Below are 72,089 nucleotides of genomic sequence, written 5' to 3' on the forward strand. Positions count from 1 at the left end.
TCTTAGCCGAGGGGCGCCCAGAGAGAAGATGACTAAGTATTCGCTTCACAGTTCATAATTAAAATTCTAAATCTTCAGCCTGGGCCTGGGCCCGAGGAGTGTCGTACATCAGTCAGAGACAGAGCTATCATCCTGCTATAGAGAGGTACCCTGGGGACTCTCAAAATGCATTAACCCATTCTGACCTGAGATCAGAATAAAAAAATGTCTTCTATACATCCTGACAGTTTTCTGAAAAAGCTATGTTTATATGTCAGTGGTTCTTCAATTTACAAGCTCATCAATCTACAAGCTCATAGCGCGCCATCGAGTGGCGCGCTATGAGCTTGTAGATCTGCTATTTTTCAATAGCTAAAGCATAACATAATGCTATAACACCAAAAGGGGGTCCCGCCCAAAATGGATTAAACTTGTACCTATTCCTCTGTCATATAAAGTGCATTCCTATACACATTGCGTGCAGGCTATATGTACGACATGTTGTCACCAAAGGGAGCAGACGTTTGACAGGCGCAAATTTATAAAGTGAACATTTTAAACTCCAAACTTCTGGGAGTAATACCTGGAACAACATATTTTGAGATGGGATATGATTCTTTTCAGAAAACTGTTAGGATTTAGAAGACAATCAGCCTCACAGATTTAATGGGTCAACATGTAGAGGAGAGAAACGGTCACAGAAAAAAAAACATAGCTATAGGATTTCATTTGACACATGAGAGTTGCTCCAGGGCTATTGACACTGGCACTTAACCCCTTATATGAACGGGATCCGTCAAGGTCCTTTACTTGTCCCCATCCTCCCCCCCCCTCCCCCCTCTACACCAAATTGCTTTGAAAACCCGCCGTTCTACATCTACTTGGAGGTCAGCTATTTTCATTGAATGTTTGCCAAAAAAATGTTTCGCAGAATCTTCTTCTTTCGTGTATACTGTAACGTCAGAGGTCCAACTCGGTGTTCTGGAGCCAACGGGTTCGACTCCCGAGCTCGACAGCCTTTGCCGCGTGCGTGCCACTCCCCATCTCTCTCTCCGCCTTTCCTGTCTGGCTTATTGTTCCCTATCAATAAAGGCATAAAAAGCCCCCAAAAAACATATCTTTAAAAACAAAAGAGGCTGCAGGCTTCCGAGGGTGGTCCGTTATAAGGGGCAGGTTTTGATGATATGGTCGGCGGTCTGCTCAGGGTGACCGCACTGGCATGCTCCACTGTCCACCAATCCCTACAGTGTTACTGCGGCACCATTGATAGCTCCTACATTGTTACTGCAGCACCATGGATAGCTCCTACAGTGTTACACACTTCAGCACCATGGATAGCTCCTACACTGTTACACACTTCAGCACCATGGATAGCTCCTACACAGTGTTACACACTTCAGCACCATGGATAGCTCCTACACAGTGTTACACACTTCAGCACCATGGATAGCTCCTACAGTGTTACACACTTCAGCACCATGGATAGCTCCTACAGTGTTACACACTTCAGAACCATGGATAGCTCCTACAGTGTTACACACTTCAGCACCATGGATAGCTCCTACACAGTGTTACACACTTCAGCACCATGGATAGCTCCCACACTGTTACTTCAGCACCATGGATAGCTCCTACAGTGTTACACACTTCAGCACCATGGATAGCTCCTACAGTGTTACACACTTCAGCACCATGGATAGCTCCTACACTGTTGCTTCAGTACCATGGATAGCTCCTACAGTGTTATACACTTCAGCACCATGGATAGCTCCTACAGTGTTACACACTTCAGCACCATGGATAGCTCCTACAGTGTTACACACTTCAGCACCATGGATAGCTCCTACAGTGTTACACACTTCAGCACCATGGATAGCTCCTACAGTGTTACACACTTCAGCACCATGGATAGCTCCTACAGTGGTACACACTTCAGCACCATGGATAGCTCCTACAGTGTTACACACTTCAGCACCATGGATAGCTTCTACAGTGTTACACACTTCAGCACCATGGATAGCTCCTACAGTGTTACACACTTCAGCACCATGGATAGCTCCTACCGTGTTACACACTTCAGCACCATGGATAGCTCCTACGGTGTTACACACTTCAGCACCATGGATAGCTCCTACACTGTTGCTTCATAACTGTGCCCATATCTTCATTCAAATCCGTTGTCATTCCCCATAATGGCGATGCTATGGTTAGTTAAAGCTGCAGTGTAGCGGAACAGAACATTGTAAAGCCGATTGAATGTTAAATAAAAAAAGAAATCAACCATTCTGTTTTACCTCTGCGGGTTCCTAATGAGCTAGGTTTTTACATGACATATATTGAATAGAATCGCTCCAGATCGTTGAACCTTAAAACTTCAGTCATAATGGAATACAATAATGTGTCAACCTGATTGATGGCGGTGTGACTACGTTTACTTTTAACCCATTCTGACCTGAGATCAGATTCTAAAAATTGTCTTCTGAATCCTGACAGTTTTCTGGAAAAAGCTATGTTTCCATGTCAGTGGTTCTTCGACTTTTCAAAAATAGCAGACCTACAAGCTATGAGCTTGTAGATCTGCTATTTTTCAATAGCTAAAAGCATAGCATAATGCTATGACACCAAAAAGGGGTTCCCGCACAAAATGGGTTAAACTTACAGGCCATTATTCTTCTTTTTCTTCACAGAACACATTTTGCAGTCACAATAAAAAACCAGCTTCGGCTCAGAAATAATGGATTCCGTCTGCTCTGTGCTTTCAAACAAAGCCATCCATCCATTCCTATACTTGAAAAGCTGGTTCAAACTGCAGGCAGAGTTTCATTCAGGAAACTACAACATTCACCCCCGGAAAGTTCAGCCTCTCCTCTCCGGTACTCTACATGTGACGTACAGCACGGTGGGTGATGTTCACAGTGCAACACATTAATCCATTCTGGACGGGAACCCCCTTTTGGTTGTTTTAAGCATTATGTTATGCTTTAGCTATTGAAAAATAGCAGATCTACAAGCTCATAGCGCGCCACCGAGTGGCGCACTACGAGCTTGTAGGTCTGCTATTTTGGAAAAATCGTTAAAAATGTGGCGCAATATATATTTCAGAGCGAACATTTTTAACTGAAATATTTGCTTCTGGGGGGGGGGGGGGTCCCTGGAACTACATATTTTGAGATGGGGGGGGGGGGTTCGTGGCCCAATAGAGATCATTCTGGGGGTCCTTGACATGAAAAAGGTTGAGCACCACTGACACATAGAAACATGGGTTTTTCAGAAAAATGTTAGGATTTAGAAACCTTTTTTTTTTTTTTAAATCGACCTCAGTCCAAAATGCGTTAAAGGACTCCACGGCATTCCATTTGCATTTAGAGTGCAGCCGTAGAGATGCTTTTCTTTTGGAGGGGTGCACAGAGAGTGCACGGAGAAAAGAGACAAAGTCATTTGAACTCGTAAACCGTTTCAACAAGAGCTCTCAGACAAGCATCCCCGCCGCCTGTCAGTCCAGGAGGGTTTTAATGGCTTTTAACAATTAGAATTTTATTTTTTATTTTTTTATTTATTTTGTATTTTTGAATGTAGGATAAGGATAATGGGATTTCCGTGACCCATAGAAATTGGTCCGTGACCCACAAATGGTGTAGAAAAAAAGGGTGTAGATGTGCTCAGTGCTATGTTCAGCATCTCAGTCACAACCCCTGCCAAGATCATTCTGCTTCGGAAGCAGGAAATAAAACCATGGTCGTCAAAGTAAACAAGCTGTTATTTTGGAATGAGTCGACAGCCACTGTGCTGTCAAAGCATGTGATAAAAACACACAAACAAACCCCCCCCCCTATAAGCCTTTATCCACAGAGAAATAATTGTCATTGTTCAAACTCAAATGCTGTCCGTGGTGCTGAAGAGCTCACACAGCAGTAGAGCTGTATTAGAGACGCTGTCCGTGGTGCTGAAGAGGTCACACAGCAGTAGAGCTGTATTAGAGACGCTGTCCGTGGTGCTGAAGAGGTCACACAGCAGTAGAGCTGTATTAGAGACGCTGTCCGTGGTGCTGAAGAGGTCACGCAGCAGTAGAGCTGTATTAGAGACGCTGTCCGTGGTGCTGAAGAGGTCACATATCAGTAGAGCTGTCCGTGGTGCTGAAGAGGTCACACAGCAGTAGAGCTGTATTAGAGACAAATCAACGCTCTATCCTATATTTAAATGTACTAATGGGAGGCCTGGCGGACACATTTTGTCCTCTGAGTGACGGACTCGTGAGAAAAGGAGCGAAAATAGCTGATCTACAAGAAAGATCACAACATGTTGTGTCTACGTTTTGTTCCATTATTGTCTCCACCAGGCCGAAGGCATGGGGGGGAGAGTATGTTTTGCACTCCGTCCGTGTGTGTTTGTGTGTCCGTGTCCGTCCGTCTGTGTACAGCTAATCTCCGGCACTGTTAATCCGGTCGATGCCAAATTTTGCACACACACTCCCTAGATGCCACCGATGAACCTCTGCCCTAAATCTTCCAGAACAGCCTGTTATAGCGCCACCAGGAGGCCGACTTTTGATAAACACATTTTTGGATATTACTCCTCCAGATTCTGTCCAAAAATCCCGCAATTCGTTACACAGTATCTCTATAGTCATGTGTTCAAGACAGATCCGTCCGATATTTCATATTCCTTCCTGATTGGCTAACATTGGCTTTCAAAGTTTGCAGGATTGGCCCGTTTTTTAAACAAAAAGCCTCAAATCATGAACGCAGCGTGCAATTTACGTGACATCTTTCACAGACTTTCCTACTAGGCTGAGGAATATACCCAGTACCACTGTATACATTCGAAATATATAATTTAGAAACATTCTAAATCCTAAAAGTGTTTCCTGAAAAACATAACTGATTCATATTTAGGCCTACTGTATGTATAATCTAAAATTACACAAATGCTTTCCCTCTAGTTTTAATGTGTTAAAGTTTGTTTCTGAAGTACCGGTACGTTCAGTTCTGTCCTTGCCTAGAATAACGTTTTTTACAACCCCTGCTTGTACATGTTGTACAGTTACATATTTTAACATGAGTTAAAATATGTAACTCTTCCTGTAACAGCCTGTACTTTCCTCAGGCTATATGAACCCTCTCTGAAATTTAAATCATACAATATTTAAAAGATTCTTTTTGTGGCCTCATGATTTGTATTTCCCCGGCCTCCTCTCCATTTCTCTCTCACATTCACCTCCGCAATCCACTGCAGTCTATAGATATGCAGCCATTGATCTTGTTCCCTCAAAATATACTGCCACCAAAACGTGGAACGCCCTATGCCCTACGCCCTACGGCCTATGCCCTACGCCCTACGGCCTATGCCCTACGCCCTACGGCCTACGCCCTACGGCCTACGCCCTACAGTATACCACCAGCATCAAAAGATGCAACCGTTTCTGTGTGGAGTTTGCATGTTCTCCCCGTGTCCCCTAGGGTAGGTACCCTCACAAAACATGCAGTAATCCTGGTCTCTAAACTGCCTCCCCCTGGCCAGCCGGGGCGCCTGATGGAGGGGAAAGGAACTGGTTGGAATAACGTGTTCCTTTTACGCGCTATACGTCCAACCAGGGAAACTCCCCCCTGTCAGGTGTAAAGGAGCAACTTGGACACTCAAGCATGAAGGAAGCATGAGTTAAGTCCGTTGCTCTCCCCAGGTTGGCGGAGGGTGTGTAGAGCCCAGGATCACAGTAGATGATTGACACAGGGGTGAAAAATGGGTTACAAAATCGTGGGATAAAAAATATATTGAAATGCAACCGTGCAACATCGTATTGCTCCTGCTGTTATGAGTTATGTTTTGTTTTGTTTTGTTATAATAATAACAACAACATCTTCAAAGTATAATAATTGTAGTTGATTAAAAGTACAACATGTTGCCTCTGAGATGTAGTGGCGTATACGTAAAAGTATTGAAAATTGGATAATACTCCAGTATAATAAATAAAAAATACAATACCTCAAGATTGTACTCAGGTGCTGTACTTGAGTACATGTAATTTGTTACTTTCAAAGCACTGCTAGTGTGGCAATGGTGGTCTTTTAGCTTGACAGTATACATGTTCAGTTGAACCTCCATCCTTATCACATAGGAGGCCTTAGTAATATGTTTCACCAGTTTCAACACCCTCAGGACGGGAACCCCCCCTTTGTTGTTTTAAGCATTATGTTATTCTCTGCGACATACTAGCGTCATGTCCAGGGGGTGTACTTGTACATCAAGCTGCCTCACGCTACAGAAACAGGAGATAGGCTCCTGCCCCCTATGGGCCTCATGGCTACAGAAACAGGAGATAGGCTCCTGCCCCTATGGGCCTCATGGCTACAGAAACAGGAGATAGGCTCCTGCCCTATGGGCCTCATGGCTACAGAAACAGGAGATAGGCTCCTGCCCCTATGGGCCTCATGGATACAGAAACAGGAGATAGGCTCCTGCCCCTATGGGCCTCATAGCTACAGAAACAGGAGATAGGCTCCTGCCATATGGGCCTCATGGCTACAGAAACAGGAGATAGGCTCCTGCCCCTATGGGCCTCATGGCTACAGAAACAGGAGATAGGCTCCTGCCCCTATGGGCCTCATAGCTACAGAAACAGGAGATAGGCTCCTGCCATATGGGCCTCATGGCTACAGAAACAGGAGATAGGCTCCTGCCCCTATGGGCCTCATGGCTACAGAAACAGGAGATAGGCTCCTGCCCCTATGGGCCTCATGGCTACAGAAACAGGAGATAGGCTCCTGCCCTATGGGCCTCATGGCTACAGAAACAGGAGATAGGCTCCTGCCCCCTATGGGCCTCATGGCTACAGAAACAGGAGATAGGCTCCTGCCCCTATGGGCCTCATGGCTACAGAAACAGGAGATAGGCTCCTGCCCCCTATGGGCCTCATGGCTACAGAAACAGGAGATAGGCTCCTGCCCCTTGTGGCCTCATGGCTACAGAAACAGGAGATAGGCTCCTGCCCCTAAGGGCCTCATGGCTACAGAAACAGGAGATAGGCTCCTGCCCCTATATGGGCCTCATGGCTACAGAAACAGGAGATAGGCTCCTGCCCCTTGTGGCCTCATGGCTACAGAAACAGGAGATAGGCTCCTGCCCCCTATGGGCCTCATGGCTACAGAAACAGGAGATAGGCTCCTGCCCCTTGTGGCCTCATGGCTACAGAAACAGGAGATAGGCTCCTGCCCCTATGGGCCTCATGGCTACAGAAACAGGAGATAGGCTCCTGCCCCTATGGGCCTCATGGCTACAGAAACAGGAGATAGGCTCCTGCCCCCTATGGGCCTCACCATGGCTACAGAAACAGAAGATAGGCTCCTGCCCCTATGGGCCTCATGGCTACAGAAACAGGAGATAGGCTCCTGCCCTATGGGCCTCATGGCTACAGAAACAGGAGATAGGCTCCTGCCCTATGGGCCTCATGGCTCGGCAAGGCTACTTACTTTGTAAATGGGTTAAAATATAGAGTACTTCTTCCAACGCTATGAGCCGTGGACCGCGACACATCACCAGACGCATGCCCCATGTGCGTCCGGCAAAACAGGGGCATCCTGCTGCTTCCTACGAGCCCTCCACTGAATCTTGGCTTGCTGTAGTGTACAGGTGGCTGTGTGTGTAGGAGCCCTCCACTGACTCTTGGCTTGCTGTAGTGTACAGGTGGCTGTGTGTGCAGACACAAGACACCTGTGAGCCGCAGGTGGCTGCATGTGTGTCTCTGTCTATTTCCGTCTGCCTTGTGTCACCTTGTGTGTGGACAAAGCAAAGCTCTCGTGCCAACAATGGAATTACTGTAATACGTAGTTCTCTGTTGGAATGGTATAAAGATGGCGCAAATAAATGGAGACAGAAACTTTTGACAAACTATACATATCAATGTGGGATACAAATTTATTCCCAGTGAGACATACCATTACAGAAATACATGGAACACTCGCATGTTATTTGGAGATATAGCGGTAAACATCACGCTGACTAACTTGACTTGCTTAAATACAGGTTTCTCAATGAAAAATCATCTGGGCCCGAGAGTCTGTCCTCAGTGAGAAAGAGTCTTAACTTACTGACCAACCAGAGAGCTGGGCTGCCAGTCATTATATAGGGTGCGTTCGGAAATGCGCCCTGAACGCACTGGTGCGCTCTCTTGTCGTTCGTTTGTTCAGTGCACTCGGTGCGTTGTCGTTCGAAAACCCAGTGCGCTTCTGCGCACCGGGTGTGCAGAGTGCCCGCACTGATAGCGACCCTATACCCTGAAGCTGGGGTCGTCCGGTGTGAATGCGTCACAGCTGTGTGGTCGTTCGTAAATAAGGCACACTGAACGCACTCTGTGACGCGTCACCGCCCACCACACTGACCAAACAAACCGACCACATAACCCGGTGCGCATTTCCGAACGCACCCCCAGAAAATAGCTGATCCACAATTCACAGCTTTAAGTTAATCCAGGATAAACCTTACATAATGTACACAGAACTATAGGCCTACTATGAAGATAATATGCTAATAAGGATGAAATGACAGATGGAAATAATTCCTGTAACCCAAATTAAATAAATATTCAGCTATATTCAAGTATATTCAGCTATATGTGTGTAGATTTTCGTCTAACACAAACATTAAATTCCCATTGACAATGAATGGACAATTTTACGTCATAGTGTCTGAGCAAATTGGCTTAGTGTCTTTAAGGGCCTTTCAAACGTGAAGCGATAGAACGCGCCTATAGTTAATTTTCAGTGAGACCTGCGTTTTTGCGCGGAGCTCTGGGGAGCAGTCACGGTGCGACAACGCAAGCGTATTCACGTGAGCGCAGTCTTCCGTGAATTTGTCGCGCGCTTGCTTGTTTCGTGCACACGCCCCGCCGCGACTCACCACACCTGGATACTATTTAGCTTTTTTTTATTTTACGCTTGCGTTGTTGCGCCCCCTCTTGAGCAGACCTGGAGGAGACCTGTCGTTGATTGATCCCAGGCAACAACGCCTGCGTTCCTCGCTTCCCGCTTGACAGGCCCTTTACACAAACAATAAATTCCCATTGACCTTGAATGGAGAATTTTGTCAGCAAATTGCCGTGTCTATTTTACGTCATGTATGATGTTCGATGATAAGAGCGCCCCTCACTTCACACGGGTGAGATTTGTATGTGTCGATGAATTGTCAGAGTCTCTCAATTAACTATACAATGCAATGTTCATTCAAATGTTCTCGTCTGGCTATATATCCTCTTCATTAGAAAACAAAATATGCATCTCGTCTTTTAAAACTTCATACTGGGAAAAGTTGGAAAATCTTTTAATTAGCTGGAAGTGGGTGAAAACACACTTTGTGTAACGAGACTCCCACATCCTTCTTAAAATGCGGTTTCCTTTTGTACATTAATTATAGAACCAGGCGCTATAGCTTTGTATTGTTATCAACACTGATTTGCTGCAGCTGAGGTCCTACGGGGGTTGCAGTTTGCACACAACCCACACACAATTATGTACAACAGTATACAAGATGCAACTCTAAAGATAGTGCTGACATTGTTCTTAATATCGATGTTTTATTTGCAAAATACAATTTTGACCATCTCGCCTATAGATCGTTCTCGCTTTGTTGTTGCTTTGGGTTCTGAGCCTATAAACCGCATAAGTAATATCACCGGATTAATTCACTGTTTCAAAAAAATGAATTATTCAAAAGGAACAGCAGGTTAACCCATTTCTGGCGGGAACCCCTTTTTGGTGTTTTAAGTTATTTTTTTTAAGTTGTGAAAATGTGGTGCAGAATAATATATCTCAGAGCGAACATTTTTAACTAAAATATTTGCTTCTAGGGGGGTCTCTGGAACAACATATTTTGAGACGGGGGTCCGTGGCCCAATAGAGATACTTCTGGGGGTCCTTGACATGGAAAAGGTTGAGCACAAACATGGGTTTTTCAGAGAACTATTAGGATTTAGAAGCCTTTTATTTTATTTTAAATCAGTCCAAAATGGGTTAAAATAAGACAGTAGGTGCATTCTAAACCCCTGGAGAAGTTGAGCTCGTATGTTCCGACACCTACACAGAGTCAGGCTATAAACCTGAAGCCAAACAGCTGGTGAAAAGTGGACTTTTAACAAAACAAAGAGCCTGCATCGTCGTGTTGTTATATTTAGAACAGGAGTGGGCAACTTTGACGATGGAGAGGGCCACTATATTATTTCACTATAATCACTCCGTAGCAAAAAAATAGCCGATCTACAAGCTCAAAACACGTCGCAGTGCGAAGTGTTTTTAGCTAAGTATATTTGAGCTATTTTTGCTATATTTGAATTGAAATATCCTGAATATGTTTTTTGCTATTTTTTAATTGGGAAAACCTGAAAAGTATTTTTTTTTTTGCCTTATATCGGTTGTCTATGGCAGGATCCCACGGGTTGAGAACCCCTGGTCTATGGTGGTGTATATACACAAATGACCATATTTTCTCATTCTGTGAATAGAATAGAAAAAGTGAATAGAAAAAACACAAATAAACATGACATGACATCACAGGTCCTCTCATATTTCCGAAATGAGTTTTCTTTGACGGGTGGCTGGCATCTCCCTTAGAGAGATAGGGTGAGAAGTTCAGTCACAAAGGAGAGACTCGGAGTAGAACCGCTGCTCCTTCGCCTGGAAAGGAGCCAACTGAGGTGGTTCGGGCATCTGGTTAGGATGCCTCTCGGGCGCCTCCCTATAGGGAGGTCCTCGACGCACGTCCCACTGGGAGGAGACCCCCGGGGGGCAGACCAAGGATCACGTCCCACTGGGAGGAGACCCCCGGGGCAGACCAAGGGTCACGTCCCACTGGGAGGAGACCCCGGGGCAGACCAAGGATCATGTCCCACTGGGAAGAGACCCCCGGGGCAGACCGAGGCGCAGTTGGAGGAAACGCATCGACTCACTGGCCTTGGAACGTCTCTGGATCCCCCCAGGAGGAAGTCACTAATGTTGTTCTGGAGAACTCTGGTGGAGCTGTTGCCCCCGCGACCCGACTACGGATAAGCGGTTGAAGATGGATCCCCTAATCTACAACTACAACTTTCTCCTACACCTCATCCTCTCTCTCTCTCTCTCTCTCTCTCTCTCTTTCTCTCTCATTATACTGTTTTTCAGCAGTGTCAGTCAGCACTGTGCGGATTACCGAATGTTTATGTGGGAACAAAATAATTGGCCTTCAAATGATACTGTCACATGAATGTGTCCTCGTCCCCTCAACGTGCCAGCTCACATTGTAATCGTGGTGTCTTAAAAAAACATCAGGGAACAAAGGACTGTATGCTATATGTATTTTCTACCACAAAAATGCATCATAATTTCCAATGGACTATACAGTAGGTAAATATTTGGACTCCCTAATAGTCCATACTGAGTACAGAGACTTGTATCCTATAGACCCAGACTAACAACCGGAGCCAAAGTTGAGACAGCACAGCAAGCAGCTTGATGTTGTGTGGGTTTTTTTTTAGACCCAATTATTTGTTCACAAACATTGAGACTGCATGGTCGCTGTTTCAATTCCCAACAGATCTCCAAACCTGTTGTTTTTTTGGGGGAGCGCTGGTTTCAGTTCATTCAACCTCATCTTGTGTGTTTTTCGCCAGTGAGGTGCACGCACCCTGACCCTATAGGAGACATTTTATACTTCATTGCTCAACAGTGTTGCATGCAGAGAACAGCTGATACACAATTATAAGCTCACATCGCGACACCATCGCGGGACGAAGCATAAATTAGACTTGATGGGCTGCAGGTGCGCGTGCAAGCCGTGCACAAACACTATAGGCTCTGCTGCCGTGATCATGAGCGCACCTCCCGTTCTTATGACAGCGAATGTATACGTAGGTATGTGGTTTTGAAGACAACTTTGAATTGCTATATCATTGTTCACACACAACAACAGAAACCAATAGATTATATATTTCATGAGTGAGAGATATACTAATCATTCTCCCTCCACACTGGGAGAAAAACAGCATCTGAAAGTTTGACGGGGCATTGTTTTACACGCCTGCACGGCATGCTGGTGCTTATCAATATGGGACGTCGTCTGATAAGGAGTCTATTGTGTGACAGAGAAGCCTCTGTCAGACTAATATATGCTGTTCTACAATACATGTTCATTGTATTGTTTCTGTATGGTATGTGTAACAGGTTGATTCTCAGTCCCACAGAAGGTGCACATTCTGCTGTGACATGTGAATTAATATACTTGTGTTTATCCATGCAGATGCTGTAGTTGGGAAGCTGCCTTGATGGCCTGAAGAGAGCTCTGATTGCTTGTGTTGTTAAATGTATTGTGATTCGCTGACTGCTTAGCCAGGGGTGGAGTCAGGAGTCTATATAGAGGGGAAAATGGCTCAGTAGAGTTGGTGCTGCCATGGGGAGAGGTTGACACCAGTACCTCTCAGTTCTCAGTTAAGTTGTTTGAGTTGTTTTGAGTTATTTTCTTTATTATTTCACTATGTTTTCCAGGCCTGGAACTTAATTCAAAACTTATCTTCACCTGCAAGTCTGCCTCATGTCCAATGTGTCATTCTAAAGGTTTTATTACTGACAAAACAGCCGATCCACAATCCCACTTGGTAACATATTGCATACAGATAGAGTTCAAAGACTCCCCCGGGGCCAGCAAAGTGGCCCACGGGTTTGGCTGACCACTCCTGACAACTCCTTCACATTTTTGGTAAGCAATTTAAGCAGTTACAGTTATTTACAGTTTTACAGCTATATTTTCACAATGTGTATTTGTGGAACCCGAGAAAAAACTAAATTGAATGGCTGCATGTGCTAAGTAGGACTTGTCAGGCTTGTCAAATATGATTATTTGGGCAGGGTTGCTAATGGATATTTCTTCAGGCAGTCGGCCAGCGAACATTCATCATTTGAATTACAAATATTATTCACAACAAGAAACCAAAGCAGGCAGCACTGCAGAGAGAAGAGCTCCACCTATGACAAATAGAAGATCAAGCAACAATCACCATATGAACCTAATCACAAAAAAACAATACATTATTCATTTAACGATCTCCATAAAGGCTACCAACAACTTCATTACACAAACAAATGTATTTTTGTTTTTTGAGCAGCACTGTGATCATCAGAGGGGGCCCGGGGCGGGTTCCAAAAAGCGGCACCGGCCTTCTGCCACGGTTTTGGGACTTGCTGCATGTGTCTCGACGAAACCCTGGGTTTAATCCCTCCGATACGCGATCAACTCAGCTCCCTTTGCAGCCTGACTGTAATCGCAGTGCAGATGGTCTTGGTCTCCCATGCAGTCAGTGATATGTATCCACACTTTTCCTGGGCTGTGTGTGCTCCAGTTCCGGTTGATTTCATTGGATATCATTGGTCATCTGACCAGTTTCATTGGCTTTCATTGGATCAAATCGACAGGAACTGGAGCACACACAGCCCAGGAAAAGTGTGGATATATCCTACTCAACTACACAATGCGTCACAAAGCGGCGTGTTGTGAGCTTGTAGATCTGCTATTTCCAAAGGATCTTTATACATTTGACAACTTGTGAAATAATGAAAGCTTCTGCATAATGAGTACTTCATGTATATATAATATTTTGAGGCCAATACTGTTGTACTTTTACTCAAGTAAACTTTGAATACTGGACTTCTACTTGTAACAAGACTATTTCTACAATAGTATTACAATAGTATTGATATATATATTTTTACTTGACTCATTTTGGGCAGGAACCCGTTTGGGTGTTAGCACTATGTTATGCTTTAGCTATTGAAAATTAGCAGATCTACAAGCTCGTAGCGCGCCACTATTTTTGAAAAATCGAAGAACGACTGACATATAGAAACATAGCTTTTTCAGACAAACTGTCAGGATGTAGAAGACATTTTTAGAGTACTTCCATCCCTGCCGCTGCTGCCAGTTCGTTTTGAGTGTGGGAGCTGAGAAGAAGGACAGATCATTATGGGATGGATGAGGAGGACAGATCATTATGGGATGGATGAGGAGGACAGATCATTATGGGATGGATGAACTGAAGAGGGGGGACAGATCATTATGGGATGGATGAGGAGGACAGATCATTATGGGATGGATGAGGAGGACAGATCATTATGGGATGGATGAGGAGGACAGATCATTATGGGATGGATGAGGAGGACAGATCATTATGGGATGGATGAGGAGGACAGATCATTATGGGATGGATGAGGAGGACAGATCATTATGGGATGGATGCCAGTGATGGATTTCTCTTGGGTCTCCGTGGTGATAGATAGAGTTGTGAGAGGTCAACAGGTTTTGTTAACCCCCACCACCAGGGGTCAGTCAGTGAGTGCAGTTCATCTGAGAGAGAATAATGGAGAGATAAAAAACTGGACTCAGGGGTGGGAAGGTTCCCACTTTGATCATTTTTATGTCAAAGGTCAAGGATTATTTATTGTTTTTTGGACTTTTCTACAAAACCTACAAATGCAAAAGACAGCAGTGGTCACACCGTAAACTGTATATGAATGTCTCCTTCGTTGTTACGTTTGCCTCCCAAAGAGCCACATATATTGACCCCAAATATGCACATAAAAACTGAGTGTTACATAGCTGTATTATGTATAGTTTATATGTATATAGTGTCATTATATAGATATGTTCTATAGTTAATTCTTAGCTTACGCATGTTTCATGATAAATGCTTTTCATGTGATGTATTTCCATGCTTTTTTGTTCTTGCTTAATGTATAAGTCGCTCTGGATTAAGAGCGTCTGCTAAATGCCTAAATTGTTGTGGATTGTAAATTGTAGAGCTGCTATACTGTGTTCATCACTGAAAAAAGAAAAAAACAGTTTACCCTGAAGGCCGGTTGGTTAAAAAAGAACAAAGGGAATCTAGCAACGTGCGCCTCCCTGCCTGAGATGGCTGCTCCGCTGCATCACAGGAACAGGGCTGATAGTTGCAGAAGAAGGTGAAGCGTCTTCTCCTTCTTCATCAGTTATTCATTCATTAACACTTTGACTACTATTCACGAGTTGCCCCGAGTTAATTAATTGCAGAACACTTTCCCTGCGATTCGCAAAGTTGCCCCGACTTGTGTTTTCATTGTTTAATCCACGTTTTTTATCAGTTTTAAGTCATAGGCCTACCTACCTACCTATCCACCGGACGGAATGGGATATGAGACGCGTTTTGATGACGCCATCGCAAAAAAGGTCCGTCGCGCCGGCGGCGTGCAAAGGGTTCTGGGAAATTGAGTCCCATATGTTTATACAATGACAAAATCTGCCGGAGGAGGAAGTATAGCCGTGCGCTGCCCGGGGCTGATCGACGCTATATATGGAATACTTTTCTACACCACAACAAGCGAGATCACACCGTTTTAAACATCTATAGGCAGTCTAGCCTGAAAGACGGCCGTGAATGTATTCCTTTTTTTTAAAGTGATGAACTTTTTTTTAAGTTCATCACTGTCGTGGTAATGAAAGCCGCAAAAGAACAGCCTCTCATGTCATGTCACTTAAACCCATTCTGACCTGAGATCAGATTCTAAAAAGGTCTTCTATGTACATTTCGACAGATTTCTGAATTTCTGAAGTCGTTCTTCGATTTTTCCAAAAATAGCAGACCTATACAAGCTCGTAGCGCGCCACTCGGTTGGCGTGCTACGAGCTTGTAGATCTGCTATTTTTGAAATAGCTAAAGCATAACACCAAAAGGAGTTTCCGCCCAAAATGGGTTAAATTCATCCTGGTATATATTTGATGTGATTTCATTAGACTCACTGCCGGCACACAGCTATAGCTCTCCATTCGTCATGTTGAATTCATTCATCTTTGACATTTTAGTCAATGTCAAAGATGTCAGACGTCGGCTTTAGAAGCCGACCTCAGTGTGTCACTGTCCTGTTCACAGGAGTTACATCACAAGTCCACCCGGCGCCATCCAAAGCACGACGGGTAGAGTGGGAGACTCGGGTCCAATAACAAGTAGGACGTGCAAACGCGGGAAGCGAACGCAGCTCGTACATATTTGGTTTTTTTTTTAGATTTTTTTTTAAGTTAAGTTTTTTTTAAGTTAAGTTTTTTTTAAGTTACGTTTTTTTTTTAAGTTAAGTTTTTTTAAGTTAAGGTGTGTGTGTGTGTGTGTGTGTGTGTGTGTGTGTTTCGTGTGTGATACAGCTGCGCCCTCTGGTGGCGGGCAGGTGGTGTAACAGCGGGACAGACAGACAGACACACAGACACACAGACAGACAGACAGACATGATCTGCTATAGGTCTCATAGTTAGTGCTCACTGCATTCGCAATCATCACTTGTGCGCATCACTATACAAAGATTGCAGGAGCGGAGTTACAAAATGTATTGTTTTGGGTGAATTAAATAACATTCGCGGCACACGTTATATACATGGCCTATTTTACACTTCCGGTCTTCCGTATTTTAAGTGAATGGCTTTAAATAAAAACTGAGACGCTTCTCCGTTCACGTACATTTTTAGAGTGTGCGAGAACGGAGCCTGCTATACGCGCCAGATGGCGGGCGAATGAATTAACACATACTGTAGACCGCGTGGTTAGAAGAAATGGCGATGGAATGAGGCAGAGTCACAATGACAATGATGAAAAGCAACAGGAAGGTCTGCCTTCATCTTAGCCTGACACTGAATTTTCATTTCGTTTCACTTCATTGTTCAGAAACAATTTGGGCGGGAAGGGAACCCCTTTAGGTGTTAGCATTATGTTATGCTTTATGCTATTGAAAAATAGCAGATGTTGGGCGCGCTATGAGCTTGTAGGTCTGCTATTTTTGAAAAGTCTGACATAGAAACATAGCTTTTTCACAAAACTGTCAGGATGTAGAAGACATTTTTAGAATCTGATCTCGGGTCAGAATGGTTTAATGGGCGTGGCTAGCGATTCTGGGCTGCAGCCAGGCTACCTTCATCTCACACTGACACAATCAATATTAGAGAGAGAGAGAGATAGAGAGAGAGAGAGAGAGAGAGAGAGAGAGAGAGAGAGAGAGAGAGAGAGAGAGAGAGAGACAGACAGACAGACAGACAGACAGACAGACAGACAGACAGACAGACAGACAGACAGACAGACAGACAGACAGACAGACAGACAGACAGACAGACAGACAGACAGACAGACAGACAGACAGACAGACAGACAGACAGACAGACAGAGAGAAAGGTGTGGTTGGGGAAAGAATGATTGAGTTAATGCTGCAGCAGTTAAGTCCATTTATTTTTCATGAAAGAGAACAGATAGAATATCTTCACTGTGTTTTACACCAAACAACACATGCAAAAGTCACCATCACACTGAAGAGGTTGCACAGGTTAAAACCACATTTAACCATCACACTGAAGAGGTTGCACAGGTTAAAACCACATTTAACCATCACACTGAAGAGGTTGCACAGGTTAAAACCACATTTAACCATCACACTGAAGAGGTTGCACAGGTTAAAACCACATTTAACCATCACACTGAAGAGGTCGCACAGGTTAAAACCACATTTAACCATCACACTGAAGAGGTCGCACAGGTTAAAACCACATTTAACCATCACACTGAAGAGGTCGCACAGGTTAAAACCACATTTAACCATCACACTGAAGAGGTTATACAGGTTAAAACCACATTTAACCATCACACTGAAGAGGTTGCACAGGTTAAAACCACATTTAACCATCACACTGAAGAGGTTGCACAGGTTAAAACCACATTTAACCATGATATTGACGAGTTTGCACAGGTTAAAACCACATTAAACCATCATATTGACGAGGTTGCACAGGTACAGACAGACAGACAGACAGACAGACAGACAGACAGACAGACAGACAGACAGTTTAAAACTCACTATGATCACAGAGCATTTTATTATGAGCATCAAAACATGCCTTAATGCCTTAATTAAGTCTCCAAAGAACAGTTTTTCCAAAGAAAGTCTCTCTTGTATATAGACAATACTTTATGCATGAAGTAGGTTATACTTTACCTAAAGTAGGGCAAATGTTATTGAGAATATTGTTTTGATGCTCATAACCTTAACTCCTTAAGGAAGTATTAAGTTATTTTTCATTTAGGCATGCCAGGAAATAACATTCCGTAAGGGGCTGTTGCGATATAATTAAACCGACATGTCTGCGTCACACTGATACGATAACAATAGAGTTTGTTTGTGCTCTCAATAGATAGCAGATTATGGATCCATGAAAAGGGCTGCTATTCAATGTCTTTGGCTGCTGCATTGTAAACCACCTGGCTCTGCTTACAATGCGCCTTTTGTGTCTAAAGTGGATTACAATGATCTTTTGTCAAACTCCCCTAAGTGAAATGGATTTGTTTTAGATCCACTGATTCAGCTACCACCACCAGTACCGTTATTCTGAATATTTATACGTAATCTATTTTCTGTGCTTGCCACCTCGGAGTTCTATGTTTGGCAATGAAGCAATAGGACAGTCACTGTAATGGATTATTAATAAATAATGATTCTAAAGTGGACGTCACACTGTATCACATTAATGCTGTCAGGCTTTAGGAGCAGGCGTTTAGCAGGCACTAGGCCAGCCCGTATTTACTTTATTGATTTTAACCAATTTAGCTAATTTCTTGTTTGCAGAACCACATATTATTTATATTATTTTTTGTCAAAAGTCTGGATTTAAAAAAAATCTACAGTATATGTTTTGCTTAAAATATGTACCTAGTAAACCATCTCTAAACTCGGGATTTGATCATTGGACGACCTGCTCTACCTCCTGAGCCACAGCCACCCCAACTAAATTAACTGTAGATTAAAGGTGGCTTTACACTAGCCGATTATTTTCAATCTGAAATCTGATAGCACCACACACTACAGGATCATCTGATAGCACCACACACTACAGGATAATCTGATAGCACCACACACTACAGGATAATCTGATAGCACCACACACTACAGGATAATCGGAGCGGAGCAGAGCAAATATCAATATTGGCCGATGCCAAACACTACAACATGCCATATATGTAGAGGACTGAAAGAAATGCTTCAAGAGATAAATAACAGAATAGCTGCAGTTTAACTCATCTATACCAGCAGAGTAGTAACGTTCACCTCCCTCTTGTTAATTAAATGATGCATTCTAATTGTTCTCTGATGGATGACATGTTGTCTGGTGATTGGAAGAACCATCCAATTACCCACACATCCTCTAGTTTCAAGAACATTTAACCACAGCTGTGATAAGTATGCGATAAGTGTATAATATGCATAATATGAGATCTATACCATTTGCAATCAGCTCACACCGAATACATACATTAATAAATGCACCATTATTTACTCTATTCTGTTATGGTGCATTGATATCAGTCAGAGAGAGTCCTAATATGGTCAGGAAATGAACCCATTGTCACAGTACAGTAGTAGAAGACCCTGGTGAGGACTAGCAGATGGATCGGATCGGATCACATCGGCTCTCATCTCCATATACGGTAGTTCACCTCCAGTCCAGATATAGTAATATGCTGTGTCTGTTCTTAGATCTGGCTGAATCCGTTCAATTCTCTTCTTAACCAAGACTAACATTGAAAATGGTCACACCATCACTAACGTTGTGTGCATTTTACCCGATATACTGTATGTATATATGAATATTGAGTACCGGTACTCACTTAAATAAAATGATGCTATGGGTTAATCTGTGAGATGGAACTGTTTGGAAAAAACATGACGGATCACTTTCCTCAATGTCACAAGCATGAAACACAGGAGTCACATGTCAGGAAGTTTGTGATAAACACCTGAACAGAACCAGGAGTTTGTGATAAACACCTGAACAGAACCAGAAGTTTGTCATAAACACCTGAACAGAACCAGAAGTGTGTGATAAACGCCTGAACAGAACCAGAAGTGTGTGTCGGACATCTTAAAACGAATCCCCCCTAAACTACCTTTTTTCTATCAATCACTCACCACATGAAGCCTTGATTTTTTTTTGTCCTGAGCCAATTATCCAATATTCAACTAATTAAAGTTAATAGCAGACCAATATTAATATTAAACTCTCTACCTTAGAGTTTCTATACGTTTCTAATTCCGTTAATGGTTTGTTGACAATGGTTAATTTATTCAAGCAACGTTTGCAACACATGCATTTTTACAAAATATATACTGTGTTTAGAGAGCGAGAGGAGAGGTTGTTTCTCCTCGATCTACTTAAGTAAATGAAATCATGACAGCAGTAATGTGACTGATGGTTCTTGCTGCACCAAAGGCCTTTTTGTGTGTGCGCGTGTGCGCGTGCGTGCGTAATCAATCAACAGTTCAATAAGTCTTAATGAGTAAAGGCTGTCAGTTAGGCTACATTGTCCACATTGTCCTTCGCAAATTTCCCTCTAATCTTCATTGCACTTATAATAGAGGGTATGTGTTGCGTCGGCGTGTGACATCATCATACCCGGAAGTGATGCGGGAACGCCTATACTGATTCGCAAAAAACTATAGTTTCTGGCTTCCTGTGAGGTTATGTTTATAGGGTTGCATTTTATTGGGTAGGACTATAGAGCGCCGCAGTCCCTCCCCCTTTCAGAAAAACGAGTGGCCCAGGAAATGAAAACCCAATGCATTCTCCCATCGGCACTTTCTTATTTAATTCATTTAAAGACGGTTACGCCGCGGACAAAGCCAACTCGGATCGTGACGAATCGTGACAATGAACACAATGTTTTGCGGGCCGATCAAATCATTAGAAAGAAGAAAAGAAAGTCAGGAGACAACACTATTTGTTTTGTTTTTCGTCTTGTAAATTATCATCATACATCATCTCATTCCGGCCAATCACAATTTGCGTCCTCACCTTCGTCTTCGATGTTTCTGTTTACACAATGTTTGTGTTTACAAACAAAATGTGGGTTACACACACACCCAAAAGCTGTACATACTGTAGGAGAGGCCCCTCAAAAATCATGAATAGGTGAAATAGCCGATCTACAAGTCCATCCATCAGTAAAAAATACGCAGTGGTAAACACCGCCAGTTAGCAGCAGAGACAAACAGATTGGCCCTTCTGTCCCTGTGGAGTTCATCACCACCTCACTCTGATGTTTAACACCACGCACGCACGCACGCATGCACGCACACACACACACACACACACACACGCACACATACACAGGATGATAAATGCTGGATATGACATTGAAGAAACATTGACATCCAGATTTTGGCATTCCTGATTTTGGCATTTCCAGGGCAGTGTTTATACAAGTCTAGTTGAAAAATATGGGAACACTTTCTATGAAGCCCAAAAAAGATATTACAAAAACAAAACAAAAAATATATATATATATATATATAATAAAAGCCTAATAATACTTGTGACTTTTAATTAACAAAATATAATGGATGTGAAACTGAAAACAAGTCATTTTCCAGTCCAGGTCATTCAATAATAATAACACACAGCTTATGTTTATCACTTCTGACAATAAGGTGTTTCAATTTAATTAATCTACATTCACCTCATTATTCATTCTCTCATCGGGGAGGGGGTTGGCAAATTAAATATAGTTGCGGTCGGGCAGCTATAGAAACCTCTTATCTCCAGGCAGTGCAACCTGCTAACAGACAGAACAGAGCCTCATAAGCTTGTTGCTACTGCATTAAGATATTGTATAGAGAATTGCTGACACCTACCATGCACTCTGAAACCCACTGGTTTGCACTCAGCGATGAACAGTAAGCTGAAAAGATATACAGTATATCCAATATCTGTCCTTAAAATAGAAACGCTTACTTCTCACTATGTCTGGATGATATGCTTACAGTATAGGCGTACAGTAGCTGACCGTTCGGCTGCCCGTTCCGCATTCAGATCGGCTGTTTTCGCCGCTTGCGAGGACGCACACATGGACGGCTGCTCCTTGCTTCACCCCATTCGACCGTTATCTCTGTATTTTGATAGGCGAAATCATCCGTTATAATCAGCACCTTTCAATAGGGCCAATATGGCCTAACGTTGCCTAACGTTATTAAATCAGTCATTTCTTTGTAAACTAGTCTCCTCCAGGCCTGTATTCCTTCTTCCGTTCTTTGTTTATTTGGTTGTTTGTTCCTTTCTTCCTTCCTTCCTTCCTATGAAGTGGTTACATTTAAATGGTGCAGACAGATAAAACATGAGGCTATTTAGTTGGTGTCCATTATGAAAGTGTCTGTCCTCCGGTCCCTCCCTCCGTCTGTCTCCCCGTGTCATTATAGACGGTGAGACATGCTGTGGACATGTTAGTATAGTGTTCTGCACGGTGAGACATGCTGTGGACATGTTAGTAGTGTTCTGCACGGTGAGACATGCTGTGGACATGTTAGTATAGTGTTCTGCACGGTGAGACATGCTGTGGACATGTTAGTATAGTGTTCTGCACGGTGAGACATGCTGTGGACATGTTAGTAGTGTTCTGCATGGTGAGACATGCTGTGGACATGTTAGTTGTGTTCTGCACGGTGAGACATGCTGTGGACATGTTAGTATAGTGTTCTGCACGGTGAGACATGCTGTGGACATGTTAGTAGTGTTCTGCACGGTGAGACATGCTGTGGACATGTTAGTAGTGTTCTGCACGGTGAGACATGCTGTGGACATGTTAGTAGTGTTCTGCACGGTGAGACATGCTGTGGACATGTTAGTATAGTGTTCTGCACGGTGAGACATGCTGTGGACATGTTAGTAGTGTTCTGCACGGTGAGACATGCTGTGGACATGTTAGTAGTGTTCTGCACGGTGAGACATGCTGTGGCCATGTTAGTAGTGTTCTGCACGGTGAGACATGCTGTGTCCTCACTGACACTAAAAGAAACAAAGCCATCTCTAAGTTCCTGTTTCCCCCCCTGAGGGACCATGTGATGTCATCAATGAGTGACAGGGAGTTCACGGTGATGAGTTGATAAGGTACCACTGAGCCTGCCGCAGGTGTCAACCCACCGACCAGCGAGAGAGAGAGAGAGGGAGAGAGAGAGAGAGAGAGAGAGAGAGAGGGAGGGAGAGGGAGAGGGAGAGGGAGAGGGAGAGGGAGAGGGAGAGGGAGAGGGAGAGGGAGAGAGGGAGGGAGAGGGAGAGGGAGAGGGAGAGGGAGAGGGAGAGAGAGAGAGAGAGAGAGAGAGAGAGAGAGAGAGAGAGAGAGAGAGAGAGAGAGAGAGAGAGAGAGAGAGAGGGAGAGAGAGAGTTGGAGGGAGAGGGAGAGGGAGAGGGAGAGGGAGAGGGAGAGGGAGAGGGAGAGGGAGAGGGAGAGGGAGAGGGAGAGAGAGAGAGAGGGAGGGGGAGAGGGAGAGGGAGAGGGAGAGGGAGAGGGAGAGGGAGAGGGAGAGGGAGAGAGGGAGGGAGAGGGAGAGGGAGAGGGAGAGGGAGAGGGAGAGAGAGAGAGAGAGAGAGAGAGAGAGAGAGAGGGAGAGAGAGAGTTGGAGGAGAGGGAGAGGGAGAGGGAGAGGGAGAGGAGAGAGAGAGAGAGAGAGAGAGAGAGAGAGAGAGAGAGAGAGAGAGAGATTGGCATCCATCTGTCAAAGGCTGACAGGTGATGGGAGGGCTCAGGACTAATGGGCTTTTACCTCCAAATGTACTCGGCAACTGAAGGACAAGTAGGTGTTTATGTCTGTCTGTGTGTGTGCGTGTGTGTGTGTGTGTGTGTGTGTGTGTGTGTGTGTGTGTGTGTGTGTGCGTGCCTGTGTGCGTGCCTGCGTGTGTGCGTGCGTCCTCGGACCTTGTTGCAAACTTTCTGTCAACTTTGTTGAGCGTATAACCTCTTTGCAGTCTCCTGGCGGATGTCCGTCTTTAGCTCCACACGTCGTCTATTCAGTGATGGAGTATGTTCAGGGAGGCTGTACTATTCTCTGCCAACTGTCTTCCTTCGTGAGGCTGATGGCTGATACCGACATTAAGCCTCTCCGACCTACAGTACTTGCGTTCAGGGTGTATGGTCAAAATTGGATATTTAGGATATTTGTTAGTAGGCCTATATATACTGTATGGGAGGAGGCTAATGATCATTTGTTATTTAGCAGTATTACAACATGATATGATATGATATAGTATAGCCTACTTTATTGTCAGTTCACACTGAAATGTGTCTTGCGACACAGCAGCCAAGTATATGCAGAACACATAATTATACACACATTTTACGTAACATAAAGAACAAGACAATTTACATACTGTACATAAAGACATGAAGACAAGAGCAATATCCACCGCTTAAATTACCCTGTGGCTATACAACGCCTGATTCACTATAGTTGGAATGAACACACCATTGTGGAAGGTTTAAAGATTTTATCGAGTGAACGAATGAATGAAATGAGGAGGAGGAGAGTGGGGGTCGCGGCGGGGCGTGGGTTTCCCGGGGGGCGGGGTCGCCGACCCTGGAGTCTTTGGGGAGGGGGTCGTGTGGCGGTCAGCCCGCGGTATACACGTGGAGGCGTGATCCCCCCCCCTGTGGGAACTGTGAGGAAGGGAGGAGGTGAGGAGAGAGGGAGGAGGAGGAGGTGGAGCAGTGGAGATGCTGCTGGTCCTGGGATGGTGCAGGCGGGATACGAAAAGCATAGAGGATGCTGGGTTGTACACAATATAAGTAGGCTCAGGTATAGATTGGCGTGGAGGGCGGAGGATGGCGTGAAGGTGTATGGTCAAGGTGTGTTCCTCCGCCTCCTGAACATCTGTCGTTCCAACTCCATTTCGTTGTAGTATAGCCACAGGGTATAAGTTACCTTAACATGATCCTCCATTACAATACAAACCACTTCAAAGCCTGTCTCTATACATTACAGAACAGCTAGTGGTTCCCAAACATTTCCATGTCAAAGACACCCCCAAATTGGCACTAATTAGCCCGCGGACCCCCATTTGAAGAGATATGCCACTGATGCCTGCAGGGACCCCCATATAAGAGAAGGTTTTTACGGCGCTATAGCAGTGATTCTCAACCCGTCTAATTTCAAGGACCCCCAAGTTTGACATGCATATTAGTTTATACAGGCCACCCATTTAATGGCATTTCTATCCCTGGGACTCCAATTTATATTTGTAAAATCAATGTTAATTTAACTCTGAGAGTGCACAAATGGACCAAATGGACCCTACCGTTCATTTTGTTCCATTTGTACACTCTCAGACTGAAAAACAGCGTGAGCTGCAGGGATTACGCACGCACGCACGCACGCACGCACGCACGCACGCACGCACGCACGCACGCACGCACACACACACACACACACACACAGCTGTCTCTGCATTCCTTTCTAAATCCCACTATTTGCACTTGTCTTACTGGGTTAAAACTCATCTGAACTTGAAATGAAAATGATTGTATACTGTAATAAGACATTGTTTAATTTGTCCCTCGATATAGATGTTTTAATGTCTTCATTATAGAACAGGGGTCTTCAATAGGGGGCACTAGGGGGTCCTCAGAGTGTGCGTGTGTGTGTGTGTGTGTGTGTGTGTGTGTGTGTGTGTGTGTGTGTGTGTGTGTGTGTGTGTGTGTGTGTGTGTGTGTGTGTGTGTGTGTGTGTGTGTGTGTGTGTGTGTGTGTGTGTGTGTGCGCGTGCATGCGTGGACACTTCATTATATAGTGCCCTCTGGCAGAATGCTGCCGGACCGTTTCTAACCCAGAATGATCCCATTAGGACCTGATGCTGATGTATATATATGTACAAGCTCGCAGCACGGCACTATAGTGACACGCCGTGCAGCTTATAGATCTGCTATTGCAGCTTGTAGATCTGCTATTTTTGAATGGCCAACGCGGGAAGAAAAACTAAAACTAAAAACAACTAAAACTAAACAACAACCCATTTTGGACGGGAACCCCTTTTGGTGTTTCAAGCATCATGTTATACTTTAGCTATTGAAAAATAGCAGATCTGCAAGATCATAGCGCGGCACCGAGTGCCGCGCTATGAACTTGTACGTCTGCTATTTTTGAAAAATCGTGAAAATGTGCCTCAAATCTTTTAAGTTAAATTGTTAACTCAAATATTTGCTACTGGGAGGGTCCCTGGAACAACATATTTTCAGATGGGGGTCGGGGCCAATTACATATAATTTTTGGGGTCCTTGACATGAAATATTGAGAACCACTGATGTAGAAACAGAAAAAAAAATATTTTTTAAAAATATTTTTTTCTTTATTTTTTCGACGTCAGGCCTAAATGGCACATATTATGCTTTAATCTCTAAAGCCCACATCTTTTCACTCATAGTCAATTTAATGTCTTCGCAAAGTAAAGTTGACAATGCCAAAGGTTCTATGAGTTTGGAGTGGAGTGAAAAGATGTGGGCTTAATTAGACTCATAGAACCTTTGGCATTGTCAACTTTACTTTGCGAAGACATTAAATTGACTATATAAATGCATTATATTATAGCAGAACAAGACAAGACTTAGCTATATATCTCAAGTTCTGTAAGATGGACATTATCCGACCATTTCAATTTCATAACCCAATTATGCAGTAACATAAAGGATAATATACAGCTCTCAGGAAAATTAATATCTGTAAATCTCAAACCGTCATAGAATTTAATTTAATTAGAATAATGGAGGGCCGAATGTGTCAAGTAAGTGTATTTTTTTTTCTTTCTTTCTTTTAACCCATGCAGACCTAGGAGTAAAAACAATTCAAACAGTCAAATGCAACTATTTCTAACATTTTTCATTTCTGACCATAATATCGTCGAGTGTGTCACACACACTTGCTTGCACACTTGTATATAATAATAATAATAATAATAATAATAATAATAATAATAATAATAATAATAATAATAATAATAATAATAATAATAATAATAAAACTTTATTTGTATAGCACCTTTCATGACATGAAATGCAGCTCAAAGTGCTTTACAGAAAAATGGAGAATAAAAGAAAAGCAAGGCAACAACATTAAGAACAAGCAGTAATGCAATACAGTGAGGACATGAATAACAAAAAATAAATAAAAATAAAAAATAAATACAAATAACAAAAAATAATAAAAATACTTGGTGCAGAATCTGTGGTAAGGGCTTCAGACATTTTGATGGCAGGAGTGTACTGCCATCCATGTTCTATTGGTTCTGTAGGCTTGCGTTGTTCCTTGGCTATTGCAAGCAGGAGGCGAGCTCTATGCACCAGACACATTGGTGATCTGATCACAAGAAGGACGAGCAGCAATTCTAGCACCGGTGTCTATGGTACTGGTGTTGTTTTCTATCCTGAGGTCATCAAACATCACAGCAGTTGTACTTGACCTGGCCCTCGCCCCGAGACACGTATAACCAAGTACTTCTCTTGACCTGGCCCGGCCCGCCCACTGCGCCCAGACACGTATACATACCAAGTACTTCTCTGCCAACGCCTGTCTTGTTCTGACAAGGTCTCTGCCTCTATAAAGTCTGTTAGATATTGTAATGCAGGGTCAGAAGCCATATACAGCTGCATGTCTGGTCCCCACCTTGCTCTCATGCAAGTCGTCTCTATACTGAGAATAACATGGGCCTTGATCACTGTCTTGGCTATAGTGGTGCTCCAAGATGAGAAACTATGCTTGATGCAGTGAAAGTATGTGCCACTTCTCACCAGTGCCGTATACCAGTGATATACTCAACCTCAGGCCCGCGGGCCACATCAGGCCCGCGGGACCATTATGACTGGCCCACCAATGAAAATCTAAAAAAAAAGAAGAAAAAAAAATCTGGAAAATGAAATAAAAATAAATAAATCTGAATGAAGTTATCTTTAATTACATTATTATAAGTAATACTATTAGAGTTGTACTATTACTCGAACGAAAATAAAAGCTTGGGGGGGGGGGGGGGGGGGGGGGGATGCAATGCAGTATATGAATGCATATACTGTGTATCCCTATTCCCTGACATAATTTTATAGCTAAACGGACAGAATTCTATTTTATTTGAATGATGAAACCCAGCTGCCATTAATAGTTGGAAATGGAAATGGAAATTGCGGAAATTGCGGAAATTGTAATTGCGGAAATTGCGGAAATGGTGGAAATGGAAATTGCGGAAATTGCGGAAATGCGGAAATGCGGAAATGGAGAAAAATACTCAGCCATAACAATTTATTTTCTGTTAACCAACTTGCTGGCTGGCAGGCAGGCAGACAGCTACTCATAGACAGGCAGACAGACAGACAGCTACTCATGGAGAATTGGACAGGCAGGCAGTCAGACAGCTACTCATAGACAGGCAGACAGACAGCTACTCATGGAGAATTGGACAGGCAGGCAGACAGCTACTCATGGACAATTGGACAGGCAGGAAGGCATGCAGACAGCTACTCATAGACAGACAGACAGCTACTCATAGACAATTGGGCAGGCAGGCAGACAGCTACTCATAGACAGACAGACAGCTACTCATGGACAATTGGACAGGCAGGAAGGCAGACAGCTACTCATAGACAGGCAGACAGACAGGTACTCATGGACAATTAGGCAGGCAGGCAGACAGCTACTCATAGACAGGCAGACAGACAGCTACTCATGGACAATTAGGCAGGCAGGCAGACAGCTACTCAGACAGGCAGACAGACAGCTACTCATGGACAATTGGACAGGCAGGCAGGCAGACAGACAGCTACTCATAGACAGGCAGGCAGACAGCTACTCATAGACGGGCAGACAGTAAGACAGCTACTCATTGACAGACAGACAAATAACTACTCATGGACAGACAGACAGGCAGGCAGGCAGGCAGGCAGGCAGGCAGGCAGGCAGGCAAAGAGCTACTCATGTTATGTTATTATAACAGCTACTCATGTTATGTGCAATAATTTGTGCAGTTATGGAAACAGCTCTTTGTGTTTATGCAAGAAAATGTAACACATTTATTTATTTACATATTGTGTGCATGCACATTGTACTTTGATACATTTTGCGAAAATAAAGCAATTGAAAGAGAGAAGTTGTCAAGTATCATTAATGTCGTAATTTTATCTACTGGCCCCTTGCCATTTTTGTAATGTGGCCCACAGGTAAATCTATTTGAGTATCCCTGCCGTATACTGTTGCCAGATTAATGGTAAATGGTGACTTTATATATAGTGCCTTTATCCAAGGCAATGATTGTCAGATCTCTTTCGGGGTGCAGTACTTAGTTTAGACAGTTTTTGGTTTAGACCAGTCATTAGTCCTACAACTACAACCTATCTCAAACCCTCACCCTATAAACCTAACCTCCCACGGGGCAGCACACCCAAACCTATAACCTTAACCCATGTCTAACCAATGACTAGTCTAAACTAAGTATGCACCCCTCTCTTTCATCACCAGTGCTTGGAAGTATGGGGTGTAGTATAGTAATGCAAAGGGGCTTGTATCATTGAAGACTATAATACGACAACTCTCTTGCTTCACTGTCTCACACAAACAGCCCACTCCACATGCACCATAGCCTCCTCAATCCAGCTCAAGAGGTCTGTGATATCTTCGCTGCCAGACGTCTTTGCTGGGGATCGGTGCAGGGAGCATCTCGTCATCAGAGACAGCAGGGCCGCACCGACGCACTCATCCCTCGGCAACTTGACAGGTTCTGTTCTGGGTGTCTGAGGAGAACAAGCCGGAAACTCTGTTAGTTTGGGATACGGTGTGCAATCGAGCCTGTCGTGTCGCAATGCTACCAACACTATGTCAGCTCTGTTGTCTCTGCTGATGAGGATAAGGAGCCCCATCTCCTGTTTCTGGTGTGTGAGGCAGCTTGATATGCAAGTAAGTATACTGTACACCCCCTGGACAGTAGTATGACGCAGGGACTTTTACCCCCAATCCGACCCTTGATGCCGAGTGCCAACTGAAGCGAGTATACAGTAGGCACTGCGTCCTATTTTAGTCTTTGGTATATGACCCGGCCGGGGATCGAACCCGACCTTTCCAATCTGCCAACCCCAGTCTCCCACTCTAACCTCAAAGCCACAAGCAAATCTCTTAATGTTAACGAATCAATTAACAATCTCTACATTTGTGTACTTTATGTGGATTTATCAATCTTTTCTCAGACACAATGATAAGTTTTAACCCCATAATTAATTTCTTAAGAAAACACAAATGACTTCCTATATTCCTATACACACAAACACTCTGCAAGGGAATTATAAGGGCAAATATCACAGTATAATATTCATGCCTCTTATATGAACCATCCCTCCAGTCAGGCCTATATACTGAATCCCTAGAACTATAGCTGGTTTATCTCTTCCAAAAATACAGAGAGCCATAATTTATGGCTGGCTAAACAGGGCTTGGGGTTATGAGGGGCAATCAGTGCAGTGGGCGACAGCGGCAGGTTGAAGGAGCGCTTGATTTCTCAAGCCTCGCTGCTGGCTGGCTGAACTGCCGTTCATCACCATGGGACTTGGTAACAATTAGAACCAACGCTGCGTGTCCTGCCTCTTAAAATGCTGATGCAGGGAAGCTTTGCAGCTTGTCTCATTTAGAGAGAGAGATTAATAACCCTCTCTTTCATTTCTAGAAAGGCAAGAGAGAAAGGAGAGAGAGAGTAGGCTAGTGTTTGTGTGCGTGCGTGTGTGTGTGCAGTGGCGTGCACAGATAAGACACCAAATTATGTATTTTTGTACAGTACACTGTATACAGTATGTGGACCATTGTGACATTGATCAATTCTTGATAAAAAAGCTTCTAATATATTATTTAGGCCCCAAAATCTATAAATATCACACTATTAAGGCAACCGTCCGGTTCCACGCACTGCACAAGGTGCCCTTTTTTCACTTGAGCACCTGCCCCTCTAAATGTCTGTGCACGCCACTGTGTGTATGCGTGTGTGTGCGTGCATGTGTGCGCGTGCATGTGTGTGCTGTGCATGCATGCATGCATGGTTTGAATGTAAGAAACTTGAAGACAACAGCAGTCGTCCCCGTGGACGTATTATCAGATGGTATTCAATAGATATAGGAACAGGATCCAATTTTGAGCAGTCTGGTCACAACCGTTTGTTGGGAGCTTGTATAATTCAATCGCATCTATATATATGTGGAGTGCAGGGATACATGCACACACGCACACGCACGCACACGATTTAGGCATTTGGCAGATGCTCATATCCATGTGGGACTTGCAAAATAACCGTTAGCGAAAGCAAACATGAACACAAAACGGCGACGTATAAAGTGCTCCTTTATTCCGACTCCCCGTCTCGTTAAAACTAAACCCCCTCAGGCTCTCCCTAACCTCACACAAACCTGCATGACAAACGCTTGTCAGGGACGTCGTACAACGGAATAACGATCGAGGAGGAGGTCGTAATTATACGAGCGGAGCCCTGCAGGTAAATAAATAGTCACGTATAGTGCAAAGAAAACAATGCAGTGCCTCAAAGAAACTATGGTTGAACGTCATGTCTCACATTCGTGGTTTAAGCTAAAAACAAATCAAAATAAACTAAAAACTCAAAGGAAAACATGCACAATACTGTAAACAATTAAAACAACACCTTGGGACTGTTCCATTGCTGTTTTAATATACTGTAAACAACACCTATGAACTGTTCCATTGTTGTTTTTCTCTCTCAGCTTTTCTTCTAGCTTTCTTTTAGCATTTCATTATGCAGACTGAAACAGAGTCCGAACCAAATTAGTTTGGTTCATTTATGGTCTCTCTCTCTCTCTCTCTCTCTCTCTCTCTCTCTCTCTCTCTCTCTCTCTCTCTCTCTCTCTCTCTCTCTCTCTCTTCTCTTTCTCTGTTAGTCTGGGATCATATTGTGAATCTGTAACCCCCGAATCCCTCACGAGCCAATTACAGTTTCTTCATAGTTGAGAGACCCCCTTCTCTCTCTCTCTCTCTCTCTCTCTCTCTCTCTCTCTCTCTCTCTCCCTCTCCTCTCTCTCTCTCTCTCTCTCTCTCTCTCTCTCTCTCTCTCTCTCTCTCTCTCTCTCTCTCTCTCTCTCTCTCTCTGTGTGTTACTTTTAAGTAACACTTTGGCTTCTCCATGCATGCATTGCAAAGAATTTAAATGTATTCTGTGAGTGCCGGCGTTATTTAAAAACAAATCACCACAACCAGAGTGATTAGCATGGTTGCGAATGCAGTGAGCACTTACTATACGAGTAAGACGCGCGAACGCGGGAAGCGAACGCAGATCGTAAATTGCAATAACAATTAGAATAAATTGTGTCCATATATGGGCACAAAAGGGGCCAGGTCCACAACAAACAAATCACTGGCCCCTTTTGTGCCCATATATGGAGCTGAGTGGACCTGGCCCCTTTTGTGCCCATATATGGAACTGAGTGATTGCTGATGCAACACACTCCATATTTGGATAGCGGGACAGACACACGGACACACGGACAGACAGACAGACAGACAGACAGACAGACAGACAGACAGACATGATCTGCTAGGTCTCATAGTAAGTGCTCACTGCGTTCGCAATCACTGCGTTCGCAATGAGACCTAGCAGATCATGTCTGTGTGTCTGTCTGTCCCGCTATCCAAATGCCTTGAGCTATTTTGGGGGAAAAATAACAATTGCACTCACCACCACACCTGTTACAGCCTGCATGCTTGATCAACCATGTGTCACCAGACTACAAACACACTAGGTGGCACAGGAAAACCATGTGTCACCCGACGACAGACAAACTAGGTGGCACAGGAAAAACCACCCGACTGCAGACAAAGCAAAGCAAAGCAAAGTTACCATGTTTACCCAGGGTAACTGGACTAAGCTCAATAACTTGTTTACAGCCAGGCCCTGATCATCGGTAATTTTGACGTGCCGTTCCGGGGATACGAACTAGCGACCTTCCGATATCAAGACCGCTCCGCAAACCGTTCGGCCACCGCTGCCCCGACAAACTATAGGTGACACAGGAAAACCAGATTCAAACTAGGTGGCACAGGAAAACCAGATTCAAACTAGGTGGCACAGGAAAACCAGATTCAAACTAGGTGGCACAGGAAAAGCAGATTCAAACTAGGTGACACAGGAAAAGCAGATTCAAACTAGGTGTCACAGGAAAACCAGATTCAAACTAGGTGGCACAGGAAAACCAGATTCAAACTAGGTGGCACAGGAAAACCAGATTCAAACTAGGTGGCACAGGAAAACCAGATTCAAACTAGGTGGCACAGGAAAACCACCCGACTACAAACAAACTAGGTGGCCCAGGAAAACCAGATTCAATAACATTTGTCAAAGAGCAACTGTGCTTTTAGACAGTCTATTTAATATGGTTGAGAGTCCAACCACATTTAGACAATGCGTGTGCGTGCATGCGTGTGTGTGCGTGTGCGTGTGTGTGTGTGTGTGTGTGTGTGTGTGTGTGTGTGTGTGTGTGTGTGTGTGTGTGTGTGCGCACGCGTGTGCGTGCGTGCGTGTGTCCTACTTTCCTCCAACAAGGCAGTCAAATAATTCCATTAGTGCTTTGGGGACTGGCTGATTCATTGTAAAAACTCTGTAACAAGATTCTGTCTTAGAGGAAAACACACATTATTGATGACCATTTCCTCTCTTCTTTCTCTAAATCGCTTTTTTGACCGTGGTCCTTGACTAGAAAAGCAAGAAAGCCACTAATTCAGAAGTCAAAGTGTAATTATTTCAGTTGATTAACTCTTGGGAACTCTCCGGGGAGAGAGGCTCATGGCACCATGACAAGCACCATGACAAGGGAAGGTAAGTTGTCAAGAGTCAGAGGTAAGTTGCACGCTCTGCTTGCGCACAAGAAGGCCATTCTACATTTTGATTCATATTACAAATCATACATTAAAAGGGTCAGGTGCTCTACTACAGAAAACATTCTGCATAATTTCGAAGCCAACACTTCGAGTACATTTTTCATTTGTATACGTCTACATTGCAGTATTGAAACTTTTACTTCAGTCAAAGAAATGTGATTGCTTTTTCCCACGACTGAATCTAATTAAACCTAATTAAAGACAATGACAGCTGCTTTTACCCAGTTCATAATGAACAAACCACAAGAGACGTACATTAAGGCCCATATTATGCAGCTGCAGTGCAGGTGTGCATCAGCTCCTCCAAGGAAAACACTTAACTGTATTTTCTATTTCTTCTACAGCAGTGGTTTTTCAACCCTTTTCATATCAAGGTCCATTATTGATTCAGCATGAGCCGCACGGTCGGACCACCATTTGATGACATTTAGCCTCGCAGGCCCAAAACTAAAGAATAATTTTGTTGCCATTGGAATCTTGGATATAAGCTTGTTTGTGTCCACAATCCCATGCTGTATTGATGTTGGTATTCCATTATAGGAGAGGTAACAGGCTAACGTTGATCAAAACAATAATTCTTCTACATTCTCTAAATTTGTGTAGACTTCTTGTAAATTAAGTAATGCAGATGTTTAAGTTAACACAGGGTGTTACTACCACGGGTGGTCCTATAGCTGGGCCAAGGCCCACCTACAGTATGTCTGAACTGGGCCCAGACAAAAACTAAACAAAAACGTTTTTATTTTATTTTAATACCATATGATGACAGTATTAGCATCATTACATAACATAGTGTGGACAATCACTGCATTCAATTTAGCAAAATATGGAAGTGGGTTTGTTATTATTATTATTATTATTACTATTAACAGTCTTTGTATTGAGTTTGTGCTCGAAATGTACTGTAATTCTGCTAACTGTTAATAAATATTTCAATCAATCAATCAATCCGTAGCCACTGGCACTGCCTAGTTTGTCCAGCTGTACCTGCATAGATTGATTGGCCATGCCTGTCCATCTGTACCTGCATAGATTGATTGGTCATGCCTGTCCATCTGTACCTGCATAGATTGATTGGTCATGCCTGCCTGAGGCCTAGTGTCACCATGTGCTTGTTTCTATAATGTGGCAGATTTGTTTTTCTTCACACCCAGAAACCTGCGTCGTTGTTTATGATTAAATATAAATCAGAAGCCTCTCTGAGAGTATCCTAAATGTTAGCCTCAACAATGTCAAACAATGTCTATTGCAAGGTTTGTGTAAAGAAAGGAATTAAGTCAGCAGTCCCAGCCTGGAGGAGCTATAGCCTACTGTATAGGCCTACAACAGTTGTATCCTGAGGACTGAATTCAGCCTTCACAACACTGTGAAGTTCAACTCCACAACAGCGTCCGCGCCCTTGATTATGGATTACTACGTGGTTGAAGACATCAAAGGTTATACATTTTAATTTTTTGCTGATTGGATTTTCATGTTGTCTGCTGCTATGCTATATGGGGTGCTATCTTGCTAATTTGTCATTTGAAAGTGAGTTGAAAGAAACTAGCTGTTGTTGTAGCTACACTCTGCAGTCTTCAATACTAGGCTACTTATAGTTCAATACTAGTAGTAGGCTGCCTGGGAGAGTGTGCATGTTGTTGTTTTATGGTTGTTGCTCATGGCCATCAACACAAACATTGTGTTGACAGTAAACATTGAATGCCATTGACTTTGAATGTTTGCATGTAAACACACATGTGTGATTTTTGAGTGGTGCAACCACTCTTATAGGCAGCTATATGTGTGTGGCTGTGTCACACACATAGACACATAGAGACACAGACACAAACAGGGAAGGGAGGAGGGACAGTACAGCACAGCACAGCACAGTACAGTACAGTACAGTACAGTACAGTACAGTACAGTACAGTACAGTACAGTACAGTACAGTACAGTACAGCATAGCACCACTCCCTTCAGACTGGTCTGATTTTATTAGTTTACATTCGGGAATGTGATGGGATGAAGTGTCTTGTAGCAGCCTGACATTACACCGGTCAATCGCTAAGACACCTGACTTAATATTTTTTTTTATATTTTGCGAGCACGTAAAATTGATTATTTTTTCGCTCTCAATAGTTAAAGATCTAGTAAAGGGTCCATTTGTTTACCAACTCTCCATCTCGTGAGGGACCACCTGGAACGCCCCCAAGGACTGGTGGTCCCCAGACCTCTGGTTGAAGACCACTGCTCTACAGCAGTGTCTTCAACATTGTTCAGGCCAATTAAGGACCCCCCTTAGCTGAGAGAGAGAGAGATGAAACAGGGAACCACCCCCCCTTAGCTGAGAGAGAGATGAAACGGTACATTTTGTATAAAATTGCGTTGCAGATGAAACCTTTTCATAGATTTTAAGTTTTAACCCAAAAATAATATGTCTGAAAAATAGACTTTAAAAAAAAAAAGTGTTGTATACCCTGCCCTTTTTTCTTCTTTCTAATTATTTGTTCGGCCCTATATTTATTTGTCATGATTTGTCAACTTGGCTGTTGGCTTTGTCCGAGGCTTAACACATCTAGTACAGGAAGTGCATCAAAATAGACGCTCCGGGGTGCCAGAGTAGTCGCCAGAGTAGTGATCGCTTTTACTCTGAAAGCCATGAACCGGAAACACTTTCTTAAAAAAATTGACTTGACAAAGTGAGCTCATAATCCCCGATCATCTTACTATATTTATATAAACTCCAAAAAGCGTTCATATTTTGCGGGAGAGACGGATGAGGAGCAGAAATGCAGCGCCAGCATATCGATCCATTCATCACCACGGAGAGCGCCCTGGATGAGGAGATACGAGTCATTCTTTCCGCCGCGCTAACATGGGAGTCAATGACAAGCTAATATTTGCACAGAGCGTTAGCATACGGCAAGCGAAAAGCGAAATGCCAAAAAAAAAAGAAGGAATAATTCTGAATATTATTATCTCGCCCCGCGTCGTTTGGACGTCGCTAGGACGTCCACAGACGTCTAAGGTACCACTCGGTTCTGATCCTTATGACGTTTCCAGACGTGTTTTGTACAGAATGTGTTAAAGGTCTTTAAATAAATACGTTCCGAAAGGTCTATGGAAAAATGAACGGGAAATCCTCTTCCGGTGCCCTCGCAGCTGGGGGTATACCAGTATATACCATCCATCCATCTTCAACCGCTTATCCGTAGCCGGGTCGCGGGGGCAACATCTCCAGACTTCCCTCTGCAGAGCAACATTAGTGACTTCCTCCTGGGGGATTCCGAGACGTTCCAAGGCCAGTGAGTCGATGTATTTCCTCCAACTGCACCTTGGTCTGCCCCGGGGTCTCCTCCCAGTGGGACGTGGTCCTTGGTCTGCCCCGGGGGTCTCCTCCCAGTGGGACGTGATCCTTGGTCTGCCCCGGGGGTCTCCTCCCAGTGGGACGTGATCCTTGGTCTGCCCCGGGGGTCTCCTCCCAGTGGGACGTGATCCTTGGTCTGCCCCGGGGGTCTCCTCCCAGTGGGACGTGATCCTTGGTCTGCCCCGGGGGTCTCCTCCCAGTGGGACGTGATCCTTGGTCTGCCCCGGGGGTCTCCTCCCAGTGGGACGTGGTCCTTGGTCTGCCCCCTGGGGGTCTCCTCCCAGTGGGACGTGATCCTTGGTCTGCCCCGGGGGTCTCCTCCCAGTGGGACGTGATCCTTGGTCTGCCCTGGGGGTCTCCTCCCAGTGGGACGTGATCCTTGGTCTGCCCCGGGGTCTCCTCCCAGTGGGACGTGGTCCTTGGTCTGCCCGGGGTCTCCTCCCAGTGGGACGTGGTCCTTGGTCTGCCCGGGGTCTCCTCCCAGTGGGACGTGGTCCTTGGTCTGCCCCCCCCTGGGGGTCTCCTCCCAGTGGGACGTGGTCCTTGGTCTGCCCCGGGGTCTCCTCCCAGTGGGACGTGGTCCTTGGTCTGCCCCGGGGGTCTCCTCCAAGTGGGACGTGACCCTCGGTCTGCCCCCCCCGGGGGTCTCCTCCCAGTGGGACGTGGTCCTTGGTCTGCCCCGGGGGTCTCCTCCCAGTGGGACGTGGTCCTTGGTCTGCCCCGGGGTCTCCTCCCAGTGGGACGTGGTCCTTGGTCTGCCCCGGGGGTCTCCTCCCAGTGGGACGTGGTCCTTGGTCTGCCCCCCCCTGGGGGTCTCCTCCCAGTGGGACGTGGTCCTTGGTCTGCCCCGGGGTCTCCTCCCAGTGGGACGTGGTCCTTGGTCTGCCCCGGGGGTCTCCTCCAAGTGGGACGTGACCCTCGGTCTGCCCCCCCCGGGGGTCTCCTCCCAGTGGGACGTGGTCCTTGGTCTGCCCCGGGGGTCTCCTCCCAGTGGGACGTGGTCCTTGGTCTGCCCCGGGGTCTCCTCCCAGTGGGACGTGGTCCTTGGTCTGCCCCGGGGGTCTCCTCCCAGTGGGACGTGGTCCTTGGTCTGCCCCGGGGGTCTCCTCCCAGTGGGACGTGACCCTTGGTCTGCCCCGGGGGTCTCCTCCCAGTGGGTCGTGGTCCTCGGTCTGCCCCCCCGGGGGTCTCCTCCCAGTGGGACGTGACCCTCGGTCTGCCCCCCGGGGTCTCCTCCCAGTGGGACGTGGTCCTTGGTCTGCCCCCTGGGGGTCTCCTCCCAGTGGGACGTGACCCTCGGTCTGCCCCCTGGGGGTCTCCTCCCAGTGGGACGTGACCCTCGGTCTGCCCCCCCCGGGGGTCTCCTCCCAGTGGGACGTGACCCTCGGTCTGCCCCCCGGGGTCTCCTCCCAGTGGGACGTGACCCTCGGTCTGCCCCCTGGGGGTCTCCTCCCAGTGGGACGTGGTCCTTGGTCTGCCCCCTGGGGGTCTCCTCCCAGTGAGACGTGGTCCTTGGTCTGCCCTGGGGGTCTCCTCCCAGTGGGACGTGACCCTCGGTCTGCCCCCTGGGGGTCTCCTCCCAGTGGGACGTGATCCTTGGTCTGCCCCCCTGGGGGTCTCCTCCCAGTGGGACGTGGTCCTCGGTCTGCCCCCCGGGGGTCTCCTCCCAGTGGGACGTGGTCCTCGGTCTTCCCCCTGGGGGTCTCCTCCCAGTGGGACGTGGTCCTCGGTCTGCCCCCCGGGGGTCTCCTCCCAGTGAGACGTGGTCCTTGGTCTGCCCCGGGGGTCTCCTCCCAGTGGGACGTGACCCTCGGTCTGCCCCCTGGGGGTCTCCTCCCAGTGGGACGTGCGTCGAGGACCTCCCTATACTACGGAGACTCTATATACCCACATAGTAATGCACAAGAGTGTTAACCACTCGAATCCAACAAGCACGCTGCGTGCCATTGTTGGATTCACGTTAAAGAGGGAGTGCCATTATTTTTTTCCACCCCAAAACATGATCATCAGGTCTTATTGTTATATAAGGAGGAAGATTTTTTTTTTTTTTTAAGTGTACAGTATTTATTAAAATGTCATTTTTATGTGGGCACCCCCCCACCAGTTCATTAAGTACAGTATGCCTGGTTTGCCTGGTGGGTGGTGATCCACCTGACCTTAAGCCGCACCCACAGCTGTAGTTGTATGATAAAGGGGGAGGGGCTGATAATGTGATGTCACTATTATTACAGTTTTTTTCGTTTGACTGTCAAGGGTTCATCCTCCAGGAAGAAACACTAAATACAAAGTTAATACATCATTGCACTTAAAAAAGAACTCCAGGGTGTCTAATGAAGTACTGTCACATCATCATAGACACATGAAAAACTGGAAAAATGGTGGCACTCCATCTTTAATGTGGATTTGCAGACATTTATCTATAGTTAAACCGTCAGTATGTGACCTTTAAATCATTCGCTATACTTTGTCTCCTCTTTTTCTTCTACAGAACCTTTTTTTTTTGCCAAAAATAGCCAATCTGCTATCTTTGGGGGCTAAACTTCTCCTGAGAACAGCGATGCTATAGTGGGAATTTTAGGGATGCTAATGTGACTTTTCTTTAAATATATGAATCCTCTTCCTAACATAATTTGACATCCCTCCCCCTGTAGTAACACTGAGGACGCCCTAGGGCGGCGTCTTGGTTCCCCTGCGTGCTGTCGATTATTTTCCATTCACTGTGTGGCTTCAACAGTTACACCTGGAGCTTAATTTACACTGTCCTTGTTTCGTTTATACTCCTCTGTCAACATGAATAATGCATTTTCGAGTCGGAGAAGAATGGCAATTCATAATGAGAGATTCACAAGTGTATAATAAAAGAAAACATGTTGAATATTGCATATACCCATATACAAATTACACGGTCTATATGTAATAGTGATTGCACTGTGTTTTTGCAATATAAAAATGCATTACTCAGACTGATTTATGTACGGTAAATTATCCTTGTCTTGACTATACACATGATTGTATGCTGTCATCATACATTATTCATGACTTTTCCCCCTAAAAAAAAACATGCATTTGCTTTGCAAGTGTCTGCAGTTGTATACAATATATGATGCAAGACGTGCTCTCAACAAGCCATACTGTATGTCATAGCACACTACCAACAAAATCATCAAAAGCATCATATTCTAGCCAGCAGTGTATCAAGATGTAAATCTTTGTGGGCATTCAAGTAAAGTTGGTCTATAACTGTCAGGGAATGTGTATCGGCTTGTAACTTCTCCAGAATAATGGCACATCTACTACTACTACAACAACTACTACTACTACTACTACTACTAGCCTAGCTATTTCTACACACAATCATTTCTCGAACAAGCCATGGCTATGAAATGTGGGGAATGACTTTCGGCATATCCACATCTGAGAGCTCGGCAACAGAGCAGTCAACGTCTAGACCAGGGTTTCTCAATGTTTTTGAAATGCTTTGACCATGTCTCGCCGACCCCCGCCCTCTCCCCACCACCACGAATACAAACTGAAAGCAAAAAAGAACCTTAATTCTTTCTTTACCAGGTCCGTGTATATACGGACCCCCAGTTTTTAAACATTGGTCCGGTTGCCATGGCAACGCCCCACCGCTCCAGCTATGGGATTGGAAATATAATCACGGTGTAAAAGCAGTTGAAAAGGAGGATTTTCCAAATTTCGGATTTAATTTGTGCTTTTTGTATACCGCGACGCTCCCGCCATGTAAAAGGTTAAACCGTGTGCTTGTTCCAATGATACTCGAGTGTGTGTGTGTGTGTGTGTGGGGGGAATTAAAAGACTTCAGTGCACTGTGCCTACACATGTTGCGACCACAGGTCGCAACATGTGTAGGCACAATGCAAGGAATAAATGTATTCGCCATGTATCCGAAGGAAGTCTGATCCAATCACTTTTAGATTTCTCCAGTTTAATCCTGAGTTTAAGTTTTGTAGTGTTCAAGATCTGATTTTAGGCATGTTTAAGCCTCCAGGAAAATCCGTGTTGAGGTTCTTAATCCACTGTTTTTCATTAAAACGTCTTTGTCCTAAAACTGTCCAGTTAGGATTGTGTTGAAGTCCAGCGCATTTTAGAGCTTCAATGCCGTGAGCCATGAAATTTTGCACCAATCTTGTGGTTGTCTTTTTGGCATTGTTAATATTGTATCTGTGTCGTCCCAGCCTAGTACCTATTGTTTTACCTGTTTCTCCAACATATTGTAAACCACAATTTCCAATTTTTTCCAAAGATGAATTTTCCAATGATTGTTAGCGTAACACAAAACAAAACAAAACGGGGGCTTATTGCCATTGTGGTCCTTGCGCGTGTGTAATCATTAAGGAAGACAATGCAGCTGCAGCTCACAACACATCGCATGCATTGTGAGCTTGTAGATCGACTATATTCTTGACAAATGTTTCCCCCTAGAATAGAGATGCTATCGGGTTCAAGTGGTTCATACATTTGTATTATCTTTTTTTATGTTCCTATATCACACAAAGATATGCCCCCCCCCCCCCCCCAGGCCCCCCACCCCGCCCGTAAGAAACTCCTGAGTACCCCCTGGTGGTCCCTGTTGAAGACCCCCCCCCCCCCCCCGCTATGCTGTGACCTCTAAAACTGTTTAACCCATGCTGACCTGAGATCAGATTCTAAATATGTCTTCTACATCCTGACAGTTTTCCATTCTGACCTGAGATCAGATTCTAAAAAACGTCTTCTTTGTCAGTCTCTTCGATTAAAAAAAATAATAGCAGACCTACAAGCTCGTAGCGTGCCACTCGGTGGCGCGCTATGAGCTTGTAGATCTGCTATTTTTCAATAGCTAAAGCACGACATGATGGTAACACCGAAATGGGTTCCCCGTCCAAAATGGGTTAATGTACAGCAAAGCTCCGTAGCCTCAGCCTCAGCAGTATTCACACAAGTGCCACACTAATGACTCTATAGTTTCCCCCTGTTGTTGTGTGTCCTGAATACAGAGCTCTCTTTTGTCTATTTCTAGTGACACACGGCCCCGGTGACTTCCATCACACAGGAGCCCCAGTTGATTCTCCGTGTCTCTGCTCGAGAGTCTTTTGATTAATGCATGTTTTTGTTCGCTTGTTATGTATACGGGGAACAATCTGCTCTACAATACACCACTAGCTTCCAGTTTTATACTGGAACACTTCACTAAGTGTCTATACAACCTTGTTTTATACTGTTTTTATACAGTTTTATACTGGAACACTTCACTAGTGTCTATACAACCTTGTCTTATACTGTTTTATACAGTTTTATACTGGAACACTTCACTAGTGTCTATACAACCTTGTCTTATACTGTTTTATACAGTTTTATACTGGAACACTTCACTAGTGTCTATACAACCTTGTTTTATACTGTTTTATACAGTTTTATACTGCAACACTTCACTAGTGTCTATACAACCTTGTCTTATACTGTTTTATACAGTTTTATACTGGAACACTTCACTAGTGTCTATACAACCTTGTCTTATACTGTTTTATACAGTTTTATACTGGGATACTTCACTAGTGTCTATACAACCTTGTCTTATACTGTTTTATACAGTTTTATACTGGGATACTTCACTAGTGTCTATACAACCTTGTCTTATACTGTTTTATACAGTTTTATACTGCAACACTTCACTAGTGTCTATACAACCTTGTCTTATACTGTTTTATACAGTTTTATACTGGGATACTTCACTAGTGTCTATACAACCTTGTCTTATACTGTTTTATATACAGTTTTATACTGGAACACTTCACTAGTGTCTATACAACCTTGTCTTATACTGTTTTATACAGTTTTATACTGGGATACTTCACTAGTGTCTATACAACCTTGTCTTATACTGTTTTATACAGTTTTATACTGCAACACTTCACTAGTGTCTATACAACCTTGTCTTATACTGTTTTATATACAGTTTTATACTGGAACACTTCACTAGTAGTGTCTATACAACCTTGTCTTATACTGTTTTATACAGTTTTATACTGCAACACTTCACTAGTGTCTATACAACCTTGTCTTATACTGTTTTATATACAGTTTTATACTGGAACACTTCACTAGTGTCTATACAACCTTGTCTTATACTGTTTTATACAGTTTTATACTGGGATACTTCACTAGTGTCTATACAACCTTGTCTTATACTGTTTTATACAGTTTTATACTGCAACACTTCACTAGTGTCTATACAACCTTGTCTTATACTGTTTTATATACAGTTTTATACTGGAACACTTCACTAGTAGTGTCTATACAACCTTGTCTTATACTGTTTTATACAGTTTTATACTGGAACACTTCACTAGCGTCAGTGTCTTATACAACCTTGTTTTAGTTTTATACTGGAACACTTCACTAGCGTCAGTGTCTATACAACCTTGCTTTCCTCTGTGCTTCCAACACATGCGTGGGGGGGGGGGGCAGCACTTGCCCTTGACCCGACGACCTACCGGTATATACTACAGTATATAGTATAGTTGACAGTTGACTGTACAAACGCCGCAACGCGAACAGTTGACTGTACCTTCCCTTGAACTGGTATCGATCTGTTAGTAAAGTTTCCAAGCAATCTGTTGTGTTTTAAATCAATTTGTATACGTTTTCACTTTCATTCAATCTGTATGTATCTGTAATGTCTGTATAAGTGCAGGGCTGCAGCCTGCAGTGCAGCCTATCAGAAATGACTTTGCTTAAGTTTAACTAAAGTTTTTCCCAGGCATCTGTCCACGAGTGACAGATTACACTTTAGCTGGGCTACAGTACCTCTGTCTGATGGGCCCCTTGGGGGGCTGCGGGCCCGGTGCATTGATTGTGTAAATCGCTCTGGATTAAGAGCACCTAAATGCATTGTAAACACAATGCAGAGTGCAGAAGGGTTTGAATCCCCCCACCACGATGCGTCTGGATTGGCAGAGCATCAACACAAACGCGATTCAATTCAATAATTTATTTGCCATTGTCAACAAGTCGATAGGAATTTGTCTTGGTTCATACTCAACATATATACAGACAACCATAGATACACAAACAAGAAGGACAATAATACGATACAAAAACCAGCAGCATAATGAAATTACATTCAGTTTACAAGTGCTATAATTATGCATATTGCTACAAGTTGAGATGTCTAATGGCTAACGGGGTATAAGTGCTGTCTCTGAAGCGAGATGTTGAGCTCTTTATACTTCTATATTCTCCTGCCTGAGGGGAGGAGATTGAAGAGGTGAACTGATGTGCAGGATGGGAGTTGTCTGCAATGATTTTTTTCTGCCTTCCTAATTATTATTCTGGTGGAATAGAGTGAGGAAAGTGTAGGGAGGCTACATCCAATGTTTTTTGATGCGCGACGTACTACTCTTTCCAGCTTTGATTTGTCTTGAGAGACAAATGCATGTTCCTCAGGAGTGAAGCCATGAGCCACTTTGTTTTTTTAAATTTCAACCAAGTGTTCGTGTTTTAGGTTGTAAAAGACATTGTAAAAGATACGTGTTCAATCTTCTATTTCATTTCCTGCTTTCTTGTTAGCGATTTTCACGATTTGTGAGGGGACAAGCTATTGGCTACTATATTTTACAGCTATTTATTATGATTTACTATCCGGCCACAAAAGATCACAGGATCTTGTGCAGGTGAAGGGGCTACACTACTGTGTAGTATTGTATAGGCTTAATTGTCAGTTTAAGCGGGCGTGCGGTCATAGGTAAGTAGCTTTACAGAAAAAACATCTCTAAAAGAGAATACACCAGCACTCACGGAACTCTCATTTTAAGCCACTTTAAATTCATTGAAGAGTTGTCAGTTTGCCCCCTCACATTCAATATGCCCTGATCTTTAAATTCATTGAAAAGTTGTCAGTTTGCCCCCTCACATTCAATATGCCCTGATCTTTAAATTCATTGAAGAGTTGTCAGTTAGCCCCCTCACATTCAATATGCCCTGATCTTTAAATTCATTGAAGAGTTGTCAGTTTGCCCCCTCACATTCAATCAGGTTCAGGTTCAGGTTCATTTGTTTGTTTGTCCCCGTGGGGCGATTTGGTTTACAGCAAGGCATAACACAGGCAGGTAACATGAAACACAAAAACAAGGCAAAAAGGCACATAATACACATAGAACATTTAAAACAGCATGGCAGTTCAAGGTATCAGTGTAACATTATAATTCATAACTTTTCCAGAAAGTTGTATATGAAAAATGTATACAATTAATACAAATCCAATTTACCTCCTTCTATCGGCATTTAGAGCCTTGATAGCTACAGGCACGAAGGAGAACTTATACCTGTTGCTTTTGGCCCCTGGGACTTTTAGGCCCTGATCTTTTTGTGGCCAGATGTAATTTCCTGGTGTCTAGCGAACGAAAGAAAGCAGTGAATGAAAAATAACACTATTTTTTTACTTTCTGTAATTAATAACCTAAAACGACCTTTGTTTGAAAACAAACAAAGGTTTTACAAGCTCACGACTCGTTGCTACACGTTTGTGTATGCCTGTAGAGCGGCTATTCAGCCTACTTTTGTGCGATGCTGCGGTACGGTAGAGTACATTTATTTTACAGAAAATAAATAAAACGTTGAAATATGGAGGTGCATGCACGGTTTCCCCGCCTGACAGCGACGAAGTAATAAAACAGTGTCAAAGGGAAATGAGGCCGCACTAGATCTCGAAGGGTATATGACAGCTTGTAATGATATGGTTATGTGGAAAGGTTGTGCTGGGCTGCCTATTTAACCCATTCAGACCGGGAACCCATTATGGTGTTCAGCATCATGTTATGCTTTAGCTATTGAAAAATAGCAGATCTACAAGCTCATAGCGCGCCACCGAGTGGCGCGCTACGAGCTTGTAGGTCTGCTATTTTTTTTAAATCGAAGAACGACTGACATTTTTAGAATCTGATCTCAGGTCAGAATGGTTTCATCAGACCAGTGTGTGTCCAGTGGAAACCTCGTGTGAATCTGATCTCAGGTCAGAATGGGTTAATGTACAACGACGTGACTGACATGCATATTTAAATGACAAGCCGCTGCATGCGGCAATAATGAACCAGCTGTGTGGAGTATAGAGAGAGAGCTACTGGGTATTAACCCATTCAGACCTGAGGACGATTCTATACAGATGTCTTCTAAATCATGACGGTTTTCCCTGAAAAACCCTGTTTCCGTGCCCAAACATTTTCAGGTCAAGGAACTCCCAGAAATATCCGCTGACCCCCCCATCTGAAAATATGTTTTTCCAGGGACCCCCCCCCCCCCAGAAGCAAAGATTTGAGTTAAAAACGTTCGCTCTGAAAGAATATATTCAAAGATTTGCGTCACATTTTCACGATTTTTCAAAAAATTATACTTTAGCTATTGAAAAATAGCAGATCTACAAGCTCATAGTGCGGCAGTCCTCGGTGCCGCACTATGAGCTTGTAGATCTGCTATTTTTCAATAGCTAAAGTATAACATATACTGCTTAAAACACCAAAAAGGGGTTCCCTGTGCAGAATGGATTAAAATTCACCACTGATCATCATCATAATTTGATAAATAGCATCCCTCCAAATTAACGTTGACTCAATGTCATGACATTTCAACGTTTGGGGTCATTTCATCTTCGAGCTTTTTGTGAGCAGTTTTTAAGTTGCTTGATTCAGTATTTAGATAATATTTTTGAGTGGTGCAACATTACGTAGCTTTGTGTGTCCCTGGGTCCCTGGCTGGGTCTGTCCCTACAGTACAGTACAGTACAGTACAGTACTACCCATTGTAACTACAAACAAATGTAACCATGATAGATTTATCGAAAACACAAAATCCCCCCACCCCTTCTTTGTTTTCCTACTATTTCCTACTATTTGTGATGATATGATATTTTGTTGTTTATTCGTCATGTTAATGAATGGAATACACTGGATCCCAATGTTAACTTTGTTGGTGTTCTCCTTTTAAGTGTTTGACTGTCATTTCTATCTAATCAACACACCCTGGTGACAGCTTTTCATGGGCTCACAAAAGCCTGAGTTTAGACGTTAAAATGACCCGAAACATGTTTTTAAGTTTTCTGAAAAACCTTATGTTTCTATATCAGTTGTCTATATCAACTATTTCATGTCAAGGACCCTACATGTATTTGGCCGTGGACCCCCATCTGTGGTTTCAGGGACCTCCCAGAAGCAAAGATTTGAATTAAAAATGTTCGCTGTTCAAAAATGTGCATGTTTTCACGATTAAAAAAGTAAAATCTACAAGCTCATAGCGCGGACATACTGTAATGCTTAAAACACCAAAAGGGGTTCTGAAATGGTTAAAGGTCCAAAGACTTGCATAAAATATAACATACATGGCGTTTAGAAAAGGCACACTCTATATTAAAGCATGCGTTGCAATTTGCATATCAAGATCTGCTGAGACGCATATTTAAATCTGTGCCGTCATGCAATAAATGAACCTATAGAGACAATATAGTCGATCCGTGCATATAATTATAATATAATAACGGTTGAAAATGGCGTAAAGATCAGATAATTATCCCTCTCTTTGGTGTGCTGTATTCAGTTCTCAGGGGATATAGGAAAGCAGCCGTTAGACCACATCCCTCATTTTGACCTCGGCGGTTTAGAAAAAACAAATAAGATAAATCATATCTTCATAATAAACTGACTCCTCGTAATAAACACAGTCCTCATAATAACCCATTTTGACCTGAGATCAGATTCTAAAAAGTTTTCTGAAAAAGCTGTTTCTATACGTCAGTCGTTCTTCGATTTTTTTCAAAAATAGCAGATCTACAATCTCGTAGCGCGCCACTCGGTGGCGTGCTACAGTATATACGAGCTTGTAGATCTGCTAATTTTCAATAGCTAAAGCATAATGCTAACACCCAAAAGGGGGTTCCCGCCCGGAATGGGATAATAAACATAGAAGTCCTCATAATAAAGTGACTCGTAACAAAGTGGAGGTCAACAGCAGCTTCTTAGTGAGACTAAATATAACAAGTCAATGACAAACAACACGGTGGAATGCTGTGGGAAAAAAAGGTCAACAGTCTGCAAGCTCAAACAAACCGACTGAGTGATGAAGAGGCTGGGAAATATGACGACCTTCAAACGGGGCAGCTCTGCTGGGGCTTTGAAGTATTATGGCAGAAGAGGAGGAGGAGGACATTATACAGACTGGAGGGTTTAGAAAAGACACTTCACGTCCATTTGCGCGCGGCAGTTAAATGGTCTCTTCACTTCACTCTGACGCGAAACCCCTTCATGTTCCGACTCTGTTTGGCCCTCAGCGTCGGCAACACAGAACGATACGTTCTCCTACACACGCAAGCTTCTTCTTTGATTTTCCTTCCTTGTTATTAACAATACAACAAGTACATTCATACATACATAATCGAGGACAAAACAAACAACAAAGCTCTCCTAAAACTAGCCGCTCCCATCCCACCTATTCACCTGCACCATTGTATCAATAAGTCAATATAGTAATGATACAAGTATGTAAAGATGTAAAGATGATGAAGCCAAAACAGGCCGAGCATCATAACAGAGAGATGCAAATGCGATATCCTGCATTAACAACATTGTCAATACACAGAGTACAAACATGAACGTGCCACACCTTGGTCGTTAAATAGTAAGTAGTAGTGATGTATTTCTACTGGAGGAGCTCATTTAGCAGCACTTAACCGTAAACACAAAATCAACAGAACAACAGAACACCCCTGATTATGTCAATGGACTGCATTTACAGTTTTTGTAACATTATCCAACATGCTTTACAAAGTAACGCACACACACACACACACACACACACACACACACACACACACACACACACACGCACACGCACACACGGAGCACAGGGAGCCATGCAAGGCACCAACCTGCTTGCTCATTTGGAGCCGTTATTCAATGTCTTGCTCAGTGACATTTTGACACTGCCGAGGATGGAAGCGATTCCAATATGGTTGCTCTACCTCCTCCTGAGCCACATGCCCCCCCCCCTCCCCCATCTGAAAACAGTTGTTCACACTGGTTCAAACTTTTTTTTAAAGATTTATTTTGCCTTTTATTGTAAGTAGCCTTGCCGAGCCATGAGGCCCATAGGGCAGGAGCCTATCTCCTGTTTCTGTAGCGTGAGACAGCTTGATGTACAAGTACACCCCCTGGACATGACGCTATAGTATGACGCAGGGACTTATACCCCCCAATTCAACCCTTGATGCTGAGTGTCAAGCAGGGAGGCACTGGGTCCCATTTTTAGAGTCTTTGGTATAATGACCCGGCCGGGGATCGAACCCCCGACCTCCCAGTCTCAGGGCGGACACTCTAACCACAAGGCCACTGAGCTTTTATTGAAAGGGTATATAGTGATTTGACAGGAAAGGGGGAGAGTCTATACTCCATCATTCAGTATTTCCATACAAGGTAACAAGGTATACTTCTTCATGTCTATAAATACTTGACCAATGAAAAGCATTATATAACAAGAGCTTGTGACTATAAACGAGAACTATATTGGATCCATTATTGGGACACATGATTGTGGTTCTTTTTTTCCCCACCCTCATTTCCTGGAAAGTATAACTTAACCCATTCTGACCTGAGATCAGATTCATACGAGGTTTCCACCGGACACACACTGGTCTGATTAACCCATTCTGACCTGAGATCAGATTCTAAAAAAATGTCAGTCGTTCTTCGATTTTTCAAAAATAGCAGACCTACAAGCTCGTAGCGCGCCACTCGATGGTGCGCTATGAGCTTGTAGATCTGCTATTTTTCAATAGCTAAAGCATAACATGATGCTGGAACACCAAAATGGGTTCCCGTTCAGAATGGGTTAAGACATTTATACCAGATTTCCTCCAGGCATATATACGCAGACGCATCCCATCAGACACAGTGATAAAGTGGACTAGATAACTGCTCTCAACAATGATCTAGCACTCTGCGACGTACCAAGTTTTGATTAACTTCCTACAGACAAAAGGCTAGTGGGAAAAAAGACGGTTTACAAAGGAGAATATAAATGTACAGAAAAGGAAGACTGCGGGCCAAGATAAGGACATTTGCTGAACTCTTCTGAAATTAATTCATTTCTCTTCACTTTCTAACAGACAAAGGCAAGCGAAAAGACGCTTTACAAAAAAGGAGAATATAGGAGACTAAATGCAGCCCCGTCTCAACGAAAGGGAGACTTTTGGCAACTATAAGATAACGTGACTGAACTCTTTCTGAAATGAACAGATTGCTTTTCAAAAGGCCAACGGTGCTCTGCTTGCATTCAGGGATCTTGACAGAGGAGGAGACACATATAAGAGCATGATTGTGGGATATTTTAATAAGAGATAATTTAGTTGACTTGTTGTATAACCCCCTTAAGTCTGAAAATGCAAATTGTCTGCTCATTTTAATCCAATGAGTCGTGGGTGGAAAAAAAAGAGGTGAACTGAATTGAGCTTTGATGCAGAATGCGAAAATATGGACTAATGCACCCAAGATGTAGAGCAGTTTTTAGGTATAGGATTTTGGATAATTGATTTAATCAACTCAAATATAGGCTCATGGTCGACTTGCTCAACAAGACCATCTCCACAAACGGTGGAAACACACACACACACACACACACACACACACACACACACACACACACACACACACACACACACAGAGCGAGATTAAGGTTTATCTGGAAGCACATCCAGAGGGTATTTACAAAGAGACTTGGCACTGTTGGGCAGATTTCAAAGCGAGGCGAAATAGCTCATATGAAACTCACTGTAGTGTAAATAGACCTGTTAAATATAAAAAGGGGGCATGTTGGATGGAAGAATATCCGAGGGAGAATGAGCCCCACAGAGAAATGTGATTCAGATATCATATTATTATTATGCATATTTAATATTCAACAGCATAGCCTATATATGTAGACAATTTCCAGTGTTTGTACACCAAAGTGAGTGATGTTTCCAAAGAGATTCAAATCTGGCTCCAACCCCCCCCCCCCCCGCCCCCCCAACCGATATGCACCGATTACAATAATCGGTGCATATAAAATATATATTGCCCCTCAAATGCCCCAAGCCCACCATCTTTCATGTGAACGGCTTTGTCCTCGCTTTAGTCGTTGTAATGATCAAAATCGCTATGATGATCTATCATAGCTATGATGATCTATAGCGTATAGTTATGATCTATCATCATATCTTTTCACCAAAATATCCATCATCTAGAAATGATCCATCATCTGTCATATGACGATGCATCGTCATATAGCCTCCGCGAGCCATACCGTTGTAGAGAAGCGAGATTATTTGTCCTATTATTGGTTGTATAATAAGTGTAACTTGTGTTCGGCCAAAACTATATATATTTTTTTTAAATGTGTCTTAAAAGTTGTCTATATCACGTTTTAAAACATCAATATAGAGGAACTGTCATCAGAATGAGATCCAAGTCTAATAATTTCAGGGTTCTGGTTCTGAAAAAATAAATCGAAAAGTCTTTAGGGTTGAGTTATTATTCCAGCTGGGAATTATACCAGAGGAGGAAAAACAGTTTTTTGTTTGTATGTTTGGTTGCTGTTCTCTGTTTCATTATTTGGTGAAAAATGTAAATATAAACAAAGTTAACAAAGCCGGTGCGGTATCCTCAAAACGCATCCATCAATGACAACTCATCTATTCATTTGAATGTCGCACGCACATGCACGCACATGCACGCACGCACGCACGCACGCACGCACGCACGCACGCACGCACGCGTGTTCATTTCAAAATGTGCTCTAGACTGGCCTCCAAGCATTGAAGTTATGTTGAAGTCCATATGTCTGCTGAGTCTGTGTGATGAAACACACTGACATTGAGCGTGTGTGTGTGTGTGTGTGTGTGTGCGCGTGTGTGTGTGCGTGTGTGTGTGCGTGTGTGTGTGTGTTTAATACACAATGCTGGTACAGCATGACTCACATCTTGTCTTTGTTTCCTATACAGACATGCTGTGACCTTGTGCTGTCCTGTCACAGGGTGACAACATTTAGATCAACAGATGGTTCACAGTGGGACTGCCATCCCTCTACCATTTTAGAACACACACACACACACACACACACACACACACACACACACACACACACACACACACACACACACACACACACACACACACACACACACCAACCAGTGTTCATTTTTTATCTTTAGTCTTGTGAATAACACACCATTTAGTCTTTGTCCCATTTAGTCTTCTGACTGTGGCTCAGGAGGTAGAGCAGGTCGTCCAATGATCCATGGGTCGGCGGTTCGAATCCCGGCTCCTCCTCCTGTCTACATGTCGAAGTGTCCTCCTTGAGCAAGACACTTAACCCCAAATTGCTCCCGATGTGCTGGTTGGTATACCTTGCATGGTTTCCGCCGCCATCGGTGTATGAATGCGTGTGTGAATGCAGGTGAATGTAATGCACAATCTATGTAAAGCACCTTGGATAAAGGCGCTATATAAATGCACCATTTACTGTTTGACTAAAAACTGTAATAATATTTTATATTTTGAAAGTAATATAAGTAAGGTTATAATTAATATAATATTATACATTATTAGACAGACAGACAGAAGGAAGGTATGAGAAGGAAGACGAGGTCTGACTGAAGTTAGGAGGATCATGAAGGAAGATTAGAAGTAAATTATACTTTAGCTACAGTGAGGAAGACACAGAGAGATGTGTACAAATCCTCTTTGAAAACTGCCAGATCGTTAACTCGTACAGTCGCATAATAATTATGTCCTAAATACACATCAGAGTGAGAAGTGAAATGCAATCTTTAACCCATTCTGAACGGGAACCCATTTTGGTGTTAGCATCATGTTATGCTTTAGCTATTGAAAAATAGCAGATCTACAAGCTCATAGCGCGCCACCGAGTGCCGCGCTACGAGCTTGTAGGTCTGCTATTTTTAAAAAAATCGAAGAACGACTGACATTTTTAGAATCTGATCTCAGGTCAGAATGGGTTAATCAGACCAGTGTGTGTCCAGTGGAAACCTCGTATGAATCTGATCTCAGGTCAGAATGGGTTAAGTGAAGATTTAAAGGCCACAAAACAGCAGGACACATGCACGGTGTTATAGGGCCTATTCGAGATATGCACGGATCAACTTCAAAGCTGCACGGTTTCGCAGGGTTTTCTTCCAGAATCTTTCAAGTGAACTTCGTCCTGTGAGGATGTATCGTCCTGTGATGATGCAAGACTATTCGTATTCTCTCTGGGTAACGAAGTGTTCCCACATCTCGAGAGTTCAACACGAAGTCAAGTGCAGGACAGCTTAACCCATTCTGACCGGGAACCCATTTTGGTGTTAGCATCATGTTATGCTTTAGCTATTGAAAAATAGCAGATCTACAAGCTCATAGGTCGAGCTTGTAGGTCTGCTATTTTAGAAAAATCGAAGAACGACTGACATTTTTTTAAATCTGATCTCAGGTCAGAATGGGTTAATCAGACCAGTGTGTGTCCAGTGGAAACCTCGTATGAATCTGATCTCAGGTCAGAATGGGTTAATCCATTCAGGCCTGACGTCGAAATTTTAAAAAATGACAGTTTTCTGAATTACCTCATGTTTCTGTATCAGTGGTGCTCAATATTTCATATCAAGGACCCCAGCAATTATATGAAATTTGGCCGCCAACCAACCCCCATCTGAAAATATGTTATTCCACGAACCCCTCAGAAGCAAAGATTTGAGTTAAAAATGTTAGCTCTGAAAGAATATATTATTCAAATATTTGCGCCACATTTTCACGATTTTTCAAAAATAGCAGACCTACAAGTTCGTAGCGCGGCACTCGGTGGCGCGCTATGAGCTTGTAGATCTGCTATTTTTCAACAGCTAAGGCATAACATAATGCTTTAAAACACCAAAAGAGGTCCCCGCCAAAAATGGGTTAAGCTTAACAGTCTGTATAGGGACAGACAGTTTGAGCCAGGATGACTACCTGACAGTTTTCTATCTATAGGATTCTCTAGTGGGATTATCATTTTTAATTCAATGTCACATAATATCACATAATATCACATAATATCACATAATATCATATACAAAGCTCCTTTTGGATTCCCGGACAGATGCAGCTCTCAAAGTTGTGAAGAGTTTCCTGGACTATTATGAAGTAGTCAGTAAGTTTTGATCTTTTGCTTAGAGGATTCTTGTGTGCACTGCACTGCTCAGTGAAAAGGGAGTGAATTTTAGTTTTGCCATGTCTTAAACTATAGGATTAGGGGCCCAGTTAGCCAGGCCCAGCCAGTGTGCTTTCTGGTCTAGAGGGGAGGAGGGCGCGCATGGAGCAAGCACACTTTGTGTTGCCTCCTATATTAAATTCCATTTGTATACAGTTCCATAAAAGGCCATTAACCCATTCTGAACGGGAACCCATTTTGGTGCTAGCATCATGTCGTGCTTTAGCTATTGAAAAATAGCAGATCTACAAGCTCATAGCGCGCCACCGAGTGGCGCGCTACGAGCTTGTAGGTCTGCTATTTTTGAAAAATCGAAGAACGACTGACATTTCTTTAAATTGGATCTCAGGTCAGAATGGGTTCATCAGACCAGTGTGTGTGTCCAGTGGAAACCTCGTATGAATCTGATCTCAGGTCAGAATGGGTTAAAACACTGGCTCTCTCTTATCCACATCTAAAGCTATAGATATGTTCTCAGTCCAGGTGTCATTCTGAACCCAGACAGACACGGCACCGTGCGCTTGATATTCAGGTCGGTGTGTGTGTATAGGAGCCAGGCAGGCACTTCTGCCTCATGAAGCACCTTCACACTTGGGAGGACCTTGGGGAAGACAGCAGGTGTCCCATAGTGTCACCCAAAACAAGGACAGCAGGTGTCCGTGCCAGCATGAGGGTGACAGGTATTCTCACACACATGGGAAAATGGTAGCGAGCCTCCTCCTCCGGGGCCCCACGCCATTTTACGTCCTCAAGATCCATCCTTATGGTGCTGACGTGATAAGACATGGACAGTCACCACGTCACACCTCTGGTTTTTATGGCGATGTTTCTCAAGCTGGGGGGAAACAACACGTAGTACAGAAAAACATAACGCCATGACAAACAAAAACATGACTTCACCACTGCTGTGTACAGAAACCATCCTATATCGGCGGGGCAGTTTATTTAATGCCGCGATGGCTGAGGGGATAAAACTCCTACTGAAACAAACCTTTTTTTCCAGGGTGAGGTTCTGTATCTTTGACCTGGTGGCATGAGGTTCTGTTTGATGTGGATCTGTCATTTATTATGGAACGAACGTACGCTTAGCTTGATGCTAACGCGACCCCCCCCCCCCTCTCTCTCTTTAACGTGCGATAGAGAGACACGTCTCTCTCTCTCTCTCTCTCTCTCTCTCTCTCTCTCTCTCTCTCTCTCTCTCTCTCTCTCTCTCTCTCTAACAGCAGGGGTGCCCACACTTTTTTGACTTGCGAGCTACTTTCAAAATGACGAGCTCAACAGGATCTACCCACCAAAGAACAGTATTATCCCATGGCTGAAAGTTGTTTAAAATTGTACCTAGTGGCGCACGAATAGAGGGGAGGAAATTATATATAAAAAATATATATATAACTGTACAATGCTATACTGATGACTGTGTGCAACACTCTTGAAAACAAAGTCTGACATGCAGGCACTTTTTTATGTCAATCAAGTCACCTTAATTCAATTCAATATACAAAATAAATACATATCTATATTTAAATTATATATATTTTTCGGGGCATGTCATGTGATCTACCTATATACACAGCCTTTGTGTTATCTGTTAACAGTTAACAGATACAGCCGTTACAGCCGTACACACCACAAATTATAGTATTACAGGTAATATAATGCTCCTGACATCAATCTTTTTACCAGAATGTGGGTGTAAAAATGTGATTATCTCACAACACAATTAGAAGATGGAAAATTACCCCTTAGGAAATCTGACGGCGGAACATAACAGTCTGCTCTCTCACTAAAAGAGTCTTACATTTTTGGCACGTTTATATGCAAAAATGGGAGGCTCTTTGAACACATGCCCCACAGCAGGATCACTATAGATATTATACTGTAATATGTTTCTGTACCGCATCTTTAATATCTGGACACGGAGGAGAATAATTTAGACTCCGCTGCCTGAGCAGGTTTATAGGAGTCAACAAGCTATAGTTCTCTCTTTTTCTCGAGCTCTCTCTAGTTAGTGTTCAGCACTTTGTCACTTTAACCTTTGGTAAAACGCTCACAAAGTCCTTCGCTTATACCTCTCAAAAGCACCTCTCAAAAGCACTGTCGGTACAACAGAAGTAATTGACTGTATTATGGTTGGTAGACTCCTATAGCCAGTGTTTTTTTTCGTCGACAAAAAATGTTCGTCGACTACCATTTTCCACTGATGAAAACTAAATGGAAACTAAATAAAAACTAAGCTATGATGGCTAAAACTGAGACTAAATACACTGAGAATTTCGTCAACAAATAAAAACTAGACTTGGTTGGCATGCTAAAAATAGCAGATCTACAAACTCACGTTGTGAGCTTGTGTCGGCTATTTTGTGTAAGTGTATAAAATCAGTCATTATGACGGCACCAAGGCCCCGCCGAAACACATTTTAGTCGACTAAATCAACTGTAGATTTAGTCGACTAAAATCTCATGACATTTAGTCGACTAAAATTAGACTAACACTAAAACATTCCCGGGTGACTAAAATGTGACTGAGACTAAATGAGACTACACGATAAAAACTAAAATCTAAATTTGCTGCCAAAAACAACACAGCTCCTATAGCTCTGGTCCATATAGCCATGGCCACTCTTTGCTTTAACCATCGCATGAAACGAAGACCAGCCTCTCCTCTGTAGCGTAAATATAAAAAAACATTTTACTATACTCATCAATACAAAGGTATATGGCTTGTGTCATTAGAAAGCCTATATACTTTCCTTTAGTGGACGCACTCTGAGCGACACACACTGTTTGGCCCAGAAAGGGATTGTATTTCCACTGGAAAAAAAAAAAACTTTTAGTTACTCCACTCTACCGATTTTTTGCCCAGAGAAAACCCCCCATAGAGAAGATTTTTTTCCTCTGGTGAAAACAAATCCCTTTCTGGCCTTTCTGGCCAAAAAGTTGTATTGTAATTGTAATTGTGTATAAAAGTTAATTTCTGTCAGTTTCAGAATCAGAATCAAACTTTATTGTCACATCACATTACAAGTGACATGGGTTGAAATTCTTGTTTGTGCATGAGGCTCATCATTGCAGTCAAAATAAAAGTACGTAGTACATGACTAATCTACATGGTACAATATGTATACATATAAACATAATTAAATAATAGTTTTGTAGCCTATGTGTGTATATATATAAAGTAGTCTCTACTAAAAGGAGACCAAATCAGTTCAGTCTGTGCGGCGTCACCAGACCTAGTTCTTGTTCAGCTGACAAGTAGAAACTGTTCAGTAGTCTGGAGGTGCTGCTCTTGATGCTCATATATAGCGTTTGCCCCGACTGTGGAGCGCGGAAGTGGCTTGAACAGAATATGGCTGCGGGTGATGATGGATGTCCCTGATAATGTTTTCAGCCTTTTGTTTTCTATAGACGCTGCATAGGTCAACATCTTCTCTCCATATCTCTCTGTATTGGAACATTCCAAAACCGACTCTCTCTACTGTACTCCAGAGTATAAAGGAAGGCATTCTAGTGTATTGACATATAGTTCTTAAAGGCGTAGTGGAACGGAAATGGTGGGGCATTTTATTTTGTAAAGTTTCAAGCTTGTATATGCTGGAAACGCTGGCTGTGAAGTTTCTGAAGTTTCAATCTGAGCGTTGCGTCCCTCCAGGCTATGGGGTCCTATAGGTTCGTCTCATGCACAGCGGTTTGTTTACAAAGTGACATGAGAGATGCGGCAGAGAAAAGCCAGGGGATGTTGTTTCTAACCTGTACTTACTTACTTACTTACTCCTCTTCGCCCCCAATGGGACATAAGGCTTCAATGAGCGTTCTCCATTTCATTCGATCCCTGGCAGCATGTTGCGCCTCTCCCCAGGACAGATTCATCTGTTCCAGCTCCTGTGTCACAGTTCTGCGCCAGGTGGTCTTGGGCCTCCCAGGTTTTCTTTTGCCTGGTGGTGTCCATCTTAAGGCCACCTTTGTGGCTAACCTGTACACCTATATACATATTTTAGCGTGATGATTCGGTTGAGAACGAGTAATGCACTGTCAATTGGATTAAAAACGAAGGGTTCCTGTAATCGGTATAGCACCTGTGTTCTGACGGACGCGCAGAGATTAGAGAGAGAGAGTGAGAGCTGAGAGCTCACAGTGTGTCACATTTGAGCTTGCTGTAGATTGGCTATTTCCAAAGGTTTTTTCAAACATTCTGCACAGTGAGTACTTTGGGCACTATATTTTCTATTCTCTATATTTTGACGATCATATACTTTTGTACTTTTACTCGAGTCAACATTTTAATATGGGACTTCTGTTCTATATAGAGCATATCTACGTTATTGCTTGATACTTTTACTGGAGTAAAACATGCGAGTAAATCCTTCCATCACTGATTGAAAGTGTCACGTCAAAACACCGCAACCATACACGCCATCCCCTTTCACCATTTATGATTGATTGATTGGTTTTATTTGACATGAAACATATAATACACGAGCCTTCATTTGCGCATACTGTATCTGTCACACAGATGAGACTTTGATTGATTGATTGATTGATTGAAATATGTATTAACAGTTTGCAGAATTACAGTATACATTCCAAGCACAAACTCAATACAAAGACTGTTAACTGTGAGTGGACGACCTAATTAACGACCCAACGTTTACAAGAGGGTCCACCATGTTCAATTCATCGAAACATTTAGAGACGTACTGTATAGACACTTCTATTATATAGTCAAAGAACAGAACAGGATTTCATCATAAAGGAGGTAAAAAGTGAAAAGAAACTTATACAGTGAGGTGTAGGGTTCAGATTTTACGGGGGCCAGTTTCGTATTGCAGCCGTCCGTATAGGTGCCCTTTGGGAGCGGTTTTGAAGGAGTCAAGGGATTCGCATGTCTTAATGACTGTTGGTAGGGCGTTCCACATTCTGGTGGCATATAGAGCGAAAATAATTTAGTCCCTTGTTTGTGCCGAATCTGGGTTGCACATGGTTTGTTGCACTCCCTCTGGTTAACATTAACCCATTTTGGACGGGAACCCCTTTTGGTGTTCGCATTATGTTGTGCTTTAGCTATTGAAAAATAGCAGACCTACGAGCTTGTAGGTCTGCTATATTTTTGAAAAATCGAAGAACGACTGACATTTTTTAGAATCTGATCTCAGGTCAGATTGGGTTAATCATCAGACCAGTGTGTGTCCAGTGGAAACCTCGTATGAATCTGATCTCAGGTCAGAATGGGTTATAAGGAAGTATCTAGACAGGTACATTTATTTCCAGTGTGGTCTAGCAGCTCTCCGTTCCCTATAAAAGTCTGATGTTACACCCCGGCTCGGCCTCATCATCATCAGATCAATACAACAGATAGAATCTTTTGCGCCCGGGACACAATAACCCATTCTGACCTGAGATCAGATTCTAGAAATGAAATTCTACACATCTACAAAAGGGGTTCTCGCCCAAAATGGGATAATGGAGTGAGAAACGGGACACGCTCGATGAGATTCTGTTTCTCTTTGACAGACGGTCTTAAGCCATTCTGGGCGGGAACCCCCTTTTTTGAGTGTTTTAAAAAAGCATCATGTTATGCTTTATAGCTATTGAAGAATAGCAGATCTACAAGTTCATAGCGCGGCACCGAGTGCCGCGCTATGAACTTATAGGTCTGCTATTTTGGAAAAATGGTGAACATGTGGGACAAATCTTTGTCCCGCTTTGACAAATCAAATGTTTTTTAACTCAAATCTTTGCTTTTGAGGGGTTCCCTGGAACAACATATTTTCACATAAATTAGAATTTCCGGGTGTCCTTGACATGAACTATTGAGCTCCACTGACAAAAGAAACACATGGTTTTTCAGAAAACTGCATTCAGAAGAATTCTTTTTTTTAATTTCGACGGCGGGTCAAAATGGGTTAAAAGCACAGGCGGTAAAGTAACACAGATAAATGAAACATCTATTCTCCCCCCTGTTCGACAAAGGCACGGAAGCCAGAGACGGTTTTTCATTCTAGTAAAGCATTTTGTTTCGTTCAGTTACTCCTTTGTTCAGGTATATGATGCTGGTCGCCTATTATGAGGTTTTTTATAGCACAGCTCACATGGTGCATGGTGGAAGCTGCTGCAGGCCATGCCAGGATTCGGTTTTGATTTTTGCTTTTCAAAAGGTTTTGGGAACACGGTGTTCCTCCAAAAGGTGTTGCACCTTTTTGAAAACATTTTAACAAGCTTGAGTGAGGTGGGTGTCAGTAGACATAACATGGTTAGTTTTGATTGAACCACCATAGGAGGAATGGCAATATGTGCAATTAACCCATTCTGACCTGAGATCAGATTCATACGAGGTTTCCACTGGACACACACTGGTCTGATGAACCCATTCTGACCTGAGATCAGATTCTAAAAATGTCAGTCGTTCTTCGATTTTTCAAAAATAGCAGACCTACAAGCTCATAGCGCGCCACTCGGTGGCGCGCTATGAGCTTGTAGATCTGATATTTTTTAATAGCTAAAGCATAAGATGATGCTGACACCACAATGGGTTCCCGTTCAGAATGGGTTAAGGGATGAATGTCCATTTGGAGAGAGAGAGAGGGGGAGAGAGAGAGAGAGAGAGATATTGTAACCGTATGGAATCTCTATCAAAGACAGCTGTCAAACTTGCAAGATGTGTAAAACATGATACATGTCAATGGCCATGCATTGATCACTTATCAATGCACCATATAGAAGAAGGTCTCATTATCCTGACGATCACAGTAGTGTAAAGCCCCTTTCAGATGAACAGCGATTAACGTAGATTAACTATAGTGATTCATTTTCAATGAGACCTGCGTTGGTGTTTTTTTTCTGTACGCGTGGAGAAGTCGACGGGCGACAACTCAAGCGCATTTACTTGCGTGGGCCGCGCGCTATACCGTTTTGTTCACACGCTCGCGACTGACTATAGACCTGAATTGTGTTGAGCTCTGTCTTTGTCACGCCCCCTCATTAGCAGTTAATCGATGCCTGTCTGAAAGGACCAATTAGGAATGTGTACGGTGTGTTGATAAATATGGCGGCTGCAAATCGTTCGGCATTTAAACGTCGGTCACACCCTTAAAATAGCACGTATTCTTGTGTTGTCGACTATGTGGTCCTGCAACATATAAACCATTTGGACATTTTTAGTCTGCCTATCCCTCCCGTCTGGTCAGTTTCACACAATGGAAGGAGGAACAGTTGTTAACTGCAATCTTGCTAAAAAAAACAAAAAAAACTAAAAAGTGGAGCTGGCGTTTTGTAGAGGGAACGCATTAAGGCCCTGTCCATTTATTCTGCTGCTATATGTCACTGTGACCTGCTCCCCAGAATGCACTGCTTCTGAGAGGCTCCTTGTGGAATAGAAAATAGAAATGTCCTTAATGGACTATCTCTCTCTATTGCTCTCTCTCTCTCTCTCTCTCTCTCTCTCTCTGCCTCTCTCTCTCTCTCTCTCTCTCTCTCTCTGCCTCTCTCTCTCCCTGACAGAGCAGTCAAGATGAAAGAGAAGAACAAGAAGGAGATAGAGAGAGAGAGAGAGAGAGAGACAGAGACAGACAGAGAGTCACAACAAGTCTGATGAACAGGAAATTTGTTTTTTGTTTTTTACTTCCACTTGATGTTCACCACAATCTTCACTTATCTCGTCTTTAGCTGGAGATGTGTTGACAGACAGACAGACAGACAGACAGACAGACAGACAGACAGACAGACAGACAGACGTCCTGATGGATGGTAAAGGAACTTGTTGGAATAACGTGGTCCCTCCACACACTACACTATACGTCCAATAAAGGGAACCCCCCCCCCCTGTCAGGTGATAAGAAGCGGCCTGGACTCCTCATGCATTGAAGGAAGCATGGCGTCGGTTCAGGGCTCTCCCCAGGTTGGCAGAGGGAGAGCATGGGGTCTCCATCTAAATCAGTGGCGTGCATGCAGACATTTAGAGGGGCAGGTGAAAAAAGGGCACCTTGTGCAGCGCGTGGAACCGGCCGGGTTGTCTTACTATAGTGTGATATTTATAGATTTTGGGGCCTATAAATAATATATTAGAAGCTTTGTATCAAGAATTGATTGAATGTCACAATGGTCCACAACATACTGTACAGTGTACTGTACGAAAAAATAAATTCATATTTTATTTATTTTGAATTTCAAAAGGGCACATTGCCAAAAGGGCATGAGGGGGTGCTCTATAGCACCTGCTAGTGTCTATCTGTGCACGCCACTGATTCTAAACGTGTCTTTTTGTCCCCCTTTCTAATTTCTTTTATGCATTCCAAAGTAGTTTTATTATAGATTATAACTAGGTCTGATGAAGTGTGACAGCCAGATTAGGAGAAACGGAAAACATCATCCACTTCCACTAATATCTCCCCGCAGTTCCTACCATTTGCATTCGTTATCCTTTTTGATGAATAATTGAGGCTACAGAACCACTGGAGTGAAATTGTTCTGCAGAACTTCTGTTTAACCTGCAGTACAGACACACATTTACTGCATTTAACCTGCAGTACAGACACCTATTTACTGCAGAACTTCTGTTTAACCTGCATGAGTACAGACACATATTTACTGCATTTCTGTTTAACCTGCAGTACAGACACCTATTTACTGCAGAACTTCTGTTTAACCTGCAGTACAGACACATATTTATTGCAGAACTTCCGTTTAACATGCCGTACAGACACCTATTTACTGCAGAACTTCTGTTTAACGTGCAGTACAGACACATATTTACTGCATTTCTGTTTAACCTGCAGTACAGACACCTATTTACTGCAGAACTTCTGTTTAACCTGCAGTACAGACACCTATTTACTGCATTTCTGTTTAACCTGCAGTACAGACACCTATTTACTGCATTTCTGTTTAACCTGCAGTACAGACACCTATTTACTGCATTTCTGTTTAACCTGCAGTACAGACACCTATTTACTGCATTTCTGTTTAACCTGCAGTACAGACACCTATTTACTGCATTTCTGTTTAACCTGCAGTACAGACACCTATTTACTGCAGAACTTCTGTTTAACCTGCAGTACAGACACCTATTTACTGCAGAACTTCTGTTTAACCTGCAGTACAGACACCTATTTACTGCAGAACTTCTGTTTAACCTGCAGTACAGACACCTATTTACTGCAGAACTTCTGTTTAACCTGCAGTACAGACACACATTTACTGCATTTCTGTTTAACCTGCATTACAGACACCTATTTACTGCAGAACTTCTGTTTAACCTGCAGTACAGACACCTATTTACTGCATTTCTGTTTAACCTGCAGTACAGACACCTATTTACTGCAGAACTTATTTTTAACCTGCATTACAGACACCTATTTACTGCAGAACTTCTGTTTAACCTGCAGTACAGACACCTATTTACTGCAGAACCTCTGTTTAACCTGCAGTACAGACACACATTTACTGCAGAACGTCTGTTTAACCTGCAATACAGACACCTATTTACTGCATTTCTGTTTAACCTGCAGTACAGACACCTATTTACTGCAGAACTTCTGTTTAACCTGCAGTACAGACACCTATTTACTGCAGAACTTCTGTTTAACCTGCAGTACAGACACCTATTTACTGCAGAACTTCTGTTTAACCTGCAGTACAGACACCTATTTACTGCATTTCTGTTTAACCTGCAGTACAGACACCTATTTACTGCAGAACTTCTGTTTAACCTGCAGTACAGACACCTATTTACTGCAGAACTTCTGTTTAACCTGCAGTACAGACACCTATTTACTGCATTTCTGTTTAACCTGCAGTACAGACACATATTTACTGCAGAACTTCTGTTTAACCTGCAGTACAGACACCTATTTACTGCATTTCTGTTTAACCTGCAGTACAGACACCTATTTACTGCATTTCTGTTTAACCTGCAGTACAGACACCTATTTACTGCAGAACTTCTGTTTAACCTGCAGTACAGACACCTATTTACTGCATTCCTGTTTAACCTGCAGTACAGACACCTATTTACTGCATTTCTGTTTAACCTGCAGTACAGACACCTATTTACTGCATTTCTTTTTAACCTGCAGTACAGACACCTATTTACTGCAGAACTTCTGTTTAACCTGCAGTACAGACACCTATTTACTGCAGAACTTCTGTTTAACCTGCAGTACAGACAACTATTTACTGCAGAACTTCTGTTTAACCTGCAGTACAGACACCTATTTACTGCAGAACTTCTGTTTAACCTGCAGTACAGACACCTATTTACTGCATTTCTGTTTAACCTGCAGTACAGACACCTATTTACTGCAGAACTTCTGTTTAACCTGCAGTACAGACACCTATTTACTGCATTTCTGTTTAACCTGCAGTACAGACGCACATTTACTGCATTTCTGTTTAACCTGCAGTACAGACACCTATTTACTGCATTTCTGTTTAACCTGCAGTACAGACACCTATTTACTGTAGAACTTCTGTTTAACCTGCAGTACAGACACATATTTACTGCAGAACTTCTGTTTAACCTGCAGTACAGACACCTATTTACTGCAGAACTTCTGTTTAACCTGCAGTACAGACGCACATTTACTGCAGAACTTCTGTTTAACCTGCAGTACAGACACCTATTTACTGCAGAACTTCTGTTTAACCTGCAGTACAGACACACATTTACTGCATTTCTGTTTAGCCTGCAGTACAGACACCTATTTACTGCAGAACTTCTGTTTAACCTGCAGTACAGACACCTATTTACTGCAGAACTTCTGTTTAACCTGCAGTACAGACACCTATTTACTGAAGAACTTCTGTTTAACCTGCAGTACAGACACCTATTTACTGCATTTCTGTTTAACCTGCAGTACAGACACCTATTTACTGCATTTCTGTTTACCCTGCAGTACAGACACCTATTTACTGTAGAACTTCTGTTTAACCTGCACTGCAGTACAGACACCTATTTACTGCAGAACTTCTGTTAAACCTGCAGTACAGACACCTATTTACTGCATTTCTGTTTAACCTGCAGTACAGACACACATTTACTGCATTTCTGTTTAACCTGCAGTACAGACAACTATTTACTGCAGAACTTCTGTTTAACCTGCAGTACAGACACCTATTTACTGCATTTCTGTTTAACCTGCAGTACAGACACACATTTACTGCATTTCTGTTTAACCTGCAGTACAGACACCTATTTACTGCAGAACTTCTGTTTAACCTGCAGTACAGACACCTATTTACTGCATTTCCGTTTAACCTGCAGTACAGACACCTATTTACTGCATTTCTGTTTAACCTGCAGTACAGACACCTATTTACTGCAGAACTTCTGTTTAACCTGCAGTACAGACACCTATTTACTGCATTTCCGTTTAACCTGCAGTACAGACACCTATTTACTGCAGAACTTCTGTTTAACCTGCAGTACAGACACCTATTTACTGCATTTCTGTTTAACCTGCAGTACAGACACCTATTTACTGCATTTCCGTTTAACCTGCAGTACAGACACCTATTTACTGCATTTCTGTTTAACCTGCAGTACAGACACCTATTTACTGCAGAACGTATGTTTAACCTGCAGTACAGACACCTATTTACTGCATTTCTGTTTAACCTGCAGTACAGACAACTATTTACTAACTTCTGTTTAACCTGCATTACAGACACCTATTTACTGCAGAACTTCTGTTTAACCTGCAGTACAGACACACATTTACTAACTTCTGTTTAACCTGCAGTACAGACAACTATTTACTAACTTCTGTTTAACCTGCAGTACAGACACCTATTTACTGCAGAACTTCTGTTTAACCTGCAGTACAGACACCTATTTACTGCAGAACTTCTGTTTAACCTGCAGTACAGACACACATTTACTAACTTCTGTTTAACCTGCAGTACAGACACCTATTTACTGCAGAACTTCTGTTTAACCTGCAGTACAGACACCTATTTACTGCAGAACTTCTGTTTAATCTGCCGTACAGACACCTATTTACTGCATTTCTGTTTAACCTGCAGTACAGACACCTATTTACTGCATTTCTGTTTAACCTGCAGTACAGACACCTATTTACTGCATTTCTGTTTAACCTGCAGTACAGACACCTATTCACTAACTTCTGTTTAACCTGCAGTACATGCTTGCTCTCCTTAATTGTCTTATTTTATATCAGGGTCACCACTCAGATCGGTGAAAGAATTGTGTGTGTGTGTGTGTGTGTGTGTGTGTGTGTGTGTGTGTGTGTGTGTGTGTGTGTGTGTGTGTGTGTGTGTGTGTGTGTGTGTGTGTGTGTGTGTGTGTGTGTGTGTGTGTGTGTGTGTGTGTGCGCGTGCGTGTGAATTATCAAGTATCCATATCCTGTCGCTCACAGCGTAAAGCCCCTTTCAAATGGACAGCGATTAACGTAGATTAACTAGTGATTCATTTTCAACGAGACCTGCGTTGGTGTTTTTTCCTGTACGCGTGGAGAAGTCGACGGGCGACAACTCAAGCTCATTTACTTGCATGGGCGCGCTAGCGTTTCGTTCACACGCTCGCGACTGACTATAGACCTGAATTGTGTTGAGCTCTATCTTTGTCACGCCCCCTCATTAGCACACCTGGTGTCGTTGTATCCAGGCGACAACGTCTGCGTTAATCGATGCCCGTCTGAAAGAAGGACCAATTAAGAATGGACGGTGTGAGCACCAGTATATGACTATGAGTACCAGTAGGGGGCGCTGTTGTGCCAGAAACAGAGAGAGGGATAGTGCTGCACTGTTGCCTGCTGAGAGAGAGAGAGAGAGAGAGAGAGAGAGAGAGAGAGAGAGAGAGAGAGAGAGAGAGAGAGAGAGAGAGAGAGAGAGAGAGAGAGAGAGAGAGAGAGAGAGAGAGAGAGAGAGAGAGAGAGAGAGAGAGAGAGAGGTGAACTGAGTAACTATAACTCCAGTTTTCAAATAATTGTATAAAAGTACAATATTTGCCTCTGAGATAAGGATTTAGTAGAAGTAAACATATTGGAATTTGTAAACGTTCCGGTATATTTTAAGAGTAAAATCTCCTCAAAAGTGCACTAACGTATACAGTACTTGTGTACATGTATATACTTAGTTACTTTCCGCCATACTGGACATGCATTCTGTATAGACCACCATGCAGCAGAATATCGAGTTTCATCTCTTTTTCACAGTCCAAAGTTGCTGTGATGTTGCAGCAGCAGCAGCAGAAGCCGTGATTCTGTTTCATAATCGGAGATTGTTTGATTTCGTCAGATGAAGTTTGTTGTGTCAAATATAAGTTCTATACATGAAGCCAGGCAGCGATATAGTTGATTCATCATAGTTTTTTAGTTCCAACAGAAACGAAATGATGCAATGTCCCTTTTTTCCTTGCCTCTCTTTTCATCAGTCTTGCACTGGAGCCGCACAGTTCAACTGAATTAAATATATTCATGAGTAAATGAGCAAATAAAAAAATCAACAGATCAAGACAATTGTTAGATTGGATGCATGGGGGCACGGTGGCACAGTTGGTAGTGCTGTCGCCTCACAGCTAGAAGGTCCTGGGTTCGATTCCCGCTCGGGGCAATGTGGGTGCTGGCGCCGTGTTTCCTCCTCCGCGTCATCAGTGCCCATACCCGAAGGCGGGGTTGGCGAAAAGGGCCTTTCTGTGTGGAGTTTGCATGTTCTCCCCGTGTCCCCTAGGGTAGGTACCCTGACAAAAACGTGCAGTAATCCTGGTCTCTAAACTGCCTCCCCCTGGCCAGCCGGGGCGCCTGATGGAGGGGAAAGGAACTGGTTGGAATAACGTGTTCCTTCCACGCGCTACGTCCAACCAGGGAAACTCCCCCCTGTCAGGTGTAAAGGAGCAACTTGGACACTTAGGCATGAAGGGAGCTAAGTCCGTTGCTCTCCCCAGGTTGGCGGAGGGTGTGTAGAGCCCAGGATCACAGTAGATGATTGAAACAGGGGTGAAAAATGGGTTACAAAATCGTGGGATAAAAAATATATAAAAAAAAAAAGATTGGATGCATTTATTGAACTTATTCTATAATCATACTCTGCTGTCCACCTCCTACAGCTTGGTTAAACCCCATTTTGGGGCGGGAACCCCTTTTGGTGTTTTAAACATTATGTTATAATTTTTAGCTATTGAAAAATAGCAGATCTACAAGCTCATAGCGCGCCACCGAGTGTCGCTATACGAGCTTGTAGTGGCGCGCTAGTGGAACATATTTATTTCAGAAAACTGGAGGATTTAGAAGATTTTTTTTTAAAGTTCGAGGTCAGGCCTATACAGTAAATTATAGTTAACCCAAAGTTCTGAGGACGATTAATTCCAGTCATTCTACAAATGCCTTCTAAACCGCAGCAGTTCTCAAACTTCGCCCCAAGATGGCATGTATTTGAAAATCATTCAATGAATTATTTTCCATAATGTATTTTTCTAATATAGCATACAGTGAGGCACAACGAGGCACGTTGTGAGCTTAATAATAATAATAATAATACCTGGGCCGGGGGGGGGGGGACTTGAGAAAATGACTATTAGAAAACAAGTAAAATAAGAGTAAAAACCAATAAGAACAGTATATATGTAAACAGGTTAAAAACACATCAGCTCACAGCTTATACAATATCTGTTGTCTGATGGTTGCGATAGTCAGATTGCACTTGGCTTGGCTCATGGTTGACAATACCTTTGCGTATACCTCTAGTTCTTCGCCTGCATGTGAAGCAGAAAGCCTTTAAGCCGCTTGGGACTTTTTAGTCTTTTTTCAGTATCTGGAGAGGATTGAGTCTTCTTACGTGAAATGGATAAGGGTTGTTGAATGGAAGCTATGAAGGAGAGTCTTATATGTGGAAACGGATCAGGGTAATGTTGAATGGAAGCTATATGAAGGAGTGTTTTTTTCTTTTTTCTTCAACACACATGTCAGGAACCATGGATAGATAGAGAGAGAGAGAGAGAGAGAGAGAGAGAGAGAGAGAGAGAGAGAGAGAGAGAGAGAGAGGAGATTTCACACTTTGATGGTTTGAGACAGAGAGGTATAAAGTCACTTCCTGACTTGCCTACATAATTCACTGTGTGAAAAGAGGAGTTAACGGGCAATTGTGGGCACTAGATTTCCCCTTAAACCTCAAGTTTAGCAGCATATACAGGTGAGTAGAGCGACGAATCCGTCTGGATTCCAGGCTAGCTCAGTGACAGTAACGACCTTTAGGCCTCGGACAAAGCCAACTCGGCTCCGGACAAATCATGGAAATAAATGAATAGAAATTAAAAATATATATTTGTTCGGCCCAAAAAAAAAACAGTTTGTTGTCATGATTTGTCAGGAGCCGAGTTCGTCCGAGGCTTTAAAGGTCTTTAAAATACGTACTTTTTTGAAACGTCTATGGGAAAAATGAATGGGGAATTCTCTTCCGGGGCCACTCGTCGTTCTGAAAGGGGGGCGGGACCGCGACGCTCTATCCACACTTTTCCTGGGCTGTGTGTGCTCCAGTTCCTGTTGATTTCATTGGATATCATTGGTCATCTGACCAGTTTCATTGGCTTCCATTGGATCAAATCGACAGGAACTGGAGCACACACAGCCCAGGAAAAGTGTGGATACACAGAACTGACCTTTCTGCCTTTGTGTGGATGAAATGAAGGAGCTGTCCATGGTGCTGAAACACCACGACAGGTGTGTATAGGAGCTATGGACAAATCCACGGAGCAGTGCCCCGCTATAGGCCGATCGAAGCCGCTGTGTCAAGCTGTGCTTAACCCATTCTGACCTGAGATCAGATTCATATACGAGGTTTCCACTGGACACACACTGGTCTGATTAACCCATTCTGACCTGAGATCAGATTCTAAAAATGTCAGTCGTTGTTCGATTTTTCAAAAATAGCAGAGCTACAAGCTCGTAGCGCGCCACTCGGTGGCGCGCTACGAGCTTGTAGATCTGCTATTTTTCAATAGCTATAAAGCACGACATGATGCTAACACCAAAATGGGTTCCCGTTCAGAATGGGTTAATTTGACACCGGTAGCTATGATTGCCTACAGCCAGGGCTCTGCTCCGCGGATTGGTCTCTATAAGCTATAGTGGTCCTTAAACCTGATCAAATCCCTGATGTTTAATATACTTCCAACCAGGCCCGGATTATATAACAATGGAATGTACTGGCGCTTCTTAAGCCCCACGGGCCCTGGAAGGTATTTATACCAGGGGGAGCTGAAGGGTGGGAGGGATATGCGCGAGGCCGCGCAAAATAATTCGGGTATAATTGGCCTAATAATTACTTATTTAGGACCTATAGTTAACCGAGTTAATCATAATAACAATATGTGACTCTTATTGTGTTGTTGTTTGGGTTATAGATTTCTTTAAACCTGGTGCAGGGTGAAAGTAAAACTACAATAGGTTTTTGCTGTCTTGTCATGTTGTTGTGTCTATCTGTCAACTCACTGGCTCTGCATTCTGCATTCTGCATTCAGCACGCTCTGATAGACATGTCAAAAAATTCTCCTCTCCACCAGCAGGGGGTGCTGGAGCGCCCTCCGCACCCCCCTTGGCGTATAGCGCCAGGGCTTGATCCGTCACTCTCCTTCGAAGTTGTCCATATTATAACTATAAATACTTTAACTCGCATGATGATAATGGCTCTATTAAAAAGGGGAAAATGTATTTCATTTTTACTACATTTTCTTCTATTTCTTTCTTTCTATATGACTTATTCGCTCTGGGCTCTTTTTGGCTTTGGTTTTAGCAGTCTGGCTATACTGTACTGTACTGCATTCTGACCTGACGGGAGATGAGATGAGCCGTTTCCATTGTGTTCGTACAGCCTATCATGTGTGTGTGTGTGTGCGTGTGTGTGTGTGTGTGTGTGTGTGTGTGTGTGTGTGTGTGTGTGTGTGTGCGTGCGTGCGTGTGTTCCTCCTCCATCTTCCTATACTCTGATCCTGGCAGCTCTACCAGGAAACGTTCAAGCAAGAAATGACTTTTATCGACTTTTCATCCTCCTCTTTAACCCATTATGAACCGAGACCCGCATTCTACAAAATGTCTTCTATATAAATCAAACCCTGTTTCTATATGTCAGTGCATGCGGTTCTCATGTGTTATTTCATGTCAAGGAGCCCTAGAATTACGGTATATGTATTTGGCCTTCCGACCCACATCTGTAAATATATAGTTCATATATAGAAAATATGTTGTTCCAGGGACCCCCCCAGAAGCAAAGATTTGAGCTAAAAAACGTTCACTCTGAAAGAATATTGATATTCCAAATGTGCGCCACACTTTCACGATTTTTCAAAAATAGCAGATCTACAAGCTCGTAGTGCGGCACTCAGTGCCGCACTACGAGCTTGTAGATCTGCTATTTTTCAATAGCTAAAGTATAACATATAATGCTTTGAAACACCAACGGGGGTTCCCGCCCAGAATGGGTTAAGTAGTGTAACATTTCCCAGCATTCTGCACTGATCCTCTCTCTCTACCTCGCAAGCTTTTGTTCCTCTCCACAGTCGACGACAACAGATGAACAGATCAATCAGAGACGATGCAACAGCTTCTGGTGATGATGAGAACATCTTGTGACTTCATTCTGAGCTCAGTGTTCCACTAACTTGTGTTAGCTTAGTTAGAAATAAGTCCAGAGTGCTCTCTCTCTCTCTCTCTCTCTCTCTGCAACAGTAGGTGTGAATAATAGTCTCTATAGCTTCATTAGCAAGTTTTGTGTGTCTCCATTGTGTGTCATCAACCTCGAACAGGGAGCTAATGA

This window comes from Protomyctophum bolini (genome assembly GCF_963924005.1).
Source record: "Protomyctophum bolini genome assembly, chromosome: 16".
Lineage (NCBI taxonomy): Eukaryota > Metazoa > Chordata > Actinopteri > Myctophiformes > Myctophidae > Protomyctophum > Protomyctophum bolini.